Raw genomic sequence first — 72,089 nt, forward strand, 5'->3', positions numbered from 1 at the left:
GCAAAGGTGAACTTGCATTTAATATTCTGCAACACTGTATTATTGGAGTAATACCACAAGCCCACTGTAGAAAATGGATTTTTTAGTGACAAGGTCAAAGAACATATTTCTGGAGACTCAAAGAGATATACTGGTGTTCCACCAATGTTTTTCCACTAGTAAAGTTCTCCATAAACAAAGTTTTTTTGCTATGGTCATTAAAACTGCCAAAGTCCTAAAACATATGAGGTTACTCAGTAATATTTCAGTTTCTGGGAACCATTCCTAGTTATTTTGAAATGAAGTGCAGTCTGTGATTTTTTTTCTTTGATGAAATTCTCTCCTAAGTGATATAAGTCACTTATGCTTAAGGCACAACTTTTTCAAGTTCCTCCTAAAGATCATAGGAGTACATGATAAGATGGAATCTATTTAGACCTGGGTTATCAAGTAAATATAGTGAGCAGTAGTCCCTAAGAAACTGTGGTGGACATGAAGGGTGAGCAAGAAATAGACTTTGGTATGTTAAGACATGAGTGTCTGTTATTGCAGCATAACCTAGCTTAGGCTGGCTAATATAAGATACTTCTACTGTTAAAAAAAAGAGAAAAGAGGTCCAAAATGGAGTCACTTGTGCTAAGCTCATGTCACCAGACCAAGACTTGATACCCAACCTAATTAGAGTTTCAGCCTTTCCCAGAAGTAGACTCTTAAACCAATTTGGAATTACCTGGTCAGTACTAATGAGTTAACATGGCTGATCGACTCCTGCTGTCCCCTAAAGGAAGGTGACTTTGACACAAACAATCGATTCTTTGCTAGTAGTTTCCTTGTCCCACTCACTTCTGCCTATAAAAGTCTTTCATTTTGTACAGCTCTTCAGAGATCCTTTCTATCTGCTAGAAGGAATACTATCCAATTAATCAATCATTAGATAAAGCTAATAAGGCCTTTAAAGTTTACTCAGTTGAATTTAGTTTTTTAACACTATCTTACATCTGCCTTCTGGTACATACTGAACTTCTGGGATATTCTGCCTATATAAATTCTAGGATACATGATTTGTTCAATGGTTCCCCCATAAAAGCTCCTCTTCCAAAATTTTTAACATTTTCTTTTTTAATCATGGAATAGTTTTTGCAAATTAGTTTTCTATTGCATTTTATATTTTGTAACTAGAAAAGATTCTTTCCTAAAATGTGTGTGCTGCATTATAAGGTTAAAGTGGAATATATATTCCTTCCAAGAGCCATTCACTTCTTGATTTTTCTGCAGTGACGTGGTAACTATGTTCTCAATCAACGCCCTACTTCAGTGGTTACCGGTTACACCCATTTTTGCATGATTACAAGAGGAACACAAGCGACGATAATTTTGAAATTCATTACAATGCCAGGGTTTATATGCTCTCATTAAGCATTAATTGGTAGTTGATGGCTATTGCTATTTTTAACACCATTAGTTCATAGCAATATAATTAGTAACGCTAAGTACAGGAGCCACATTAATAGCATTACTAATTGTAAATCTGGAGATAGAAACACAACATGACTGGTTAATTTCCAGGCAATATCTCATGATAATTAGCTGTAGGACATTTGTGCTGAACTAGAAAGGTAAATAATTTAAAATTTTTCTACATTTTTTTGTTTGCAATACTAGTACCACTCTTTAATGCATGGATTTCTTTCCAGCTTCCCACATTATCATTTTTTCCTTTTGAGCTCCTGTCTGTGTATGCTAAATGATGATTAATTTGTCTCTCACAAGAAAAAATATATAGTCATTTGTTGAACAAATTTTAATGTCACAAAATATATTAAATGGCTCAATACTTTTATTAGATTGTATTTGGTTTCTAATGTTTAGTGCAAAACCTCTTAACTGTTTTTAATATGTCCCCTCTCTTTCCTCATTTCTCTAGCAACAAAACTAGCCAGCTTCATAAGTTTACTGTTAAGTTTTACAGTAGTGGAATTAAGGGGGAAGTGTTCTCAGGCTATAATAAGTAATTAAATAAACAACTAGATATTCTACCTTATATTCATGTTACTTAACTTGTACAGATTCCCTCTGCAGTCACATCACATGGGATTTAACAGTCTATAGTACCTACGATGCTGGGGAACATATTCTTTAATTGGCCTTTTATGTGCTTGCTAAAGGACAGGGTTTAGAAAGAGGTTCTCTATTTTTCCCTTTTCCTTTTGTCTTCAGAAAGATTATAGCGGCACATGCGTGATGAAACTGGGAACAGTAAGACACTCTGCTTTAGTTGAAAATATTTCAGTTGTTGTGTAAGAAATCATAAAATAGACAATTAAATTTTGCATTAATCCTTCCAAACTATTTTTCAGTTAAGCTATGAAATGCTTCAGAGATAATATTGGCAAAGTACTGGTTCTAGCATATCTTTGTGTTTTCTTTTTGGCTTTTGGAAAGAAATAGATCCCATTGGAAACACTGGTTTCTTCTCTTGCCTTGGTCTTCCTTCCTCTTGTCACATCTGAGAGTCGCCGTGTGGATCACGCTGCCTCTCTGGTCAGGGGGGAAACGGCCAAAACGATGCCTTCAGCACGTTGAAGCTGTGTCTGTAGAATCTGTGATTTACGATTGAATAAAATCAGTAAAAATGAATTAATGCTTAGTGAATTAGTTTAAGATGTTAATACAAATTCAAGTGCTTCTTACACAATTAGAGCAAGAGGGGAAAGGACAGACCACAGACTCATGGACGGTGAAAACCCTCCGAGTTTGCGTCCCACGTTGGCCTTGGAGGAGTTTGTGGGCGTAGTAGCTTTATCAGCTCTTTCTTCAACTTTCAACTCTGAGAATCTGCGTTCACCTGTCAAACTTGCCCTGCTGTTATTTAGTTGTAGTTAGTCAATACTTATGCCATTTCTTTCGGCAGGGACTGCTTTAACCGAAACAATCTTCTACTAGCTTCAAAAATACACATATATAAATATAGAGAAAAAATAGGGAAAAGGCACAGGGAAGGCACTGACTGCTCTTTATTTTCCATCCCATCAGCACATTAACGTTACCTTGCTGCACGTTTAAAGGAGTGGAGTGAACAAGCTGCTGCTCTACTGCTGGTAATATTGACTTTTATGGGCAATTTAATTTTAAGTCTACAATATATGATTTAACACGGTTCTGCTTCTCCAAAGATGGAGCATGAGGGTGGGCCTTGCTCAGTGAAACACGGAAAGAAAATAAATTCTTTAATCCTTCTGGTGATGGCTCACGTTAGTAGAAATAGCAGTACTGGTTCCTTTACTTTCACCAGGTAATCATTTTTAAAGTGAAAGGTGGTAATTAATTAGCTGCAGCCAATTATTGCTGGAAAGCCTTGTGTAGCTGAGTGGAAGAGGAGCATTTCAACTTAATGATAAAATTATTAAGATACTTTTCCCCATCTCATGAGAAAATTAGAGGCTTGAGGTTTAAGATGCTGGTATCATTTTCAGATTTATTTTACTTTTGTTTCCGCAATTTGTGAGCGGAAAGCAAGAGGCTTCGCCCCTGCCTCGCCTGTGTCAGGCGTCCCGAGGCAGGTAGCAGGACAGGTGACAGCTTGCTGTGGAGACTGCGGTCCAGCTCTGCGATTTCCATGCCATCTGCCCGAGAGTGCATAGCTTCCAGAAAGCCTGAGCTTTTCAGGATAATATATGGTCCGTCTGGGGGCAAAATTAAATACCACGTGTGAATCTGCTGTGGGAACAAGGCACATGTGTAATGAAGGCGATTTTATGTGACCTGGGGAGGACAGGCCGTGAAATGATGGAATATTCCGCACGTTAACAGCCATGGCCTCTCGGAAGCAGATGCGCGAGGGAGGCGGCCTCAGCCATGCCCTGGCAGACAGGAGGAGACAGTGTTTTATTGTCCCCGACCTTTATTTGTCTACCAGCAGATGTCCCTGTAAGGCAATAATATCTTGCAGCTAGAACAGACGATTATGAAAATCAGAAACTGAACCACTCATCATATTTCCAAAGAGTAATGGGATTAGATTCACTCTGCACTCCACAGTGTTTCCGGAGACATAACACGCAGGGCAGCCCAGAAAGAAATTTAGTTCTGAAAAAACACATGGAACGAAAGTCCCTTTTTTATAAAAAAAATTTGAGGAGTTCCTGACCTTTATCAGCACTGAAACTGCTTTCTTAAATAAAATAGAGTTCTTGGTTGTGTCTGTGTTATCAGGTATACTTTACATGCCCAGTAAATGAGGAAAACTCTCAAGGTTCAAAACTACACTGAATTCAGTAAAATGTTGAATTGAATTTGTATTTAAAAATGGGTATAGTCTCTTCATACATTTAAAAATAATATAATATATATTATTATATGTTTCCCTGAGACACATTACTTAGCTTGCGAACAATGCTAGATGCACATATAACTTTAAGGAGTCTGGCAATAACTCCGGCTGCCCAGAGGATCTGTAACTACAAATTGTGGAGCAACGTTTTCTTCCATGGACTTTTTCATTTATTAACAACGTGCTGCTTCGTGGTGGATGCAAAACAGTGCAGAGGAAAATTGTTGCAAAGAAGTAAAACCAGCTTAAAAAGTGATTTCTTCATTTATAAAACACACTAACACCCAGAATCAATGCCAACACTGATTAGCATTTCTATTTTTAGTAGTAATAGGCCCATTTATTTTTCTTGCCTTATGAGAGGCAAATGCTATAGAGACAGAAAAGCTGATCTAGATAACAAAAATTATGGATTTTGAAACTAAACAAACTCAGACTTCTATCTTTGCCACTTTCTCACTGTATGAGTCAGGGCAAGTTATTTACATCTAGCTTTATGTTTCCTTATTTAAGAAGAACCTAGAAATCTCATGGAATTAATGCAAGCATAATAATGCCATTTATATGGACATGCTGGTATATTACAGAAATTCAGTACACACTGGCTCCTTTACTTTATAGTCCTCAGTCAGTTCTTTTACATGCTACGATCTCAGTGAATATTAGCCCACTCGTTTTTTAGGAGAAAATACAGTTCTTTGTGTTATGGAAATTAAAGAATGAATCATAGTCGTGGAAGAGGCAACACTGGTGCTGGACTTAGAAGGACTGAGTCCTGCAGGAAGGACATTTTCAAAAATTATTTTCAAATAGTAGTAGTATTTAGAGACTTACAAACAAAAGTTAGGCCAGACAGTGAATCCTCTGCTGCTGAGCTCCTGGACCTTCATGGAATTTCTAAGGCCTGGGGGTTCTCACTGGTGAGGTGCTGGGTCAGGGCTACAAGTCCTGCCCTCCCTGATGCAGGCTCATGGACAGTCCGTCTCTGTCGATGGGAAGCAACTTAAAGGCCTCTCTTTATATAAAATGTAACAGAAAGCCAAGTCCTGCTGGCATACACTCACCCTCTCTTTCTGCCATTACGGGCACTTTGCTGGAGACAATTTTAGAAACACACCTCACTGGGACCCACAAGAAGGGAGGGAAGCCTTTGGATGATCATTCTCACTAGAATACTAGGAAAGCAGAAATTTTGTTCAGTTAAGTTTAGAAATAAAAATTTCTCTGTGCAGGAGTTATCACTGAATTTATAGTGCAGCTGTTACTACAGATTTACATACATTTCTCCATGTCTGGGAAAACTTCCTAGAATGACAAACATTCACAAACTTAGCCTTCATAAGCTACATATGTGCAAAATAACACAGACTCGGGGATGTCTATCTATGCATATATGTATACAGACCACCCCGATCCCTTACCGACAGGTTAGGACTTTTGATTTATATATAAGATAACAGGGTAAAAAATGTAGCAGGAGAAATAAAAAATAATGGGAGAAATATTTTTAAATATGAAAAGAGAAAAAAGTAAAGAAAGAAAAAACTATCGCATTAAGTCCATGCTTCCTTTAAAACAGACTTGAAGGGGTTTCTGAAATTATGCATAACACAAAAAATACAAACTATGCTACTGTGAAATGAAAAAAAAGGGCAAAAGGGTGAAAAGATAAGGTGAAGCAGGAGTAATGAATGTCGCAGGCTTCTGTACATGTTATGTCAGTGAACTGAGTGTTTTATTCTGAGCTTTCTGGCAGGCCGTGCAAAGATATATTCATCTCTTCGTCCAGTTACTAATGCAGCAAATGCGTGAGCATCTCAGATGTGCCAGGCAGCATTCCAGGGGCTGGGGTAGATCAGCGAACAAAACAGAACACCCCCGTTCAGTGAAAGCAGACAGACAAACAGAACAATAGGCCAGCAGCGTCCTGGACTGGGAAACGGCAACAAGGGCAAGTAAGCAAGGACGAGAACCGGGAGTTGTGCTGGGGGTGGAAGTCCTTGCAGTTAAAAACTGGGGTGACCTCACTGAGAAAGCCGTGACTGGGGAAAAGATCACAAGGGGTCGGGTGTCAACCCTGCCGTCTCTGAAGGACGCAGACAGGCGGCAGAGGTCGTCCTGGGACTGCGCCTGGTGCAGGCTTCCAGGTGGAAAACAAAGGGGTTTCCAAGGCTCCAGGGGGTGGCAATCAGTGGACACATTTCTCAGCACTGTCTCTTCTCTTACCACGAGCATAGGTTTCTCGGGCGTTGTTCCGAAGACGTTCCCACTGTGACTCAGGGGGGCTGACCATTGGGGAGCAGCTCGGCTCCTAAGAGCAGCTCTGGAATCACACAGATGGTGCCAGAGGGCCAACGGCCTCCAGCTGACTCGGCCCCAGAGGCGTCCGGCTCACCCGGGAAGGAGACCTGACCTCGTGCCAGGCGCCGGGCACCGGGCCTGCACTGACGCAGCTGTGTGCACCTTCTGAAGAATGTTCCCGGTTCTCAGCAGACCCTCAGAGAGCCCCCTGCCAAAGGATGGACAGTCGTAAGCCTGGGCTGAAAGAACTGTACCTTCCAGGCCATCCCCTTTTCCATTGTTTCATTCCTTTTTAATCACTGTTGAATGTCTTTAGGAGAAGTGGGCCGCAGGTTACACTCGGCAGCTCGGCGGGGACAGGGTCGGCGAGAGGGAGCCTTAGGCAGTAGCGAGGGAAAGTGAGCGTGAGGGACAAGAGAGGGACACGGAGCGAAGCTGCGCGTGTGAGTGGTGAGCTGGGCGAGGTCGCCAGGCGATGCGAGGTGGCCGGCGGTGGCTGGGCCCGCAGCCCTGCTGAGCAGAATGACAGGAGGGAAGGACGGGGAGTGGGGACAGTGGTGGGTTGGCAAGAGAAACAGAATGCGGTGGCTGTGGCTGCAGGATGATTGTAATGTAAGTGTGACAAAGTCAGTTTTCAAGAAGGCTTTCTCACTTGTTTTTAGTCTAGGCAATTTTCATAAGTTTTGTAATGGCAAGTAGCGTCCTAATGTTAGTATTTCTAGGAAAAACCTAACCGGACACCTACTTTAACTTCTAAATGCTCCGAAAAACATATTGCTAAAGGCTTGGAAACTTATATTATCTTGCCATTAATACAAACAGAAAGTAACACTGTAAATGAGAAATAAAATGATAAATGAGGGCAAGGAAGAAAGACGCAACAACGGTTTGGGTAGAACAAAAAAATGGTAAAAAAGGAAATAAGAAAACACTTCTCAAAGTCTATGTACTTGATTTTTCCATCTTATGTTTTGCACTATATCTTGTAAAAATTAAATTGGCCTTTACAAGTGGTTTGTCATTAACAGCACAAGAGGAACGGATTATAAACCCTGAGCGACAGGCGACAGGAGACGTGAATTCCCGAGATCCGACAGTAGGCACTGAACAGCTGCCAGGAAGGGAGGCTGGGAAGCGGGTCTCCTGTAAGGTGACCATTTACAAAAGGACAGAGCCCCATCTCTCTGGGACCATCTGCATAGCCTCCCATGTCTCCCTTGCCCTCACCTCTCTCCTGTCCTTGCCAAGGTCGAGGGATGGAAAATAGTAAATCACCTTTGCAGCCTCCTTCCACCCTGATACTTTAAGGCTCCTCATTTCTTCCATGCACCCTCAAAAGGCACAGATATTAGTCAGCACTCCTCCCCCCCTTCATCTTTGTCCATCTCTTCTTCTTCTTTCTCAGGAAGTCTTCTGCCTTCCAGGCGTCACCAAACAGGTAAGGAAAGCTTTAAAGTCTGAGCAGGCTCCGCTTTTAACACACGCCCCTTCCGTTTGAAATGCAAAATGGAAATACAAATGAAGGCTCCTCATCTGTTACCATTCCCAAGCTCAGAAATGCTAGATTTCAAATATTTTAGGACTATCTCTGTGCACAGGCAACGGAAAACACTGGATGTTCTACCCTTAAGACAAGTGTACACATTAATTACAGGCCCCACATTTTCACAGTGAAGGTGGATTCACTATTTTTACTGTGAGGTGGTGATTCCTGAGCAAATGCCAAGCTTCATTTATAGGATAGATGGAATGATCCACATCTGTTCTTTGAGGGCTTTTCCTCTGACCTCTGCCACTACCCCTAACTTGAACTTTGCCTCTAGGAGTAAACAGATTTCTTGGAAGTATGATTGAAAACCAAGGAAGAGCAGCCTTGAGTCAGGGACTGGGCCCCAGCAGGTAGGAAAGTTCCCGAGGATGTAAGATGATTTGTGATTCCATTTCTAATGGCTTGTTCAACATATTCATCTCAATGTCCACAGGAACCTGGAAGTTCCTATGTCCCAACCCAAAGCATTCACAGTCTCTGTTTTTCGTAATATCACCTTCTCCCAGTTACTCAAGATCAAAACCTCAGTATATCTTGAGGTTTCCTTCTTGCTTTTCCCTATTTCCAATCAGTAGATTTCTTTTCCTTTCATAATACTTTTTAGACATATGCTTCAACAATGTCTCTGGTTTGATCAGGTCGTCATCTCTCAGGCTTTGAATTTTATAACTGATATTTTAGCCAACAATCTCTTCCCTTTTAGTGTATCTTATCAATTCAATTTTCTTGAGGCAATGCTTTGGTCTTTAAAAACTTTTACTGATAGTCCTCCATCTAGGAGATAGAGCTTAATCCACAGCCCTGCCCCCTAGAATTCCCCCCTAACACACACACACACACACACACACACACACACACACACACACACACAAAACACCCAATTCTTGCCTGGATTTAATGACTCATTTCTATAAAACAATATGGAAATGGAAAAATACTAACTTTACTGTGGCAAACTGCCATAGCCCAGAAAAGTAACTTCATTGATTCTTGATTCGCAAATATAGTTGCATATAAGAGCTACCATGAGAACCTTTTCAGAGATACTGATTCTGTAGGTCTGGGTAGGGTTCAAGAAACTGTTTCTTAAGAAGCTCTTGAAAAGATTCTGATGTGCTGAAGGTTTGGTAATGATTAGCCTACAGATTTAAACAGTTGGTTGCATGAAGATCTATCTATCTATCTATCTATCTATCTATCTATCTATCTATCTATCTATCTATCTATCTATCTATCTATCTATCATCATCTATCTATCTATCTATCATCTATCTATCTATCTATCTATCTATCTATCTATCTATCTATCTATCTATCTATCATCTATCTATCTATCTATCTATCTATCTATCTATCTATCTATCTATCTATCTATCTAATCTATCTATCATCTATCTATCTATCTATCTATCTATCTATCTATCTATCTATCTATCTATCATCATCATCTATCTATCTATCATCTATCTATCATCTATCTATCTATCTATCTATCTATCTATCTATCTATCTATCTATCATCTATCTATCTATCTATCATCTATCTATAATCATCTATCATCTATCTATCATCATCTATCTATGGTATAGTACCAGCCTACTCTGAACTTATTTCTTCCCTAGTGAGAAATGAGTTCCACATCTAATGACAAATCACCTAGGACACACAGACCAATTCTTTGAAAACAAAGGTTTTATTCTGTTCCAGTTTATGGACTAATCCATACAATAACACTGATAAGTATTGTCCATCTGACCAGCTTTAATGAATACATAAGAACCAGAGTAATCTGCTTTTTAATTGATTTTAGGCAAATAGAGGTCCTTGCGATTTAAGACAATTAGTAGCCCCTGGAGAAGTTAAATGGTGTTCTAGTTGTTTTTAAAAAAATAAAATTGCGAAAGCTCTCCACATATATTTTTAAAATTTAATCTTCAGAATAACTTTGTGAAGTAGATAGTTATCAACTTTATTTCATAGATGAGATAATTTAGGCCCAGAGAGGTGGTGAAATTTGCCAAAGGTCATCCAGTGAGTAAGTGGCCAAGAGCCAGGTTTACAACCCTGGACATCTGCCACCCAGTGTGATACAGTGTGTGCTGTAGAAACATGCTTGACAAAACCTTAAAGCAGTGAAAGAGAATTTGTTAATCAGTGGGTCCAGACTGTAAACAATGCTCAAATGGTAAAGTTAGTGTGCCTGGGTGTACACTATCTGCACATTTAGCTTAGATGCACAATATATTCTTCCATAGCTTATAATTTTTCAGAGGGTGACGATGTTGCGTGTGTGTCTTGTGTGTGACTTCCTGTCAAGCCTCTCTAGTATGCTATGTTTCCATTCTTATTCATTAGGTTACTTTCCTGGGATCTGAGAAATTCCCCAAGGACAGAGAAATCTGGGATTCAACACAGTGTGCTTTGAATGTCAGGGTAGGTATGTGATGGTAGGAGAATAACATGAGAAAAAGGCAGAAACTTCCTTTTAAAGCATTAAGAAGGTTGGGTGCAAAACATCCCAATCTGACATTAACTAATCCCAGGTCTCTACAAAATGATGGTTATTTTTGCTTGTAATGTGTTCTCAGCGAAATTTCACCAAACAAATCAATGAAACAAGCCTGTGTTGTCATTTCTGAAAACCTCTAGTCTATTACAATGAGGAGAGCACCTGTTTAAAAATAGTGTGGGTGATAAATCACAGAAGGTTCATTAATCAAGGCAGCCTAAAGCTGATAGGTACAATTATAGGTTTGTCACCCTGGGGAAATATCTTGATCAAGGCTCTTCAAACCCAGTACAAAACCTCAAATTCTTGCCCCAAAGCTGCTGCACCTAATCTGGGAATTTAGCACATCTCATCCTAAGGGTATTGGAGGCCTTCTGGCAGGGCCTCATTCAATATCCATAGCAATGAAACATTGTAGTGCCTTGATCTATTAATGGGGTGATGATGGAATACCCCTACTACTAATAGGTAGCAGTCTCCACACACCACAAGTGAAAAGAAACATAAACAAAAACCAAACCTGAGTCCTGCCCTCCCCCAGTGCCCATGTGTTACAGAATTCTGCATAAATGAATGTGCGGAAACTAGCCGCATTGCGCCATTCAGAAGGACGTCTATACTTGCTTGCGTTGGTTAGTAAAAATGTCATAAAATAGAATTTTTAAGTCAATATCATAATTTTAAAAAGTATGAACAAATGTATTTAAAACCAAAATGTAAATAATTAAGCCATCATTCTTGAATATTATTTTTAAAGTATGCAGTCCTCATAGATAATTCCAATGTCAGTTATTAGCTACGATGTTATCATTGTAAAAATAGTATCTTATTTTTCCAATACCAACAAAATGAGGGAATCTATTTAAATGCCAAGAAAAATTCAAAGTTCCTAAATTCTAGTATCAATTATTTAATTTCATTTCAAGAACCATATCAGTTCCTCTGCCTCCAAAATTTTTTCTGCACATTAGATTCTACACTGTGCTCACTCCTGACATGAAACCATGTACCACTAACTGCTTCTCCCATGTTTCTGTCTTCCCATCATAGACCACCCCTGGTATTGTGGCTGAACACTTTGTGTGTGCATGTGATATTACCCATGACCCCCTCATAGCTGATAGATTCGTGTGGGATGGTAGTTACCAAGCTCTTTTGTATTTTCATGGTTCTTATTCCATGTTACACTCAATTTGTGATTGATAAGTGACAAAGTCTACAAGAAAATTGGTGCCCCTTTCGTGCTCTTGGGAAGGCATGGGGTCGGTCCTACACTACACAATTCAGGGAAGAGATGCTGGTATGTTTGTAAATTTAGCGTACAACAAAAGTCAAAATTTCAATTCAGTAGAAAATATTTATTTAATTAACATGCCAAAAACTCACTCTTCATCTTGAAAAAAATAAGATTTGTTCCCTATTCTATACTATTTTTTAAAATTCCAGATTAAATTAAAAATCTAAATGTAAAATCTTATGACATCTTAGAAGCAGAGAAAGGTTTTAGCCAAGGCAGAGAACACAGACATTTTAAAGAGGAAGGGTAGATTAATTTGACTAAATTAAATTTAAAGTTTCTGCCAGCCTCCTGGAAAAGAGTTAGTAGATAAATGATAGGCTTTTGTAAAACAGGAAATGAGCAAAAACACATACCTTACTGAACAAAGAGTAAATATCTAGAATATACAAAAAATGCTCTTATAAGACAGAAAAATAATGCTATAGAGAATAAGCGAAGACTTCAGTGCCCAAAGAACTTATGAAAACATATCTAAATACACTGGTAGCAAGGAGCATGCAAATCAGGGTAATGGTAATGTATGACTTGATTCCCATCAACCTGGCAAAACTTGAAAACAGCTCTTGCTTTCAGAATGCAGAGGAAGGATACTTTCATACACTGCAGCTGCTAATGGGAACGTTTATAGCCTTCTTGGAAAATAATCTGACAATATGTGCTAAAATTCAGATTACACATACTGTATCTTAGGAATTCAATTCTTGGGATCTCCTTCATGGAAATAATAATACCAGAAAATAAAAATACACATGCATAGATGTTTACTACTGCATTGCTAAATATCATGAAACCAACAAAAATAATGAACCAGAGAGTATACTAGATGACTTGGAGGGGTTTCCCCTGCGTATTGTTGAGTGAGACAAGCAGAGTGGAGAAAGAGTGGGCAAGATATGATTCAATATTTGTAAGAGCATATTTGTGTGCCTTCTTACATTTTTAGATTTAGTATGTAGTGATAAGTATAAATATTCCTGAACATGGAAAAAACATAGAAGGATATTTCTTAGGTTGTTAATATGGGACATTGCTTCCTGAGGAGAAGATTGGAAGGAAGGAGATAGAGAGGAGCATCACAAGGAATAGAGCACCTCAGAAAGCCAACTGTACACTCCCAAATACTGGGGAGCGGACCTGGAGGAGTTTGCTGGTGAAGGTAGGTGTCTGATGGTGCCTGAATAAGGAGAATTCCATTTATGTAACTACATAAAATCATGCACACATGCATATTTGTAGAATTTTAAAAAATGCAATGAAATACAGTGCATTTGGGCATTCTTTAAAATACCTCAGCATTGTCTTCACGGAATCACTAGCGGTTTTGCTAGCTGGTCATACTAGGTTCATTTGCCCACCCATCTTCTGCATAAGAAATAAGGGAAGATAAGTGTTCAGCCTAATCATTTTTATTTTTATTAATGTCTAAAAGAAGAGTTATCTTCAACAGAACTCCTGGAGACAGCATGATACAGTGGAAATACACTGGACTTTGAAGTCAAACTCACTGAGGCTCCACACTCAGCCAGTCGTTAATTAGTTGTGTGCCCTTGAACAGGTTGCTTAATATTTCTTGCCCTCAGTTTATTCAACTATAAAATGGGGAGAAGGAAACCCACGTGGGAGGTCTGTGCTAGAAACTGAATTATATAATGTGTGTGAATGTGCTTGGCACACTGCAGAACTCCATAGGTTACCAAAAAAAAATAAATCAAAGAAAACTAGAAACTTGGATAGATTGGGAGCCAGATAAATCATGTAGTGCTGAATTTAATAGATATTTTTGATGTGGAAGCCATTTGAAAATGATTATGCACAATTAGTTGCCTTTATTCCCTGTAACTCCAAGGTGCAGTAAATAATCTTGAAATTGTCTGTACGGGATTCAGGCTGGCACAGTGGGGTCTCTCCTCGCCCTGGCTGGCTGGCCTGGCCTGTTTTGAGTTGTTTTTATATATTGTACAGATGGATCATGCTTTCAGATACACCGAGTTGTCCTCTACAAAGGAGGAATTTATGAAGTCCTGTGGTTTTCATTTCATGAAAAGTGGATGTAATTTTTTTAGATCATTCAGCTAAGATTATAGTTGCTTTTCCCTAGTAGAATTTTCTTCTTATGTATTGGCCTCATTTTTAAGAAAATAGGTTTACTTGTACACTAAATCCATCCAAACTGGAGGTCCAGCTAGGTAAGAGCCAGATAAATAAAATAGCACTGAATTTAGTAGATATGCTTGATATAGAAAGCTCTATGGAACATGATTAAGCACAATTCATTTTTGAAAGAAAACTTTCATATTGAAATAAGTTGGGAGCTATAAAAACTGACATTTGGGGACATTCTGGATATGAAGTTTAACTTTTCTGAACAGTGAAATACATTTACTGTAATCTTTATGTATGTGGCTCGCTTGATTTTAATTTATTTTAACATATTTAAATATTTTGCTTTTATTCATAATCCAGACATCTGATGTTCACTTTTTTCACTTACAAAATAGAATCCAGTCGTAAACCCTTTAATGGAATTTAACAGTGATCCTCTAGAGACTTTTAAATTAGTACATTATAAATCATCGGTTAATCCAGTACCTTTCATTATTCCGTGGGCAATTATAATTTTTCTCTTCTGTTAGAACCCCCCCATTTGGAAAAGCTCCTTATTCATATTTATCTAATAACATACATTTTTTAAAAAATCTTTAAGTATCTCCTATAGAGCAGCACTAAATGAAATAGAGTATTTTATGAGACAAAATTCTAAACCAAAATCCTTCTATCAAAATTAACTCTGGAAATTCGTGAAATTATTCTTTAGTGATTTTCCCCTGGCCATTGTAAAAATATGGTCTGCTCTGAATGCCCTGTTTGGACAGGACTGCTCACATTGCTACTTAGGCCAAGATTGCATTGCTTGCTGTAGGCAAAAGAGCCTGAATTTATTCCTGTACCATCCACGCTCTTTTGCACATTAAGCTCCTGAGAGGTGCTTTGATTCTTCTAAATGGCTCCCAGGTTTGCATTTAAAAAGTAGCTCTAAAATTTTGACTTTAAGAACAAGATCCATGTGTTGTTATATCCTATGTTCAGTTGCATAAATTTTATTATATGATTTTCAACTTATAACATGAGTGCTTCCTTATTGGAACTGGTGAAATACTATAGAACAAAGATATGATTAAAATGCCAATTACCACACATTCTTTTCACTCCTATTCTCATAAGGTTACTAATTTTGTTTTTCAACTAGCTCACACAAATAATACAAGTACATAAATGCAAAAAAAACATGTAGCTTTGGTTGGTTGGTTATTTTATGATAAAAATCGTCGCATCAAATACACATTTCCTTTTGACATGCTTTTGCTTTTATTCATTTAATCCTCATGAACAACCATATACATCAGTATAGGTCATCTACTTTTTTCTATTTTCATTACACACACGTAAAAATGTTTATAAGAATGGGAATAAATAGTACAAGCTGGTTTGATATTTTTTAGAATAACATTTTTTTCTGTTTCTGTTCAGATGTCCGTCCCTTACCTTGGCAAGTAACCTAACACATCCTTCCTTCTCCCTGATCTTTAAATATATCCTGCCTCTAATTTTTTGGTCCCCACCTTTTGGGAATGATGGACACACATAATATATGAGCAGATTTGACAAAGATTTCTCATCTTTTTTAGCAATGCTTGGCTGCCTGAATTCCCAATTGATATTAAATCTTAGGTACTAATTAAACCACCCAAGCCCAGCCAGGCTTGACTCAGCTGTTGAGCATCGACCTAAGATCCAGGAGATCGGGGTTTGATTCCCAGTCAGAGCACATGCCCGGGTTGCGGGCTGCAGGCGATCAATGACTTTCTCATCATTGATGTTTCTATCTCTCTCTCTCCCTCTCCCTCCCTCTCTCTGAATCAATAAAGATATATTAAAAAACAAAAAAACAAAACAAAAAAAACACTCAAGAAATGGAACCATCTTACTCATTTTAATATGATTGGCCTGATTATTTTTCAGATCATAGGTCATAGGTGCTTGATGAAAATCTCATAGGTTAAATTCGAGTGGTCTATTAAGATAACAAGGCGATTTTTTGTTTTCAAATATGTTTTATTGATTTGGAAGAGAGAGAGAGAAGAAGGGAGAGGAAACATCCATTGGTTGCCTCCTGCATGCCCCCTACTGGGGATCAAGCCCACAACCCAGGCATGTGTCACTAACTGGAAATCAAACCGGTGACCTCTTTTATTTTTTAATTTATCATTTTGTTGAAAGTATTACAAATGTCCCCTTTATTCTCCCATTGATTCCTTCCACCCTGCACCCCTCCCCCAAGGCCTTCTCCACTCTATTATCTGTGTCCATAGGTTATGCACATATGCATATAAGTTCTTAGGTTAAACTCTCCCCACCCACCCACCTCCCCCTTCCCTCTGAAAATCGTTATTCTATTCCATGCTTCTATGTCTCTGGATCTATTTTGTTCATCGTTTTTTTTGTTCATTAGATTCATTTTATGAGTAAGGTGATGTGACACTTGTCTTTCTCTGACTGGCTTATTTCATTTAACATAATACTCTCCAGGTCCCAACATGCTGTCTCATAGAGTAAGGGGTCCTTTTTTTTTTTCCCACAGCTGCAGAGTATTCCATGGCGTAAATGTCCAAGAAGATGCTTGACATTATTTCAATTTTCTTGAACTTGTAGAGACTTGTTTTGAGTCCTAACATGTGGTCTATCTTTGAGGATGTCCCATGTGTGCTTCAGGAGAATGCACATTCTGCAGCTTTGGGGTGAAATGTTCTGTAAATGTCAATTAAATCCATGTGATCTACTGTGTCATTTAGAGACACTGTTTCCTCCTTGATTTTTTTGTCTGGAAGATGTATCTAGTAAAGTCAGTGGGTTGTTAAAGTCCCCTACTATGACTGTATTGCTGTTGATCTCTCCTTTAAAGTCCTCCAGAATTTTTTTGTTTTGTTTATTTTTTTCTAGCCTATCTGAGTCTTTTGTTCTGAGGTGGGTCCCTTGTAGACAGCATATATTTGGGTCATGTTTTCTTATCCATTCAGCTACCCTGTGTCTTTTGATTGGAGCATTGAGTCCATTTATATTTAAGGTTATTATTGATAGGTAATTGTCTATTGCCATTTTAATTCTTATGCCTAAGTTTCTCTCTCTCTTTAGTTCTACTTCTTATTATAGCAGTCCCTTTAACATTTCCTGCAATGCTGGTTTGGTGGTGATAAACTCCTTTAGCCTTTTTCATCTGGTAAGCTCTTTATTTCACCATCTATTTTGAATGATAGCCTTGCTGGATAGAGAGGTCTTGGTTTCAGATCCTTGTTTATCATTACCTTGAATACTTCATGCCATTCCCTTCCGGCCTGTAAAGTTTCTGATGAGAAGTCAGCTGACAGCCTTATGAGAACTTCTTTGTAGGTAACAGCTTGCTTTTCTCTTGCTGCCTTTAAGATTCTTTATCTTTAATATTTGGCATTTTAATTATGATGTCTGGGTGTGGGACTCTTTGGGCTCTTTTTGCTTGGGACTCTCTGTGCCTCCAGAACCTGTGTGACTTTTTCCTTGACCAGGTTAGGGAAATTTTCTGCCATTATTTCTTCAAACAGGTTCTCTAACCCTTGCTTAATTTCTCGATCTTCTGGCACTCCTATGACAGGAATATTGTTACATTTCATGTTGTCCCACAGCTCCCTTAAACTGTCCTCCTGTTTTTCTACTGTTTTTTCTTTTTGGTTCTTGGAATGAGTGATTTTTTTCTAATTCACTGATCCTATCCTCAGCTTCCCTTAATCTGCTGTTTATTCTTTCCAATGTTTTTTTATTTCTACTACGTCATTCTTAATTTCCTTCATAGTTTCCATTTCTTTTCTCATGCTGTTGAGCATCCTTATAATCGGTATTCTGAACTCTATATTTGATAGATTGCTTATCTCCATTTCATTTAGCTCTTCTTCTGGAGAATTCGTTTGTTCTTTCATTTGGGGTTTGTTTTTTGGTCTCCCCATTTTGGCTGCCTGTTTGGATTTGTTTCTATGTATTATGTAGATCTGCTAGGACTCCAAGTCTTTTGGATGGTCTCTGGTGCAGGCCAATGTCAGACACTGTTTGTGAATGGCCTTGAGAACCCTGTTTGAAGTTTTCCACACTTCACCACTTGTGGTTCCCTCTGCTGGGGCTGCTTGTGTTTGGAAAGGACCAAGTTGTGCACCAAGGTCTGCTTTTCTAAACCATAGGTCCAGAAGCAGATCAGGCAGACAAAGCACCCAGAAGCTGATTGTTATACAGACTCTTAATAAGCTTCAGGCTGTAGAAACCCCACAGGATGGGGCAGGAGAGAGGTTTTCCAATGGGTGGGTTAATTGCTTCCCCTCTAGGCAAAAGCTGCTTGGATCATAAATGTCTGCCTGAGAAAGATGTCCTCTGCAGTATGGGGAAATCACTCAAGACACACTGATCTGAGCTCTATCCCCAGAGCCCTCAACCCTAGATTCTCCCCACACAGCACTAATCCACTCTGACCTCCTTCCACTGGAGCCCAAGGTGAGTGGTTGCACCCAAAACATTGTGCATTGGCCCTTTAAGAGCATGCCTACCTTTCCAGCCATCTCTTCTTGGCAGACAGAAATACCACTGCTCTTTACAGTCAGATGTTATGTGGGCTTTTTTCTCAGCTCTAGTCCTCTGCGTTGGGAAGCCCAACTTGGCATTTAGACTCCAGAATCCTCAGTGGGATCCCCCACAGCTCCGGACTTTCAGCTGCTGCCTGTGGGAGCCCAGCCAGCCCCCTCATGCCTCCGCACTTCCTACCAGTCTCTATGTGGTCTCCACTTTTCCTCCTTGGTTATGAGGGTGCTCTCCAGCTCGTCTTCAGTTGCAGTTGATTATTCAGGGTGGTTTTTCTATATTTTAGTTGTAATTACAGTTCAGTTATGGGAGAGTGTTAGTGTAACTTCCACTTAATCCACCACCATCTTGGAATTCGAATCAGTGACCTCTTGGTGCATAGGAGGGCACTCAACCAACTGAGACACATCAGCCAGGGCAAGGATAAAAAGGTTTCACATCTCAAATCCCCATATATTTCTTAAGCTACTTGACATGGAGGCCATGGTCTGTGATTTTTCCTTGAGGAATGTCATGCTTGTGAATTATGCATAGGGCCAGCTTAGATCAGAAAAAGGTTGACCTATAGGAATACCAATCCTTGGAAAATGTTTTACCTCACAAAATTTTTATATTTTCTTTAGTATTTTGACATCTTTTCTCAAGTCTTGTCTCCCATCTTTAGATATGCTAAATCTGGGCGTCTGTAATTTTGTGGATGCTGCGATGTGCTTCTCAGATGCCTCTTCAGGAAAAAGGACTTGTCACCCTAGCTGCTGAGAATAGAGCCAGCAGTCAGCCCTCTCCAGGGACTGTCTCGGCCAAGAGAGCCACCTGACCCACGGTCACACCTCTTATAGATTTAAAGGCCCAGCCCTCTAACCCTCATTCAAGACAGCTCTGAAGAAAACCCATTGTTCAGACTTCCCACAGGTCAGTGGAAACTTCCAGGGAGACTACCTTGCACCTCAAATTTTTCTGCTGCCCCATCTAGCTTCCTTCCTGTTCTTCCACCTGAAAGTGCTCATATATAAAACTAAAGTCATCTTTTCCCAAATTGTTACTTCTTGATATTTTCTTTTCAAGAGAAACATCGTAAATAATCTCTTAATCATCTTCAAGATTTTCCTGTCTTTCACACCTTAGGCCTGTCAGTTAGGTTTTTCTCACTTACCCCTTCACAAGCTCTCACAGTAGTGCCTCCTTTCCCCCCAGTTCAGAGCTTCATTGCTACATCTAGACCATTGTAATAATCCACTTCCCTATCTCCAGCTCTGTCCTTACCACCTATTTTGCCCTCCAAAATCAAGTATTCTTCCTAAGCAAATTTCTAATTGTATAATATAATATAGCTGGTCAGAGCTTTATAGACAGTGATATTGATGTTATTTCCTATGTGTAGGCAAAATTCTAGGAAATCTTATAATATTTGAAGTTAAAAACTCACATTTCAATCTACTTTAATTGAAAAGGAGGAGTGTCATGGACATGTCCCACTGATAAAATTTGTAAAAATAATTTTAAAATCAGTATATAAGTAATTCCTTTATATACTTATATATTAATAATACCTTTTGAATTCTTTTAGTTTTCATGTATATCTGTGTGTGGGGAGAGAGAAAGTGAGAGAGAGAGCAAGCAAGCAATAACTTCTCCAAATATTTTCTTTGATTGATACACTTGGAATAAATTCTTATGGTCATTAATTTTAATTGAAAATAATGAAACTAGAGTTTTTATTCTCATATATTGACACCATTTTTATTTTAACATTTTTTACATTGTTAAAAAGTGATTTGTTTTAGACCATTTTAATATTCATTCAACAAACATTTATTGAGCATCAATTAAGTGCCGGTCTCTGTGCAAGTCATCAGGGATGTAACAATGAATAAAATACAGTCTTTGGCTTTAAACTACTCACAAGCTAATGAGGATCATTAGTGACTGTAGCAATTGTGCCCTTTGTTCCAATCATCATGATTTTAGGAGTACTTTCCAAGCTTAGAAAATTTCCTGTAAACTCTGTCTATGAAGAAGCAGAATTCTACCTTTGCCCACTGTAGACAACTAGTGGCATAACACAAATAGTACAAAACTTAAAATAAAGAGATTGAAATTTGCATTCTGGTTTAGTTACTCCTTAACTTGTCACCTTTTGCAAAGCACTTAAACATTCTGAGTATTTTCCACTCCTATATTACTGTGATATTGGTTTCATAGACTGTATAGAGGATTAGAGTTAAGAGGCATGAAAATAACAATAAAATTTCTGATAATATCTACAGTAAAGTGGCTTTTTTCTCTCTTGAGTTTTGTGGAGAAATAATCACACTTGTTGAATTTTACTGCCTGAATTTTGTAGCTGAAATCCATAACCTTTATCCTCATCATCCTCATCATCTTCATCCTATTACAATATTGACAAGCCTTCTATATACCATGATATGGGCTAGATTGTATGTTTAGATCAGTGTTTCTCAATCTTAGCTGCCCATCAGAACCACATGAATAGCTTTTTAAAAAAACAAATGTCCAGGTTCCATTCCAGATCAATTGCCTCAGAATCTCTGGAGGAGGGTCCCAGGCACCAGTACTTTCTAAAGATCCCCAGGTGATTCCAATTAGGTTGAGAACAACTATTCTGATTAATTATCTCATTAAATCTTTATAAAAACCCTGAAAGTAGAGATGTTCATTTTCATTTTCTACCGAAGAAACCTAGGCTCAGCAAAATCTAAGGCTTTATTCAATGTTGCATGCCTAGTCAGTGGCAGAGTTTGGATTCAAACCCAGACCTGTCTGCTTTCAGAGTCCATGTTCTTTCTCCTAAGCTCTATTAATATAATATCAGTTCTCTTTTGCCTGAACTCCAAAGTGGAAGGTATAAGAAAAGAGGATTTTGAGCTCAATTTAGTTCCAGTTTTTTAGGGTATTGTAGTGTTTTTGTAAGAAGGATTTAACAATTAAACTTGAGGTGCTAGGGAAGTTTAGCAATGAAAATGTTCCTATTCCAGCTAACAAAGCAAGGATCCTCATTATTTGATATAAATTATAAGTATGATAATTTGATGCAGTGTACAAAAATGTGAGCAGAGGTGAGAAGAAATGGAATACAGGTTTAGTAATTTCTTTTAGAAAGCATGTAAAAATGTTAAGCTTTTAATTATAATTTTCCAGGTATATATATATTATTTCATTTTTTTTATCTCCAAATTTTCAATATTATTTTGTGTTTGGTCAGAATCTTGTAAGTAAAAATATCATAGAGTAAAATTGAAAAATAATCTTATCTGTGAGTCTTAGACTTTTTTTCCTTGAGTCTTAGAATTTAATAGCTAGGGTTAGCTCAGTCACATTCATTATTTTGTGTTTTCTGATTATTGTTTCCTGTCTTTTTTTCTGTTATCCTAACTTCTTTTAGATTTTTAAGGTTTCATTTCTTCTATTTGTTTTCTTGTAAAGTTTTGAAAATTTCCCTAGGTAGGGTCTTATTTGCAAACAGCAGAAATAGACTCTAGCTGATCTCAGTAGAAAAGGCATTGATGAAAATAATATTGAGTAGCAACTGAAATTAGCTGACAAGATTGTGTACAGTGGGGTGAAATGTTGAGGTAGTTGAAAACTTAAAGTGATTGACAAGGGCCAGAATACTATTTTAATGAAACACATTATAATGAATTAAAAGAGTCACCAGGTGTTCCTGTTTATGACTGTCATTCCAGATTAATTACTAATAGTGTTTCAATTTATTATATCAATTTTATTATATAAAGATAATGATGTTTAGAATGATTGTTACTTAGTTTGAGGTAATAAGTTGGTTATAAAGGCTGGTTTAAAATTAGATGTAGATCATCTAGGTCATAACTTTTGTTTTGGGGTGGTGGATTTCCAGGTGGTTATATGTTACAAAAAAATAAATAAATGAGTGAAAGAAAGAGAGCAGGATATGTATAAATTAATTATAAGTAAGCATGAATCAAGGATTATAGAAAACCCAATTTTATGTACTTACAGCTTAGAAAAAAATTAAAATTAAACTAACAAGAAACTAGTATCTCTAGACTATACAAGGAGCAGGAGGTTATGTGAAATTTGTTTACTACAATTTAATTTACTTTTTTTTAAAGATTATCTTTATTTTTGAAAGTATTACAAATCTTTCCTTTTTCCCCCACTCACCCCTTCTACCCCACACCAGAGAAAGACAAATATCACATGATCTCACTTAAATGTGGAATCTAAAGAAGAAAATAAACTGATGAACGAAATAGATCCAGAGCCATAGAAGCATGGAACAGACTGAGTCTCAGAGGGAAGGCAGGGGTGGGTGGGTGGGGAGAGATTAACCAAGAAGGGGTGGGGGGTGGATGGTGATTAGGTAATTCATATTTTTTGAGGAAACAAGACCTCAACAGTTCATATAGTAAACCTTCGATTTTGCAGACGTTGACTTAAAGGATTTTAGATTTAACAGAAAAAATTTTCGGTCCATATGCCATATGTGAAAATTAACACCCTGCTAATTTTAAAATGCTTTAACCAAGATTTGCTTATAATTAGATTAACTGGTTATGTTTTTGTTTTTAATTTACTGTTATTTTAAACAAATTTTAGAGACGAGGCCATATGCTGGAAAAAAATTGTAGTAATTTTGCTGACATAAATAAATATTACATGTCTACAACTATAGTCCACATATTTAAATCCAAGAGTCACTGCTGGTAAACAATGTTTGGGAATGATTAGCACGTGATCATAGTGCATTGCTGGAGGCAATTAGTTCTGTTGTTGGGTGACTTTCTGCAGCAATTAGAATGTGTGCCAGTGGATGCTCCCACATGCAGGATAGCTCAGTAGGTTAGATTGCTGTCCTGATATGCTAAGGTTGTGGGTTCCATCCCCAGTCAGGGCACATACAAGAATCAACCAATGAATGCATAAATGAGTGGAACAACAAGTAAATGTTTCTCTCTCTCTCTCAAATCAATAAATAAATAGAAACAAAAAGAAAATATTTCTTTAAACAAAAATAACTAAGTACTGAGTTTCAACATTTATGCCATTATAGAGTTTTTTAGAGGTAAACACTGCCTGGCTCTTGACATGACCATTGCCAAAGCAGACATCTCTGATCATCATGTGATTCCTGTGGCTTCCTGGTTTTCCCCCCAAAGTCTGTGACTGACACACTATGTCCCTCCTCCTACACTTGCCTGATTAAATCCTTTGTATCCTGACATGTTCAGCTTAGATGTCACCTGGGAAAGCTTCCATGACCTCCGTACCACACCTCCTCCTGGACTAAATTTATCTCTCTGAGCTCTAGTGTCTCCATATTGTAGAATCTAGAAGATTAACTGAGAGAGGTTTTTTCCCCATTAGACTTAGAGTTCCAAAAGAGAAAAAAAACTATGCTTCACTCATTTTTTTGTTTCTCCTTAATTTGACTCCATATTAGATTTTTGGTTTTTATTCTTTGTAAATGCATTTCTTTGTGTGCAACTTATGAGTCATGTGGAAAAAACACATACTTTTTGCGAAACTATATTTTTCAACTTAGAAAATGTTCACAGTTACGTTTATTGGATGAATGTGAAGTGTTGGGAATCATTTATGTTTCAGCAGCTGACTGCCAAAGCCACCTTAGTCAGAGACATACTTGTTTAGCTAGGACTGCTATTTCATATGACAGCAAAGCTACCCATCTTCCTGGAAAGGAGCTCATTTCCAATCCAACAGAATGAACACTTAAGGAAGTGTGGTACTTGGAGAAAAACCTTGCTTTGTGGAGTTTATGTCAAACCACTGACCATACATAAGTATTCCCACAGACACTTTCTGCTTCTGTTGTCAATAAGTGGTGTTTGCTTGATATTTCTGGAATTATTCTTTAGAACTGCTAAAAGATATGTTAGCAAAAAAAAAAAAAAAAAAAAAAAAGCATCCTATTGACATTTTACCTTATAATAAATCAGTTAAAAATAACCAAAATTCCCAGAGATCAGTTATACCATAAGGAGTGATAGTTGTTAGAATTCATCTCTCTTCTGTATTGGCACAGAATGTGAGAGATGGCAATGTAAGAAACATAGCAAATCAAGAGCACGCTAGAAAAATCCTTGAGCCTATTTCCCCTATTCTCTCAAGACCTACTTTATTCTTTCTTAATAGATATATCTTGGAGAGAGAGTGTGGTTAGTGGAAAGGAAATAGGATTTAAATTAAGACAACAAATCCTGGCTTTAACCTCTCACTTGAGCAAGTTACTCCAACTTTTTGAGCCTCAGTTTTCCTATCTGTAAAATGGAAATAATTGTGCCTTGAAGATTATTGTGAGGGCTGCAGAATAACTCACTTGATGCACTGGGTGTAGAGCTCATTCTCAACACTTAGGTGCCGTCATCATCAGACACGGTGGGAAGAGAAGAGCAATTACCTACATCTTTGCATTTTTTTCTTTTTCTTTATTTATTGGATGGGCTTTGGATTGGAGATGCATGTGCATCTCATTTTACAGTGTGCATGTTTGAGGATTAATGTAGACCATCACCCTCAAATGGGGGAAACAGCCTTTTTGTGATACGGGTGCTTTTCCCTCTGAGTAACTGCTCTGATTGCAAGCAGTGTGCTCATTTTGTGTAGAAGGTTACAGAACCAGTAAAAAAAAAAAAAAAAAGTGATTCGGGAGTTTCTTAATATCTTGAATGTACCTAGTTCAAGTGAAAGAAAACCTGTTCATTTTATTCAGAATTGGGCCTATTAAACACTGTACACAATATACAATTCTAGAGTCAATCTATATATTGTTTTGCACTGATATATGTATATATTTATTTCTGAGGCTAATGGTGGAACTTTAGATATGTGTCCTTATGCATGTGATAGAGGCAGTGCTGGAACACAGACTTGATGCAGGCGTGTGCCCTACCCTGGCCCAAGATGTGCATTTGTTTCTTTAGGCAGATCTGTAACTCTTTCCTCAAGGCCTGAATTTCCAACCAAAAATAAGCCTTTAGGTTCTGTTTAGCTCCCACATATTCACTTCAAATATGTAGGTGTTTATTTTTAACCTTTCCTTCTGATTCTGAGTGAGGATTTAGTTAAATGCCTGTTTAAGAATTGATGAGTAATTTAAAGGATTTAGGAGAACATTCTGTGCTATTATATGCAAATACATGCCATGCATGGTTCCCTATGTCATTAACCTGGCAGTCATTTCATGCATGACTCCCCATCTTATTAAGCTAGCAGTATGGAATATTTGATTTACTAAACTGATATGAACTACTTAGTGTGCTAATATAGGAATATAACTTTTAAATTTCTTTGGAATAACTATCTTCAAAACAGATTCTTGAAGACGATAACATTATTTTGACAGCTGTGCTCAGTTTCTAAAAGTCTATTTTAAGAAGCTTCTTATAACAGTTGGAACTGTACCTGTGTGATTTGAATGAACCATACAATAATTGAAAATGAAAACTATCATAGCAATAAGAGTCCTTAGAATTCTGTAGCAAATGATATGACAGCACAGGTAAATAAATTCAGTAGAAGTGTTTGCTCCTAGACAGGATGTCTCACAGTGTATGGTTGCCTGTGTGTCTGCCACTATGCTCCCAGTTACCATGATGCTGTAAAAACTCTTTTTATAGCCAAGACCCCTGGCTTCCCTTGGCTTTCGTTGCCATAGCAGCATTCATTGGCAATGGGAATTACAAAAAAAAGGGGGGGGGGGGAAGAGGGGCTGCATATTTGTAAAGTTGATGCAGTGCCAAATGTAGCAGGAATTATCAATGCAGGATGCTGGATTCTTCCTTTAGTGTCCATTTCAGCTGGCGCCTAATGTCACCCACATAATCACAAACCACTCTGTCATCATTCAGACCAGCTGCATGAAATGAGACAAAGGGAAATTTAGCAGCAATGGAAGAAATGGTAATTTAAAAGGCTTTTAAATGATGTTTTCTATGTTTCTCAATCAACAATATTTTAAAGCCTTTAATTTTTTTCTTACAATAGGATTTCCTAGTTGTTTCTGGCTTGACTGATGGTATATTTGCACTAAGTTGGCCAAAAAAATGTCAGAGATTATAAAAGAGGCCAAATAGGTAAATCCAAAAAGGAGTGAAAAAGAAATACTTATAGTAATTTTCATGTCTGTTAGATTTCATTTTGCATTTAAATGAGATAGGTAAATCTGCCTTCACTCTTTGCCTTAGATATAATTTTGAAGCATAAATGCTTATTGTTTATCAGATATGCCCTTCAGTATACACGTCCAGATTTTTGATATTATGCTCATCGTTTCTTCAGTCCTGACACGTACTCCAGAGTTCACAGGCAACAGGAAAAAATGTTTGTGAGGGAAGAAAACCAAATGAATAATCCAGGGAAGTTGGTGAACTGTGACACGTGTAGGGCTCATGGACCCATGAATATGTAAGGTGTACTGGCTCCGCCTGGAGCAGGGGGAGGGGAGACAATGCTACTTGGGGAAGGTGTCCAAGACAGAGGGAATATACAATATATTTTCTTTCAGCAATTCCAGGGTTTTGGCAAATACACTAGGATATACAAATGGATGAAGTAATCTCCTAAAACTGGAATAGTTTATTGGCAGATGGTTGAAAATAGAGAAATCTGCTATGTGATGACCATTAATACTTGGCTGAGTCTTTTCTTGGTTAAAAAATTCTCTCTTTATCAACTCTTCATCCTAAATCATAAATACTGCCAGCATATAATGATGGATAATTACATGAGTGGACTAGAATATAGATCCAATACATCAACTCAGAATTATCTGGGACATTGGCAAACCACAGAACTGACACTATGAATCAGTGGGAGAAAGGAAAGTTTGTCCAATGGTTAGTTTGGGGACATTTTGTTTATCTATAAGAAAAAATAAATAAACGAAGATTCTTATGTCCTACCATAGGAAAAAATAGAATTGACTAAAGATTGAAATTTGAATAAGAAGATCTAAAATCTTGAAGAAAAATGTAGAAGACTATTTATATGCATTTAAGAGAAGTAAGGGTTTTTCAAACAAGCTATGAAAATGCAAATTTTAAGTTAGAAAGAACATGGTTTGACAAAAAGCAAAATAAATGACTGAGAAGACAAATTAAAGCCTAGAAGAAGCCATTTTCAATGCAGTAGCTGGCTAAGATTATTTTGCAGAACAAATAGAACATACCTATAAATTAATAAAAATGATTTTTTTTAAAACAAATAAAAAATGACTGAACAATATGAACAGGACACTCACAGAAGAAACATGAACTGCCAGCAAACATATCAAGGTGCTCAATCAAATTAGTTGGAAAATGTGAAGCAAAACAAAAATGATAAAACAATTTATAAATATTAGATTGGCAAAATTTTAAAATCTGACAATGCGAAGTACTGCCAGAGATTTGGGAGAACAATGTTGGTGGGAATTAAAATTTGTATCAGTACTTTGGAATGCAATTTGTCAAGATATGATAAAATTTAAAATGTGCCTTTTGTAGAACTGAGCAATTCTCTACCTAGGTGTACAGGTGCACACACAGATACTACAGCATTAATTAAATTGGAAACAGATGTATTTGGGTGTATTAATGAGATATTATACACCTATCAAAATTAATTGAATAGGTAAAAGTTTTAATAGATGAGAAATAAGTAGAGGGGAAAATAAAGTTCATTATCAGACATAAAATACAATACCACTTATGATACATAAGTATGCTAGTATATCAATATAAAATAAGCTATGGATACATGACTATATAGTAAAAGCCTTAAAATATAAGTATAAAAGAATATAATACTAATAAAGGAAAAATGGGCAGAAAATTATGAAAGGGCAAAAAGAAAACATGAAAATTCCAAGATGGCATTGGATTAAGTGGAAGCCACACTTACACTCTCCCAGGACCAAACTGGAATTACAACTAAAATATAGAAAAATCATCCTGAGTAATCAACTGAAGACTAGCTGAAGAGCACCCTCATCACCAAGGACCTAAAGAGGAGACCACATAGAGACTGGTAGGAAGTTCAGAGGCACAAGAGGGCTGGCTGGGTTCCCACAGGTAGTATCTGGAGGTCCAGAGGGATATCTCAGCCATGGGAGATTCCCACTGAGAACGATGGGTCCTAAAGCCCAAGTTGGGCTTCCCAGCCCAGAGCAACAGAACTGAGAAAGGTGCCCACATGACATCTGGCTGTAAAAAGCAGCAGGGTTTCCCTATACCAGAGAGAGACAGTTGGAAATGCAAGCACCCTCTTAAAGGGCCAATGCACAAAGTTTAGTGTGCAACCACTCACCTTGGGCTCCAACAGAGGGAGGGAAGAGTGGACTAGAACTGTATGAGGAGAATCCAGGGTTGCAGGAGCTAGAGATAGAGCTCAGAGGGCAGCCATCTGGATTCCTGTGCTGGGTCATTCCCACCACACTGCAGAGGACATCTTTCTCAGGGAGACCTTTGTCAGCCAGGCAGCTTTTGCCTGGGGTGTAAGGGGAAGCATTTGCCTCACCCACTGGAAAACCTCTTGCCCCACACTGTAGAGTTTATGCCTTGCTGTGGTTTACAACTTGAGGCTCATTAAGAGACTTAGATCAATCAGTCTTCAGGTATAGGTGGACCTCTGGGTGCCTTGAGTCTTTGTTTATTCTGCTTTTCTGGGCCTTGGAAAAGCAGGCTTTGATGTGCATCTTGGCCCTATCCAAACACACCCAGCCCCAGCAGAGGGAAGAACAGGCCACAATGTGTTGGAAGATTCAAACAGGGTCCTCAAGGCCAGTTATAAACAGCATCTTACATTGGCCTGCACCAGAGACCATCCAAAAAACTGAGAGTCCTAGCAGATGCACCTAATACTTAGAAACAAACCCAAACAGGCAACCAAAATGGGGAGACCAAAAAAAAAAACCCCAAAAAACCAGCCCCAAGTAAAAGAACAAAAAATGTACTCCAGAAGAAGAACTAAATGAAGTGGAGATAAGCAATCTATTAGACATAGAGTTCAGGATACTGATTGTAAGAATGCTCAACAGCATAAGAAAAGATATGGTAACTATGAAGGAAATTAAGAATGAAATAGCAGAAATAAAGAATACATTGTAGAGGAAGGTGAGAATCATATCAGCAAGTTAGAAAGCAGGGTAGAGAAAAATGAGATCCCAAAAGAAAAACCAATGGAAAAACAGGAGGACAACTTAAGGGAGCTATGGAAAAACATGAAACATAACAATGTTCACATCACTGGAGTGCCAGAAGGGAAAGAGAATAAGCAAGGCATAGAGAATCTGTTAGAAGAAATGATGGCAGAAGAGTTCCCTAACCTGGTCAAGGAAAAATTCACACAGGTTCAGGAGGCACAGAGAATCCCAAGCAAGAACCCAAAGAGTCTCAAATCCAGACACATCATAATTAAAATGCCAAAAATTCAAGACAAGAGAGAATCTTAAAGGAAGCAAGAGAAAAGCAATCTGTCACCTACAAAAGAGTTTCCATAAGGCTATCAGCTGATTTCTCATCAGAAACTCTAAAATCTGACAGGGAATGGCATGAAGTATTCAAGGTAATGCAAAACAAGGATCTGAAACCAAGACCTCTCTATCCAGCAAGGCTATCATTCAAAATAGATGGTGAAATAAAGAGCTTCCAGACAAAAAGAGGCTAAAGGAGTTTATCACCACCAAACAAACATTGAAGGAAATGTTAAAGGGACTGCTGTAATTAGAAGTAGAACTAAAGAGAGAGAGAAACTTAGGCTTAAGAATTAAAATGACAATAGATAAATACCTATCAATAATAACTTTAAATGTAAATGGATTAAATGCTCCAATAAAAAAAAAAAAAAAACATAGGGTAGCTGAGTGGATAAAAAACCATGACCCAAATATATGCTGTCTATAATGGACCCACCTCAGAACAAAAGACTCACACAGGATGAGAATGAAGGGATGGAAAAAAAATTTCCCTACAAATGAAAATGAAAAAAAAGCTGGAGTAGCAATTCTCATATCTGACAAAATAGACTTCAAAATGAAAGCCATCAAGAAAGACAATAAAAGTAACTACATGATACTAAAGTGATTGATCCAACAAGAGGATATAACCCTGGTAAACATATATGCACCCAATATAGAAGCACCTAAATACAAAAAAAACAAACAAACAACCAAACTTATAGAGGACTTTAAGGGAGAGATTGACAGCAATACAATCATAGTAGGGAACTTTAACACCCCACTGACATCACTGGTTAGATCTTCTAGACAAAAAATCGACAAGGATACAGCGACCTTAAATGACACACTAGATCAGATGGAATTAATTGACATTTACAGAACATTTCATTCCAGAGGTACAGAATATGCATTCTCCTCAAGTACACAATGGACATTCCCAAAGATAGACCACATGTTAAGACACAAAACAAGTCTTTACAATTTCTAGAAGATTGAAACCACATCAAGCATCTTCTCAGATCACAATGGTATGAAATTAGAAATCAACCACAATAAAAACACTAAAAAACATCAAACACAAGGATGCTAAATAACATGTTATTAAACAATGAATGGATTACCAAAGAGATGAAGGAATAAATAAAAAACTTCCTGGAAGAAAAAGAAAATGAACACACAACAATCCAAAATCTATGGGACACAGATAAAGTAGTCCTGAGAGGGAAATTCATAGCACTACAGGCCTATGTCAAAAACAAGAAAAACCTCTAATAAATTATCTAACCCTACAACTTAAAGACTTAGAAAACAGCAAGGAAAGCTCAAAGTAAGTAGAAGAAAGGTAAGAGTAAAGATCAGAGGGGAAAGAAATGAAACAGATTAAAAAATCAATACAAATGATCAATGAAACCAAGAGCTGGTTCTTTGAAAAGATAAACAAGATTGATGAACCTTTTGCCAGACTCATCAAGAAACAGAGAAAGGACCTAAATAAACAAAATCCAAAATGAAAATGGTGTAGTAACAACTGAACAAACAGAAACACAAAGTATTGTAAGAAAATACTATGAACAATACTATATGCCACCAAGCTAGACAACCTGGATGAAGTGGACAAAAATAAAATACAACCTAGACAAATACAACCTTCCAAAACTCAATCAAGAAGAGTCAGAAAACCTGAATAGGAAGATAACAACTGACGAAGTTCAAGCAGTAATCAAAAAACTCCAGGCACACAAAAGCCCTAGGCCAGATGGCTTCACAGGGGAGTTTTACCAAACAATCAAAGAATACCTACCCTCCCCAAACTATTACAAAATATCCAAGAGGAAGAAACATTTCCAAGCTCTTTTTACAAGGCCAGGATTACCCTAATTCCAAAACCAGATAAAGACACTACAAAGAAAGAGAATTACAGACCAATATCCCTGATTAACATAGATGCTAAAATCCTCAACAAAATATTAGCAAATTGGATCCATCAATACATTAAAAAGATCATACACCATGACCAAGTGGGATTTATTCCAGGGATGCAAGACCAGTACAATATTCACAAAGCAATAAATGTGATACATCACATAAAATGAATGACAAAAATCACATGATCATATCAATAGATGCAGAAAAAGCATTTGACAAAATCAACACTCATTTTTGATAAAAAGTCTCAGCAAAGTGGGAATAATAAATAATAAATAATAAAGGCCATATCTGACAAACCCACAGCCAAGATCATACTCAATAGGCAAAAATTAAAACCATTTCCCCTAAGAATAGAAACAAGACAGGGATTTCCACTTTCACTGCTCTTTTTCAACATAGTACTGAAAGTCTTTGCCACAGCTATCAGACAAGAAGAATATAAAAGACATCCAAATTGGAAAGGAGGAAACAAAACTGTCATTACTTGCAGATGACATGATATTGTACATAGAAAATCCTAAAGACTCCACCAAAAATCTTTTAGATATAATAAAATAATTTGGCAATGTAGCAGGATACAAAATTAACACCCAGAAAGCCCTTGCAGTTTTATACACCAATAGTGAGCTCACAGAAGGGGAAACTGAAAAAGCAATCCTATTTACCAGGCAACAAAAAATTAAAATACCTTGGAATAAAGTTAACCAAGGAGGTAAACGAACTGTACTTGGAAAACTACAGGACATCAAAAAAAGAAATAGAAGAAGATATAAACAAGTGGGAAAATATGCCATGTTCATGGATTGGAAGAATTAACAGCAGATGTCCATACTACCCAAAACACTCTAGAGATTCAACACAATCCCTATTAAAATACCAACAGCATATTTCACAGATCCAGAATAAAAACTCCAAAAATTTATATGGAACCAAAAAAGACCCCAGAATTTGAGAAAGAACAAAGTTGGAGAGATCACAATACTGGTTATTAAATATTACTACAAGCCACTGTAATCAAACCAACCTGGTACTGGCACAAGAACAGGTACATAGATCAATGAAACAGAACAGAGAGCCCAGAAATCAGCCCAAGCCATTACACTGAATTAATAGTTGACAAAAGAGGCAAGGCAAGAGCAGACAATGGAGTAAAGACATTCTCTTCAATAAATGGTGTTGCGAAAATTGGACAGGTATATGCAAAAAAATGAAACTAGACCACCAAATTATACCATACACAAAAATAAATTCAAAATGGATAAAAGACTTACATGCAAGTCCTAAAACCATAAAAATCCTAAAAGAAACCATAGGCAGCAAAAACTCAGACATCTCTCATAACAATATGTTTCCTGATACATCTCATAGGGCAAGAGGAACAAAGGAGAAAATAAATGAATGGGACTATATCAAAATAAAAAGCTTCTGCAGAGCAAAATAGTGAGGCATTCATTATGGAAAACAGTGTAGAGTTTCCTCAAAAAATTGAAAATAGAACTTCCATTTGACCCAGTGACCCCACTTCTGGGAATATATCCTAAGAATCCTGAAACACCAATCAGAAAGAATACATGCACCCCTATGTTCACAGCAGCGCAATTCACAATAGCTAAGATCTGGAAACAGCCCAAGTGCCCATCAGTAGATGAGTGGATTAAAAAAGTGGAGGTACATTTACACAGTGGAATACTACGCAGCTGTAAAAAGCATCTCTTACCCTTTGTGACAGCATGGAAGGACCTGGAGAGTATTATGCTAAGCAAAATAAGCCAGTCAGACAAAGACAAGTGTCACAGGATCTCACTAGTATGTGGAAATACTGATGAACAAAATAGATCCAGAGACATAGAAGTATGGAACAGACCGATAGATATCTGAGGGAATGGACAGGGAGATTAACAAAAGAACTTATATGCACATATGCATAACCCATGGACACAGACAATAGTGTGGTGAAGGCCTGGGGAAGGGAGGTGGGTGAAGGAAGGGGTGGAGGTGGTGTCACTTGGGCAAAAAGGGGACATTTATACTTTCAACAGTAAAGATAAAAATATATATATATCCTCAGGTGAGGATTAACAACAAGAAATACATTGTTAAAGATGCATATAGACAGACAGACACATGTTGTACAACGTCAGCCACAGGTCAAAAATAAACACAAATATAAAAACACACAGTTCTTCCTAATGAATACAGACTTTTAAAATTAACTTAAACTCAAACTAGAAAATTAATCAACAAGTGTACTAGACTTTTTTTTCTCTTATCTGTCTCTCATCATTCAACACTTATCACCAAATGGTTAGACAAGAGGTTTGGCAAACCATAGTCTATGGATCAATTCAGCCCACTTCCTATTTTTGAATGACTCACAAAAAATAGATTTTATATTTTTAAATTGTTGACAGAAAATCAAACTAATATTTGCTGACACATGAATATTTTAAAAAATTATAATTTTAGTGCCTATACATAAAGTTTTCCTGGACCCAGTCATGCTCATTCATTTATGTTAACTACATAGTTGCTTTTAGACCACAATAACTGAGTTGAATAGTTGCACCAGAGACTATTTGACTCTCCAACCTAAAATATTTACCATCTAGTCTTTTACAAGAGTAGGTTTGTCGACTCTTGCGTAAGACCGTAGAATAAATTCCCAATCATTGTTGCCATCAATGGAGAGTAACTTGTCGATTATATGCAAATCAGTATCAAAGTAAAGACAAATACAAAGCAGGAGGAAAAAATCAGTTAGCAGTTAAAATTGCCACTTAGGATTCACTCTGAGAGCCAAGGAGCATGTTATATGGGCTAAGCAGCCCATAAATTTCACTTCTCTGGTGATGCAATTTGTCTCTCTTAGGTGAATTTGTTTGGCATCTCTGTGGGTGACCTCCAAACTGTTAGAGAATAATTTTTAAAGAGTAAGTTAGATATGAATATGTTTAAGAACCTTAATGAACTCAATCAGTAAGGCATACAAAACCCACACCCTACAGGATCATTTTACATTAATATTTCAGAAGATGGATTTATAGCTATTTTTATTTGCATGTATGTGAAACCTATCACATTTAGGTACCAATGTTGTATTTGGTTCATAAAAAGTCAGAAGTTTTTCTTTGTTCTATAAAAAATTTCAAGATTAGTTTTTACATTAGTATTAACATCACCCATTTGTGCAGTCTAGGACCAGACCCAATTTTTCCAAAAAGAGATAGTGTATGTAATTGTTTCTCTTGTTCATTTTTTCTAATACTTAATAGAGACAGACTAGGTGTAACGGCTTTTACATTTTTCTGTTTTTAACTTCTATTCTCTATAAGACAAAATAAATAGTAAGTTGTTCAATTTTTAATTCAACAGTCATCTGTCAGACAAACATGACTGGTCGGACATGACTAATTTTTCACTGTTATGGAACCCTTTCTTTGACTTACATGATAACGGTCCTTTTGCCATTAATAAGTTGCAAAAGTGATATCTGCCTTTATTTTATGATCCCATGTCTGGCTACTCACCTCAGTGTCCAGAATATGAAATTTGGGAGTGATTGCTATGCCTTTATGGAGTTTTCCATTTATTCTTTGTGTAGCTGTCTTTCTCTCTGCCACATGACTTCAGGAGAAAAAACTGTTTTCAAATGTCCATCATTTAAAAATCTTGGCTGATGTTTTGTGGTGGGCTGCTATAGCTCTCAAAAGCTTGAAGTAGTTGGGCTCAGTCCATGAATTAATTTGAGCATCTATCTCCACATTATTTATAGCAAACATTAGAATGCACCCCCAAAGACTTTCTGAATGTAAGGCCTTTGGGATAACTCTCAAATTCTCCAGGCATTCACCCAAATATAATGATAAAATTAAATCTGATTCTGTGGACAGAGTGGAACCATTGTTGTACCCAAATTTTTATTTTGATGTCTGATCTTCTATATTTGTTACTCTTTTTGTAAAAAAATATATTGTTTACACTATTGCAGATGTCCCCTATTTTTACCTTTTTGGTTCCATCCACCCAAGCACCTGCCTCCACCTACCTAGGTCCTCACCACACTATTATTGACTGTGCCCATGGGCTGTGAATATAGCTAATCCCTTCACTTTCCTTTCTCCAGTCCCCCCACATCTGTTGCCACTGACATGTATCCATACCTCTGGTTCTGTTTTGTCCCTCAGTTTATTTGGTTCATTGGATTCCACATATTAGTGAGAACATATGATATTTGTCTTTTTCTCACTTGCTTATTTCATTTAACTCAACAATCTCCAGGTCCATCCATATCGTCCCAAAGGGTAGAAGATCCTTCTTTTTTACAGCTGCGTAGTATTCCATTATACAAATGTCCCACAGCTTTTTTATCCACTCATCTACTGATGGGCACTGGAACTGTTTCCAGATCTTGGCTATTGTAAATAACACTGCTATGAACATAGGGGTTCAGATATTCTTTCTGATTGGTGTCTCAGGATTCTTAGGATATATTTTCAGAAGTGGGATCACTGGGTCAAAATGCAGTTCCATATTTAATTTTTTGAGAAAACTATACTGTTTTTCACAGTGGCTGCACCAGCCTGCATTCCTACCAATCCACAAACATGGTATATTCTTCCAGTTGTTTATATTTTCCTCTATCTCTTTGTTCAAAATTCTGTAGTTTTCCAGGTACATGTCTTTTACCTCCTTGGTTAAGTTAATTCCTAGGTAGCTTATTTTTTTGTTAATCCTCACCTGAGGGTATTTTTCCCCATTGGTTTTTAGAGAGAGTGGAAGGGGGGGAGAGACAGAGAGAGAAACATCAATGTGAGAGAGATACATTGACTGGTTACCTCCTGCATATGCCCCATCAGGGCTGGGAATTGAACCTGCAACCCAGGTATGTGCCCTTTACTGGGAATCGAACCCAAGACCCTTTGGTTCATGGGTCCACACTGTAACCGTGCCAAACCAACTCAGGCTATGTTTTTTTTTTATCCATTCAGCTACCTTGTGTCTTTTGATTGGAGCATTTAATCCATTTACATTTAAGGTTATTATTGACCTAAATAAGTATAGATACTTTCTTATTGCCATTTTCTTCTTTATGCCTATGTTCCTCTCTCTATATATTCTTTTTCTTCTTCTTGTAAAAGCAGTCCCTTTAACATTACTTGCAACATTGATTTGGTGGTAGTGAACTCCTTTAGCCATTTTTTTTTGGTCTGGGAAGCTCTTTATTTCACCTTCAATTTTAAATGATATCCTTGGTGGATAGAGTAGTCTTGTTTTCAGATTCTTGCTTTTCACTATGAATACATCATGCAAATCAGCTTCTGCCCTGAAATCTTTCTGTTGAGAAATCAGTGGACAGCTTTAGTTTAGTCCCTTGCAGGTAACTATTTCTCTCTTGCTGCCTTTAAGATTCTCTCTCTCTCTCTTTTTTTTAACTTTGCCACTTTAATTATGATGTGTCTTGGTGTGTGCCTCTTTGGGTTCATCTCAGTTGGGTCTCTCTGTACTTCTTGAACTTGTGTGACTTTTTCCTTCATCAGGTGAAGGAAGTTTTCTGCCATTATTACTTCAAACAAGTTCTCTATCCCTTGCACACTTTCTTCTCTTTCTGGTACCCCTATGATATGGACATTGTTACATTTCATACTGTCCCAAAGTTCCCTTAAACTCCCATCATTTTTTAAAATTCTTTTTTCTTTTTTTGCTGTTATTGGGTGTTTTTCTACCTGGTCTTCCAAATTGCTTATTCGATCCTCTGCTTCGTCCAACCTATCTTTAATTTCTTCCAGTGTGTTCTTGTTGTCAGATATGGTATTCTTAATTTCTGACTGGTTCTGATTCATGGTTTCTAGGTCCTATTTCACTCTGATTTAGTTCCCTCTAAGTTTCTGTATTTCCCACTTAGTTCCTTGCAGTTCTCACTAAGTTTCTTTAGCATCTTTATAACTATTACTCTGACCTCTATGTTTGATAAATTGTTTGTCTCCATTTCATTTAGCTCTTTTTTTGTGGAATTTCCTCCTTTTCTTTCAGTTGGTGGTTGTTTCTTTGTTTTTCCAATTTAGCTCTCTCTTTGCATTTGTTTCTATATATTAGATAGAATTACTATGACTCCCAGTCTTTGTAGGGTGGTTTTATGTAGTAAGTGTCCTGTGGGACCCAGTGGTACAGTCTCTTTCATCTCCTGAGATGGATGCTCTAGGAATGTCCCTTGTGTGGGTTATTTGGGGTCTCCTGTTGTAATTGGGGTGTTGATTGTTGTTCAATTTGTGGGTGGGAGCTTCTCTCAGACTGGCTGACTGTGAGGCTCAACCACAACCACAGAGTGTGAACTGTTGTGCAGGTGCTGAAAGAACAAAACAGGACACAACAAAACAAAACAAGATACAAAAAAATGCAAAAACCCCAACAACAACAAAAGCAACCACAAAAGAAAAGAGAATTAGGAAAGAGAAATGAGAACAAGAATAAGAGAAAAGAAATGAAAAAAAAAAATATGAGAAGAAAAAAGGGATATAAAAAGAATATGAGCCTGGCTGGGCATGGCTCAGCGGTTGAGCAGCAACCTGGGTTCCAGGAGGTCATGGTTAGATTCCCAGTCAGGGCACATGTCTGGCTTGTGGGCTCGATCCCCAGTGGGGGATGTGCAGGAAGCAGCCGATCAATGACTCTTTCATCATTGATTTTTCTCTCACTCTCTCCCTCTCCCTTCCTCTCTCTAAAATCAATGAAGATATATTATATATAAAAAAGAATATGACAAGAAAGATGGGAGAGAGAAAAATAAGAATAAAGTATAGAAAAAGGAAAAAGGTATAAAAGAAAAGAAGGAAAAATATTATGAAAAGAAAGAAGAAAGAAAAAAATGGAGTAAGAAAAGGAAAGATAAAAGTAAGATATGCAAGAAAAAATAGAGAAAAAGAAGAAAAGACAATAACAAAGCAATAAAAAAGAAAAAAGGAAAATAATTTTTTTAAAAAAGCAAAATTGTGTTAGTCTGGCAGAATTTAGTGCCTGCTGGGATCTTCCTTTGGATCACGCCTTTATGTTTACTGAGGCTGTTTTGTGTGCCATCTCCAGGTCTCCAAGCAGGTACTTTGGTGCTAGCCATTGTCAGTTGTTCACAGTTGGCTCTCAGCAACATGTTTGAAGCTTCAGCTGATCCACAGTTTGTGGCTGCCTCCACAGTGGTTGGCTATACGTCAGAAGGACTAAGCTTCACTCTGAGGCTGGCTTGTTAGCAGCACAGCTCCCAGGGACAGGTCAGCAAATAGCCCAAGGCACCTCGGGATCTGCGTCTGCCTGCCTTCTCCTGCCGGTCAGCTGCCAGACTTCATCACTGAGAAGACTGTTTCTGAAAGGGCTTTTGGTGGATCAGGAGGATCAGACCTCTGGGTCTTCTGTGAGGGGGAGGTGCTGTTCAGATTTCAGAGAAGGTGATGGGTGTGTTCCCCCAAATCAGAACCATACATGTGAGTCTATCCTGAAATATTTCCCTGACCTTGGCAAGGCAGAGCCCCTCATGTGCAGTCTGGTGGGTCTGCTTAAAGCTGGGAGTTTCTATCAGCTCTCCTGTGAGGGGGAAGCACAGTCACGTTCCTGGGAAAGTTGAGGGAATGGCTCCACACCAAAGCCTGTTACTGATGTCCCTTGAGATTGCCCAGACCCGTAGTCTCTGCCTCTGCTGCCGCCTCCTTAGCAGGAGTGGAGATGCAGAGTGTGGCAAGCTGTATTCCCAAGGGTGGGGCAAGCAGGATACCTGAGGGTGGAGCAAGCTGTATGCCTGAGGGGGGTAATTTCCTTTCCCAAGGCTGTTGTTGCTGGGAGGGGTTTGTACCTCTCAGGAAAACTGGCTTCTGCAGTATGGGAAGGAGATGACTGAGCACAGATATTCCAGCCACTGCTCTTCTACGTCTCTCCCAATGCCTTCCACTCCAGACTCTCATCAGGCAACTTCTGTCTGCACCGCCCTCCATCCACCAAAGCCCCAGGTGAGTGGCTGCAAATAAAAATCCTGTTTTGTTTTTTTAAAAATATAAAAAGTTTAAAAAGTGGTTTTGTCTCTGGCAGGCTCCATCTTACCTTGGTGGATAGAAGCCTGGCCACCTTTCATGGCTGGATGTTAAGTAGGCCACTGTTCCCAGCTCTGGTGTTCTAGGCTGGGGAGCCCAACCTGAGGTTCAGGCCTCAATCCTCTCAAGGAGAACCCTGTGTAGCAGCCGTTTCTTGGCCTGCCTCCCATGGGATCTGGGCCAGCCCCTCTCATGACCCTGCCCTTTCTACCAGTTTTGAGGTGGATTCTGCCCTTCCTTGTTAAAAGTCTCCTCTTCAGCTAGTGTTTAGTTGGAAAATAGGGGTGAATGTTTCCCAAATTAGTTTTATTTCCATTTTGGTTCTGGGTGGTGGTACTCCACCACCATCTTTAATCCACCCCCCATATTTGTTATTCTTAGAAAATCTCATTTTTGACTGGACACAAACTTAGAGGTAGAAGTTCTCAGATAATACAGCCTACCTCTCTTGGCAATCTGTTCCTGGGTTTTTTTTTGTTTGTCTTTGTTTTGGCTTCCTTCATTCTTTTGGCCAAAGGTTCATCACATTCAGCAGCCTCTTCCTTATGTTTTTTGGGAAACTTTCTTCAGAGCAAGAGTCAACATTTGTGTTATAAGACTCAGGAGTAATAAGACACTGAATCTTAGGTACTTTGGTCCTAGGTTTCTTACTTTCTTTGTTGAGGGACTTTTTCACAAAATATTGGTAGAAATGATCTTCTTCAGAGAGATTGAGAAGTTTGAGGATTCTGCTAACTCTTTTGGACCCAAGGCATAGTTGTGTCAGTGAGACTAGGAATATATTTCTCCCCTTTTTTTCACAATGACCAGGTTGAAAACATCCATATTGGCATCCACAATGCTACCTCAAACAGATGTGCACTTTCTTTCTCCAGTCCTCCTTGGTCTGCAACAGGAATGCCACTTACACAGTAGCATGTAGACACCGCCATGGGTGAAGATGCCCTGCTTCATGGGAAACCTTATTTGATGTTCCCACCACTGATTCTAACCACATAACCCTCCCATTCTTCACCCAGAGCATCAGCAGCAACTTCTGTGGCCATACTCTTGTTATAAATGTACAAAGTTTGCATTTATTTCCCACTTCAATAAGTTTTTGGTAGCCAGTGGCTGAAAAAGAGATGTTCAGCTTCATCCTCAAGCTACAGACCACCTCCAAGGTGTCATGAAAGAGACTTTTATGCCAGAATTCTTGATAGTATCCTGGGCCAGAGATTTCTGTGACTCTGTATCTCTTGAAGACTGACAAAAACTGAAATGACATCTTGTCTTTGGAAGCATTCAATTTACATTATTTGATGTTAATAAAGAAACTTAGAATATATATTTTAAAAATATAATGGTTAATACCATTATTGTTTAACAATGTGTTGGAAATTTTGCCAGCATAGAAAGAAAGAAAGCAGAAATAAAGACATAATTATTGGGGTGGTGAAAAAATGATTTACATTTTGTGTGTAGAAAATCCAAGAGAAACAACTGAAAACTAAAATAAATAAGTTTAATTTTAAAACTTTTATTTCCTTGTTAAACTTTTAAAATTTATGTTACCTATAGCCAATAGGTAGACACAGCCAATCCCTACCACCTCCACCATTTATAACAGTACTTTAAAAAATATTCAGCAAAGACCTTGAAATTATTTTATTTGTGCAGGACCCATGTGACTATAACTGTAAAGTTTTATTGAGAAAGAATTATTAGAGATTTTTAAATAATATGGAAAAATACATATATAATGTTAGCTGGGAAATTGACATATATAGCGTGATCCTAATTATGTTTGGATTATGTCCATGCATAGGAATATTACCAAAAGAAAACATATAAGAATTTAACATTGGCTTTTTTTGAGTTTTAAAATTATTGCTTTTTTTCTCTCAAAGATTTTTACATGTTTGATCTTTTGTATCATGAGCACATATTTTATAATTTGAATATAATTTTTAATCTTTAAAAAATAATCTCAAGATTTTACTGAAATGTATATATTTAACAATTTGGAAAAACTGATTACTCTAAAATGAATAAAGTTGTAACTATCTTCTAAATACTTCAGGTGATGATTCATAGACTCATATAAGCTTTTAAAATTAGAAATGACTCTTCTCCTTATTCCAGTCATGCATTATTTTGAAGGAAATCCCAGATATCATATTATTTTAAACTCATTTATTTCAGGATATACTTCTAAAGTATAAAGGATCTTTTTTGAAACAAAACCACAATACCATTTACATAGATGAAAATTTATCAACAATTTCTTGATATCAAATATCAGTTAGTATTCAAATTCATACATACATAAAATAAATGAGGGAGAAAAAAACCTTAGGAGAAAATCTTGAAAGCAAGGATTGAAGGTTAATAGATTGTTTTAAAGGGGAATAGTTAGATTGACATCTGACTGCTCAGTGGTCACAATGGAAGAAATACATAAATGGATGGTGATTTTCATTTGCTGAAAAGAAATAACTGCCATCCTAGAATTCTATACTCAGTGAAAATGCATTTTCAAGAATAAATATAAAATAATGACCAAATTAAAAAAATAATCACAATAAAAAATTAAAAGTGTTTATAGCAGCTATAAAGCTATGAGATAACTATGTTATTTTGGTTTACTTTGTAGTCAAATAAGGAAATAATTGTTCACAGCTTCTCTTCCCACCTCTAGGTGAAAACAGGTAACTGAATTATGGCCAACAGTAAGAGAACACAAGTTATGCACTTATTCTGGGCCATAACATGTTCTGTGAGATTTTTCATATTCCTTTTTACTCTTATGTGACTAGGAATAAAGGACTAAATCCTTAGTCCTAAATTTGACCTAGTCAAACTTCTAAGAAACTTTTCAGGATTTTTGCCAAACCCACACAAGGCTGTAACATGAGCAAAAAGTATATTTTTAAGTGTTAACAGTTCTGAAATTTTTGGAGTTGTTTGTTAAAGAATCAAATTAACTTCCCAGATTAATACAGACATTGACAGCTGGTGAGACCATCATCAATGGCAGGAAAGATAGAAATTCATTTTTGTTTTGTGACAGCCCATTTGGTAAACTGCTACCTGGAGTGACTTAAGAGGCAAAGGTCATTTATCTAATAAGAAAGCAGCTCTTGGAAATATTGGGTAAAACAACAACCACAAAAATCAACACCTTAGTATGTGTTGTTTGTTATTGGGTTATTGGTAGTTTTGATAAGGTATTGCAATAAAAAAATAAGTTTAAGAGAGAATTGGCAGGTTTTGCTAGCATAAATAAGAAGTACCTAAAAGGTCCAGAATTCAAAATTAACAGGATTAGAAAACTTATTTCTAAATATCAACAGTAAGATGTTTAAAGGCCATAAGAAGAAGAAAAAAACTTAAAGTTTTTAGTTTGATAAGGTAATTCAGGGCACAGACGAGATTAAGATATGGTCTTTCTACCTTTATTTCCAGATGACCTCATGGTCACCATAATTACATTGAAATTTGAAGTCATGGGGCTTAGGAAACAAAACAAATCAGGATCAAAACAACTTTGGGTGGTTCCTGGGATATGAAAATGGCTGAAAGCAAAGAGAATAAGTTTCTGGAGAAATTAAATTACTGAAGAAATCATGAGTTTTAACCCAAAAAGCTTTTGACATTTTGGAACTCAAAACTACATTTGTACCCTTGCATAATTAGAAATGGACAGCTCCAGAGAGGGCATATTTTCTAACATCCATTTCAATTATTTCAAGCAAGATAACTGAAAATGATGAACCTTGCAGAGGGAAAGGAGAGTAATAAAGGATAGCAGACAAAGGTTTCCCACACAGGGAATCGATTCAGGTCTAATATGGAAATTCCCAACTCCAGAGTTAGAGACCTTCATAATACCTGATTCTGTATGATTCCTGCATTGCTATGGACTGCCAATTGATGTTTCATTATTGAATATGTGGAGGGAAGGGTAGATGGTTCTATTCTTTCAGACCACAGGTCCCAGGAACAAGATAATGTACATCAGAGCCTGACAGAGAGGACTCTACATAACCCAGATCACAAAAAATCTCATGCTCAATTTCTACTTTGAGTGTGGGAACTGAGAGTGACACTTTCTGTGCATTTCTGATTTAGACATATTTCCTCATTTTGCAGATGAGGAAACTGATTAAGTAAGTACATTTTTGTTAATTTTTTAAAAACAACTTTCTTCCATGTAATCACATATAATCACAGATTATTATTGTTGAATTGTATTTGAATAATGGAAAAACTTAAGGACAGATATGTTGATTCAGTTTGATATCAATATATATTAAATTAGTTAGTTTAAAAAATATTTGGTGAGAAATTGAGCTTAATTATCGCTAAGAGGGTTGAAAGTTTGTTTTCACTTTTCCGCCTTTTGTTCTACCACTAGACTATTGTCAATGAGTCATCATAGGCAAAGCAAAGTAGACTGCAGCTGTTGATAATGATCACTTATAAATTTTCACACTGTTCCAAATCTGCTCTTTGTTACTTAATCCAGACTTAGCTATTTTTATTTTAATTGGTACTTTTCGAGATTTGGTATCTAGCCAGCTGGCATGGTCCAGCAGGTGAGGCAAAGAAATAGCACTTTTGTCATGGTAAAAATGAAAGGAAATTGATGAACACCTACTACTGATGCTTGAAATAGGCCACTGCTTCTCTGTTGACACATATATTCCTAAGATAATGGCTTGAGGGTCCTGTCCTCTGAGAGAACTTCGCTTTACCACACAAAGAGATATTGAAAAGACCCACAAATAACATTAGGAGCAAATAACAAGCCTTAATAGAGTATAATACTTATTGATTTTGGTGTTTTATCCATCACTAATGAAATTAACACTTATTGTCAAATCAATAAAAACAATGCTTGAGGCATAGTGACAACATAGACACAATGAATGTACTAATTTGCTGATCATTGAGGAAATTTGCACATATACTTTGTATCTCCCCCCCTCTACCTACCCATACACACACTCTTAATACAGGCTACTTAAAATGAGTATTATGTTTTACATAAGAACTTGACACATGGATCATACAGATAATAGGTGTTCCATACATATTTACTGATGATGCAGAATCTTTATTTATAAATAGCTAATTTGTTATATTTTGCAAATTTGTAATACACATATGTATGCTATACTCCATGTTGCATTTTTAGGTCATTTCAAGAGTTTTTCTTCCCAGTTATTTAATTTTTCTGTTGGAGATAATGATTTGTTCATTTGCTACAAAGTTCTGACATGTTATTGCAGGTGACTTTTATGACTTATTCCTTACTAATCAGTATCAAGCACCTAATATTTTTTAAAACTAATTTCCACAAATGATAAGGAGATCTTCTTGGTAGTCAAAAAGAGCTCCATACTCTTTTTATTGAGAAATTATGTTATAAGATTATTCATGTTAAGGCACTTTGTTGCTATTAGGATAGGAAGCTGGGGATCTTTGTGCTATTTGTTATGAACTAAATATTACTGTCCCCTCAAAATTCATGTTGAAATATAATCCCCACTGTAGAGGATTCATATTGAGCAGTTTCATATGTTGGAAGTTGAATCTTTGGGAGATAATTAGGTCAAGAAGGTAGATCCCTCAGAAATGAGATTGGTTAAAGACCCTAGAAGGCTCTATAGCCCTCTTTCTGCCATGTGAGAAGTTGGCAGTCTGCAACTGGGAAGAGGGCTCTCACCAGAATCCAACCGTGCTGGCACTATAATCTTGGACTTCTAGCCTCCAGAACTGTGGGAAAGAAATTTCTGTTGCTTATAAGACACCCAGTCTATGGTACCCTGAGCTATTACACTGAATTTTACTAGCTTATATAATCAAGATATAGCACCAATTCAAAGGAAGAAATTGCTATGTAGAATTTAAAGAAAGAAAGCCAAACGGAGATCAGAATTTGAGGTGGTGCAAGGCAAAAATTAGAGAAATATGTGTAAACATGAGTCTATATATCATCTATCTACATCTATCTATTATCTATCTATCATCTGTCTATCTATCATCTATCTGTCTATCATCTATCTATCTCTATCTATATATATTTGGATATACAAAGACACATATAATTTGAAATATATATATATGTATATATCATTTATACAGCATTAAATATTAAATTCAATATATAAGTGATGGTTGCATATGCTTAATGTTGTGGGTTAAATTGTCTCCCAAGAAGATATGATGAATTGTAACCTCCAGTACTTGTGAATGTGACTTTATTTGGAAAAAGGGTAATTTGCAGATGTAATCAAATAAAAATGAAATCATTTGGGTAGGCCCATAATCCATTATGACTAGTGTCCTTATAAGAGGAAGAGAGAGACACTAAGAGGACAATATTCTGTGACAATGGAGGCAGAGAGCTGCAAGCCAAGGAATGGCAGGATTTGCCAGCAAACTACCGGGACTGGAAAGAGGCCAGACAATTCTTTATCAGCTTGGAAAAGTTAAATTAGATATTTTAAAGCTTTTTAAGAAAAAAATAGAATAATATCTTTATGACTTTCAGACAAGAAATGATTTATTTACTCAATATACACAAATCATAAAAGAAAATTCTGTTATATTAGCTACATTACAACTAAAACTTTTGCACAAAATGAAACTGTAAGCAAAGTAGAAAAATTAGTCACAGGCAGAAAAGATATTTGCAGTGCACAGATGACCAACAGAAGTACAACTTCCCCATGAAAATGTGCAAAGCATATTAATCGGTAATTCACAGGAAAGAAAAAATTAAATGGCCGATACATGAATGAAAAGATGCTCAATTTCAAGTAATCAAGGAAATGTAAATTAAAACCTTAAGGGAATCTCACCAAAAAAAATAAATATAGATGGAAAATAAGCATATGAAAAGACACACAACATCATGTCATCAGAAAAATGCAAATTAAAATAACAATGAGATAAGACTACACACCTATTAGAATGGCCAAAATCCAGAATGCTAACACAAAATGCTTGTGAGGATGCAGAGTAACAGGGACTCTCATTCATGGTTCAGCCACTTTGGAGGACAGCTTGGTGGTCTCTTACAAAACTGCATATACTCTTACCATACAGCACAGCAACCACACTTTTTGGTATTTACCCAAAGGAGTTGAAAATGTATGTCCACACAAAAACCTGCCCATGGATGTTTGCAGCAGATTTATTCAGGATTGCCAAAACTTGGAAGTAATTTGTGATATTGTGATTTAGAATAAGAAGTGTATAGTTGATCTTCCTGGCATTCTTGCCCATTCCTGAAACAGTGCTCCTAAAGCCCTTGTAAATTCCCAAGCAATAAGATCATCTGGAGCATCCTTTATCCTGGATGGTTTCTGGAAGGGAACCAGTGACCAGAAGGACCAAACCATGGTGAAAAGCTTGGAATGTTCAGCCCTACACCCCATTCTCCAGAGAGGGTAGAGGGGCTAGAAATGGAGTTCATTATCAATTATGTCGCTATGATGAAGCCTCTATAAAAATCTCAAAAGAACAGGGTTCAGAGAGCCAGGTGGGTGAACACATCCATGTACCAAGAGGGTGACACACCCTTACTCCCAGGACAGACATTTCTTCACTCAGGACCCCTCCAGACCTTGACCTATGTATCTCTTCATGGGGCTGTTCATCTGTGTCCTTTAATGAACTGGTGCATATAGTAAGTGTTTCCCTGAGCTCCATCAGCTATTCTCACAAATAATTTAATTCAAGGGGGAGAAGGTTATGCAAACCTCTAATTTATAGCGAAGGCAGACTGAAGTGTGGGTAACCTAGGGATGAGTACTTGAGATTGGTATCTGAAGTGGGGGGGAGTCTTGTGGGACTGAGCCCTTAACCTGTGGTATCAGATGCTATATTTAGAAAAAGTGTCAGAATTCAGTTACATTGTAGGACACCCTGCTGGTGTCTAAAATGATTGCTTGGTGTGGGGAAAATGCACACACATTTGGTGATCAGAAGGTCATAAATGTTGCATGTGGTAGTAGTAGGAAAGTAAAGGAGAGACACACAGGAGGAAGACTGAAGTGTTTCTACACAAAACCAAGATGTCCTTCAGTAGGTAAATGGTTAAATAAAAGGTGGTAGATCTAGACAATGGAATATGATATAACACTAAAAGTAAATGAGCTAACAGCCATGCAAGTTCAAGGAGGAACCTTAAGTGAATATTAGTAAGGAAAGAAGCCAGTCTGAAAAGGCTACATACTATGTGATCCCAACTCTATGACATTCCAGAACAGGAAGACCTGTAGAGACGGTGAAAAGATCAGTGATTACCAGGCATTGCTGTTTGTGTGGGGGGCTGGAGGGACAGGTGAGGGGGGCAGGGGTGCATAAGAAGAGCACAGAGGATTTTTAGGGCAGTGGAAGTATACTCTGTATTTCCATAATGATGAATGCATGTCATTATACATTTGTTCAAACCTGTAGAAAGTACAGCATCAAGAGTGAACCCTGTGTGGGGAGAGATTAATCAAAGAACTTACATGCATATATGCGTAACCCATGGACACAGACAATAGTGTGGAGAAGGCCTGGGCGGGGCAGATGCTTGGTGGGGAGGATCAATGGGGGAAGAAAAGGAGGCATATGTAATACTTTCAACAATAAATAAATTTTAAAATAAATAAATAAATAGAAAAAATATGGTAGCACAAACCATTTTATGTTAGCATAAAACGTAGAAATTCAGTATTCTTGATTGCTTATATCTGTGTGTTTTTTTTAGTTCTCCTTTGAATTGTTTGTAATATCTTACTAGCTGCAGCATTAACTAATAAGTTTAAGAAAATACTTGACATGTTTATTTAAAAATAAAAAAGATTGAACCCTAAGGTAAACTATGGACTGTGGGTGATTATAATGTGTTGATGAAAGTTCAATTGTAACTAATGTACCTCTATTGGTACATTTGACTTTCATAAGTACAGATTCACATAATAAAATTAAATCAAATGTGAAAAACTGCTCTAGGGTTGTCCTTTTGGATCAATTTGGCTTCTTTGAGGAGGCAGCTATTTCTGCCACTGTCACTGTCAGGACTTGCGTCAGGAACGTTGCTGTTATTCGGTTATCTTTCAGTTTGTCAATACATCAAATATATATTGAATCCGTTTCTATAATTTCAATTAGGGCACTTGTTTTTGGACACTATAATTATTGTTTGCCACACACTATAGGATTTGTATGTGTGTTTGGCATCTTAGAATCTTAGAAGTCCATTTATTAAGAAATGGACTCGAACTAAGAAAAAAGCACAAACAAACACCAAAATAAGTTATGGCATCTTCTTTGCTATTTTCTCTAATTATTCCCTTTAGAAACTTTGGAATGAGCCATTTTGCCATTACACAATATATGCAGGTTTTCTGTAGAAAGTAATAAAGAATTTCGCTAAAAACAATTACCTAGTATTACCGCCAAACTTCAAAGCTACCTTTTTGCATATAAGTGATCATTTCTCAGGAGAGACTGAGTTTATATTGAGGTGGTTTGGGGGCAGATCACATATGGTTATAGATGTATGCCTGATAATTATAGAACACTCCACAGTTTTAAAAATGCTTTCACATTTATCATGTCATTCAGTTCATAAAATAATTCTGTAAGGTTACAAATGCAGTGTTTCTCATTTTACAAATGAAAAAATTAAGGTCTCAAAAGGCTATGTGATTCGACAAGATAATCTAGCTAGTAGGTAGCAGAATCCATTCAAATTTAGTCTTTTGATTCTAAATGCAGGGCTTCTTTATATGCCTGGGCGCCCTGTTTCATTGTAGGAGGCATAGACAGAAATCTTGGCATTACATATTAATTTTTTAAAAAATGTGTCTTTGTTAGATTTTACTACTTCATTCTTTTTTAAATATTTTTATTGATTTCAGAGAGAGGAAGGGAGAGGGAGAGAGATAAAAACATCAATGATGAGAGTCATTGATCGACTGTTTCCTGCATACCTCCTACTGGGGATCCAGCCTGAAACTAGGCATGTGCCCTGACCGGGGGATCGAACAGTGACCTCCAGGTCCATTGGTTGATGCTCAACCACTGAGCCACGCCGGCCAGGCTACTACTTCATTCTTGAAAGCAGAATTGGAGTAAGTATCATCACAGTCCAGAGTTGGAGGAAGTTAATGAGAGAGTGCGTGTGGAAAGATCTCGGTGACAGTCACCTATGCGTTAAGACTGCCTTGGTTTCTGCCTTTCCCTCCGGAGACGGGGTTCCCTGGCACTTTCTCATTCCCATACTTCCTGCATGATTCCTCAGTCTACTCTTCTTCTCCTCACTATGGCATCTTTCGACCTAGTCTTTAGGAGTGGGTAAAAACAGCAAACAACCTTGACCTGTTTAGATCCTGGGGCTAGTGAATTTTGAGAATGGTAACAACTAGTAATGAGTAATATTCAATGCTCACTGTGTGGCAGGTGCTATTATAAGCAATTTATGCATATAATCTCACTTGTTCGACAACCCCATTTTGTATGTGAGGAAACTGAGGCACATAGATGTTAAATAGCTTGACTGGAATTATTCTGTGTTCAACTTACAAAGCTGGTGTATGAACTCAGATAATATGAAACCATGGTGAGGCCTTCAGCTCTAGCTGTTGTGGCTGCTGGCAGAAGGTGGTATAAAGGTTTAAAAGGTGTTTTCAGGTAAAAATGAAGGAATCTATGAATGTAGAATGGGAGCAAATGCACCAGTTAATGTTTTAACATAGGATCTCCCTACAAATGGATATCGACATTAAACACAGTAAACTGTATGCATAGTGATCTCTCACGTTGGATGTGATGTCTCTAGTTTATTAAGTAGGTGAATACATATTTTTTCATATTATCATTTTTAAGAGCCTCTTATTCAAACCACATAAGTGTGAATTTTCCATCTTGCAGTATTTAAATAACAAGTTCTCAGATTCAATGTCAAAATCAATCCACAAATTTCAGAAAAACAGTCCCACCTTAATTTATTTAATTTAAATGACAGCTTAGCTCTTATGAGTGCTCACATTCAGAGCGTAGTTTTTCCCCTCTCTTTTCTGTGATATCCCAATGGCCACATAAAAATATTAATTTTTATTTTTTGGAGGATGATTATTCAATTAACTCTGTTTTGTTCTGTTAAATATTTTCTTATTTTTCAAATGTTAACTTGCAATTATGTGTGTAGCAGAGATATTTTTTCTGAGCTAAACTTTGAATTCTCAGTTGAATTTTATATTATACTCATGCGATAGGCTATGAGTTTAAAAGTATCATGGAGCTAACACATAAATCAATATGGTAGTAGTGTACTGCTTTGGGGACAATTGCATTAGTATCTTGGTGTCACGAATTGTCCTGATGAACAAGAGCCATCTCGTTAGGCATCTATATATTTTAAGCACTCGTAAATGAATGACACAGTGGAGTGTAAATTAGAAATGGATGAATTAGTTGCACCAAATTAGTATTCCACTTTTCCTACTCTGGCATATGAAATAGTATTTCACAATTCAGATGCACTCTTCAGAACACTCCCCTTGCCACTTTCACTTACCACTTTTATTCCTTTAAATGATTATCAAATACTGATTGTTAAAAGAGAAGACTATAGCATGCTCCTTAAAGTCATTTATGTGTAATTATACTATTGCTTATTTTTCTCCCATTTAATCAAACTAAATTATGATAATCATAAGTTATCCAGTGTAAATTTATCCAGTGCAAGTGGTCCTTTAAATATGCTCTCATTGGCCTGTAAGTATGATTTGATTAATAAAAGGAAATAATGCTCCAATTTTGGGTCAATCTCTACAGAGTAAAGAAATATACTTGTGTTTATCATAGAAGATGAATCCGATACTAACACTTCCTGATAATTTGAGTTTACTGGGAAAACTGTGAAGTCTGTTGTTGGAACCAAAATGTCATGATAATACAGTGAATGACTACCAAGATGTTGATTACAAACAATATTGATATCATATTAATACAAATCCAAACCTTCGGTCATTCCTTTCAACATATACTCTGTCCTTGGAGACTAATTAATATTTAATGTCTTAAAACCTTGTTCAGTGTTCACTTTGAGCTCTCAGTTCATAAACAAGTACACAGTAGAAAAAGAACGAGATGAACTCTGATGTCTACTTATTATTTTAGGAACATAACATAAATGAGAACCACTCAATCCTGAAGGTTTCTGTATATTAAATGAAACAAATTCCCTCCATCCTGGGAGAGTTACATCACACTGGGACTTTTAATTGAGGCAGGACTGGAGGCAACTCCATAAAGAAACAACCGTGGCAAAAACCCCAAAGGATGGACCGATGCCTTTCTGGGTCTCTTTTATATCTCCAATTACAGCAATTCTGAGAAGGAAAACTTGAAGTACTTATGTTTCTAAAAACATCACTTAATAAATTATAAGAAGACTAAAAGGAAGTCAAGCGACTGAGTGGAGCAGCGTGGGTTTATGCCCCAGATAGCCTTAAAAGGTAGGGAGGAGAGGAAGCTGAGTGTGGACTGTGGATAAAATATTTACAAAACAAACCCCACAGGCAATCATAATTGAATATTTTATGTTTTTACTTATTCAACTTTTATGATTTAATTTTTTTATTCATTGAGTTTAATTAAGCTTCCCCCAGGGTCACAAGCCTTGAAAACTTTGGAAAAATAAAGCTATTCTGTTTACCAGGCAGGTTTTCACAGCTCTCTTTGAAGTGAAGTATGTATTTTGTTAAAATCTTTATCCAAAGATGCTGTTGTTCAGCATTTTTAAGGTGTTTGCTGTGCCATGAAAAAAAATCTTTAACAGTTTGGCAAAGAGAGTACCTTCTGGGCCGAAATTTTTCTCTAAAGTTTTCTGCATTCTGCTGATATATTTTTTATCACATGTGAATAATGTCTACAGTGCCTGTATATGCGAAACATGTAATATTCTCATAAACATTTTCTACTGCAAGGCAACTAAACATATGTGCTTAATATAGGAAATGTAATAGGAAACTATAATTTAAATATGTAATCCAAATAGACATATTCAAATAATTTATTCTTTCCTTCATTTATTTCAGTTAGTGATTAATGAATTCATCTGTATATTCACTCATTCATTCATTCATTCATTCATTCATTCATTCATTCATTCATTCATTCAAATACAACCTGCCATGTGCCACTTATAATGCTAGGAGTTACTAAAAGGAGAAGTAGCAAAAAAAAAAAAAATAGGAAAAGAAAAGAAAAGAAAAAGAAAAAAGATTTTAAATGTTTTCTACATTTCTCTCCTTAGAGTGAACTCCTCCCGCTTTTACATAACATGATGGGATGGCCTGTGTGTACGGGTGATTGATTTATACCTGAATCTAGGTGGGGTCTGGAATAGACAAAGTGAATTAGAAAGAAAGGACAATACTTTCCAGCTCCTTCTTTACCCCAGAATCTAAATATCTAGGCCCAGATGTTGGACTGGACAAGTCTACCTTGGCTACCACTGCAGAGTAATGCAACTATGGTGGGATATAAAAGATGAGGTAAAAGGAGAAACGTATTATTTAAAAATAACATAGGTCACGCTTAGACCATCTGCATAAGATACTATGCTACTTTACTTGGAACAAAGGGGATTATTAGAGGATCAGCAGTTACGGGTCTAATTTATTTATTTTTGTTAGAAAAGATCATTTCTATCAAGAGCAATATCTTTCCTTTCACCTTGGTGCTGCCCAAAATTGTTTTTCTAAAAATAAGGTGATACCCACATTTATCTTAATGCTATTGATGAGATTTATTATCAGTAACCAGGGAGATAAAAACTGGCCTATGAAAAATAAGCTATAGAGCGTGATGATTATACCCGTTACATATACTCTGGGTGTTTCTATATGCACCAGAACATCAAAGAATAAGAAATTCAGTTGATTTGCTGGCTTTGTTTTTTTTAACTGGATTGACTATCGTTTCTTTTTCTTTTTTATAACCGTTGTGAGAAACTCAAGGCCTTCTCACATGGCGCCAAAAGCACTGAATGCAGAGGACTGTAATGCAGCCTCCTGGGTAGCCTTAGATACTGTGTGTCACTGTCCCGCGTCAGGTCCCCAGCGCTCGCTGTGCTCAGGCAGCTGGCTGACCGGAGCCCTGCGCCAGGGAGCTCGCCACCTACCTACGGGACCGTGGCAGGGCCAGGGAGGGAGGGCTCGGCCTTGCTCCCCGGCTGTCTGCGCATGGTCACGAATTTCACTACATAATTCCATTTTCGTCTATTTTGGTTATTGTTGTGGAGCAGCCAAAGTGTATTTAGTGTATTTGTTTTTGGCGAATGCTGGTTTCTTTTTCTGATGTAATGATTTAGAAGCAGCAGGAGTGGCCTCGGCAGGAGTGGGGGGTAAACTTTATCAGTTTAACCATCAAAAAGCTATCTTACATATGTGTGCATGTGCGTATGTGTGTGAATTTACACAAACACATATGTATGTATATGTCTATATGCAAAACATTTGTAAACCGTCATCGTTACTTTTTACCACCAATCACCATGGCAGGAAATGTTACATTTTCACAGCAAATAACTGCCTTTATCCTGTATTCGGGTTAAGTGTCCGCAGGCAGACCTCTACCCTGCCCTTTCCCCCATCCATGGACGTCTTTTTATTACACACACCAAAAATAACTGTGTTTAAACAAGTTAATTTCTAGGCAAAGGTGGCTGCCTGGTAAAAGGTGGATTTTAACACATTGACAAGGTCATATGAATTATCACAGAGGTTAATCTTTTACACACACAATCATGAACGCATATACCAGAAATGTTTGTATCTGCAACATACGTGTATCTCACACAAGCATTCCCTATTGCTCTCCTGGCACTCCTAACACATCCAGCAACTTCCTCATTGGACTCTGAAAATAAAGGACTATAAATCACACAACAGAGGCTTGAGACTTGATTTTTTTTTCCTTGTGAGACAGCCAGCTTCCCTCTACGGAGGCTGTTCTAAGGTCTTGTGCTATAGCTCTGTTGAAAAATTGCGCTGGCTCGCCAAATATCTTAATGACTTCTCTCTCAGCAGTTGGTAATGGTGAAATGTTATTCTAGTAACCATAATGTCTCTCATAAAACAATTGCATACAATATGTACTGTGCTTCTATTTTAGTGAGTTCTTCCGTCAGAATAGCAGTGCCAGTGACCATTTAGCATTTCATCGCAAACTGCTTACCAGTCCTTCAAGTGTAATATTGCAGAAGGGTGAAGAAATGCGTGATTAAAAACGTTCACTGAGAGTGGACCATTTAGCGCAACCCGACGCTGCAAAATAAACCAGCCTTCACATATGTAGGCGCTCATCATATAAATGACAGTTCTATGTGGTCATTTAATTTTATGATCTCAATTCTCGCATATATTGCTCGCATAAATATAGTTCTCCTGCAGGGAGGTCTGTTGGGTGTTATAAAATCAGTGAGACCTCAATGGGTTCAAATGGACATCTTTTATAATTATTGCTATAAAATTTCTTGACAATGCATTTTGTTGTCCAATGGCTAAAGAAAACGATTTTCCAAGAGAATGGGTTTCAACAAAGAGAGCAAGAGAGCCTGGGAATTTGTTCCCGTGTTCATCCGTATTTAAGTTACCTTAGGTACTCTCGTCCACTGGGGGCCTTCCTGCTCTTTGGCATAGGGCCTTACAATGTGGCTTCCTGTTAGAGGCAGGACAGGTCTGAATTGTTTTTGGTTTCATGAGGCAACATGAATATCTAGATAGAAGGAACAATTTGCTGTTAAGTGCAGTTAAAATATATTTACAGGGAATTCTTTCATGCACTTGAAAAATAAGAAAAAGGTAGAGAAAAGAGTTCCATAATCTCAAAATTAGAAATAATTTGGAAAAAAGACACATCAGCTTTGAAACTTTAGTTCCAAAAGTACTATGTATTGCTTGAAGGATTCTATTACTTTTTTTACTTCTTCAGGGTTATATATTTGACATTACAAAGAAATGAATGCGGCTGATTTTCTCTGCAGTATATTGGAATATTTTGAATGCCTCTTGGTTTCTGTATTTCCTCTAGGATACTAAGTTGTAATCATTATTGTTGTCTTGTGTGACAAGTGTTTAATGGCACACTAATTGGATTTGGGCATTTGTTTTCTATGATTGTCCTGTAACTACTATAGCAAACACATTGCTTAAATGTCTGTTTAAAAATGCAATGAAACACTTTCTATTTATTGTGGGAAAGGAAATGAATTGCTTAATATGTATTTAATGTTAAAATATTAATGAGTAGTCATATTTATTGAATTAGAAGGAAAGGAAATGAGCTATGAGCCATGGTCTGGATAAAGGAACATCAAGCCTGAGGCCTCAGTGATAAGCAGGATAACTCGAGGAAGGTTGAGGGCAGGAGGAGGGGGAATGCTGGAAAGTCTAAATTTCAGAGAAAGCAAAAACTTGCAAGACTGCTTGAACTTAGAGACAGGGGCATAGCGAGGGAGGAGGTTTAGGAGAGGAAGAAGATGATATTAAAGAGGTTTAGGTGTGGGATACACTAGCCCAAGAAGGGACTTACAAGCAAGGGGAATTGGGGCTTTATCTTAAAAGCAGTGAAAAGCCAATAAGGCTTTAAATAGGGAAGTAGAATGATCAGACTGGTTTGTCTAATAAAAACAAACCCAGACTTAGATAAGGGGAGACTTATTATTCAAAAGGATAATTACAGTAAAGGAGGCAGAGGATTGCAACAGGGAAAGGGGAATGATTGCAACAGGAAGAATGCTCCAACCATGGCATCTACAAGTATCTCAGAGGGTCAGGCAGAAAACAAAAGACTTCTCTTATAGAGAGGATAGAACAAGACTAGAAAAAGTCAGGCGTGGCAAGTGGCATGGTTAGATGGATAGTAGGTCAGAGAAACTTTTACCCCGAGGTCAGCCTATGCCTGGAGGAGGACTTTAGAAGGGTCACATGTTGGCTTATGTTGAGGATGGTTCAAAATTCAGGGATGGAGAAACAGAGAAGCTTAACAAATGAAAATTTGGTCGAGTGAAATTAGCAGGTATTTCATCCAGATTGATCAGTGGGTACAAAAAGTTCAGCAAACCGTTTATGAAGCAAAGCATGGGAATTTGGAATATCTGTGTCTGACTTTGTCATAGGTAAGCAAGGGGGCATCTGTGAGCTCTATCTAGGCCATGCACTGAAGAGTGATTCTTCTCAGTGAGCCGTATCCTGGGACACAGAAGGGCGGGAAACTTCTCAGTCATTGCTGCTTTCCAGGATCATAGGGCTTGTGAAGTTTAACCTAGTCAGGTTTTAGAAAGATCACTTTGGCTATACCATGGAAAAGACCTTGAGGGGGCATGAGACCAAAATAAAAAGTACACAGTAATTCAAACTCTATTGCCCTGGACCAGGACAGAGATGTTAGGCACACGGAGGAGCAAGTGGATTGCCAAGATTTTCAAAATGTGGAAAATATAGGTCTTAGAATTGTATCAAATCTGGGAAGTGTGAAAAATACCAAATTTTTTAAAATCATCACCCCAGGATATACTTACTGATTTTAGAGAAGGAGGAATGGGAGAGAGAGAACATCGTTGAGTTGTGGGCCCCCCGCCCATGTGTGCCTTAACCAGAGATCAAACCCACAACCTCGGTATGTGCCCTGACTGGGAATCAAATCCATAACTTTTCAGTGTGTGGGGAGATGCTCAAATCAACTGAGCCACGCCAGCCAGGGCAACACCTACCTCTTCAGTCACAAGCGTGTCAGGAAGTTCATCCCTATAGCTGAAATTTCCCTCTTGAATTCTCCATTGGTCTCTTTTGTCTGATTTTTCAGTCTGTAAGACATCCTCTGAATCACTGTTTTCTAAAGAGGTTTTCATCTATAGATTCAGTTATTGTTATTTTTGGAAACTTTGTCCTAAATGTTATCTTCAAATATTTTTCTCTATTTCATCTATTTTTTTCCTTCAGTGCAGAAATTATATATACACTGGATCTCCTTTGTCTGTCTTCCATACTGTAGTTGTTTTATCTCTAATACTGTTCAATTTGGTCCTTGCCCCCTTTTACAGATCTTTCTTTGTTTTATTGCACGTTTGTGCTTCAGCATGTCCATTCCTTCTGACTTAGCATCAGGGTGATGGTAAGGCCTGCATTTGGGATTATCAGGTGAGGAACCTCTTGAACTAGGACAAATGCTACAAGTACTGCAAGCCAGTTTTATCATGTAGAAAGCATACTCCTTTAAAAAGAAAATCCTCAAGAAACACATGAGTGAAGGGTGATTAATAGTGAGTCTTCTAACCAGACATTATCTAATAGAGTCCACTTCTCACCACTATTTTGACAACATGCAGATTGTGGATAACACAGAAAAGTGCTTTATAACAAACCTTAGAAACATATTATGTCAATGATTAATGTCAAAGTCTTCAGCCTCATCAACAATTATCCAAGTCATTAATATTCCTGATTGACAAAAGAATGAGGTGTAAATCAGATATTTAAATAAGCATGCCTCTCTTATTCCCATAAGAGACCTCTATGACTAAGAACACATCTAATGTTTTCCTTTGGTTAGACCACTCCAATAAAGATTACATTAATCTCACCCAGCTGGGTGTGGCTCAGCGGTTGAGTATCAACCTAGGATGCAGGAGATCGGGGTTCAATTCTCAGTCAGGACACATGCCCAGGTTGCGGGCTCGATCTCCCATTAGGGGCATGCAGGATACAGCTGATCAGTGACGACTCTCTCATCTTTGATGTTTTTATCTCTCTCTCCCTCTCCCTTCCTTTCTCTGAAATCAATAAAGATATATTTTTTAAAAATTACATTAATCTTTTACTATTCTAATATCTCTTAATAGGTCTACATATTGGAAATTGATCTTGTATGATTAATGATAGAATTTTATATTCCTTTATTTAAGAATAAAATTAATAAAACTTTTTTTTTTTTCATTTCTCTAAGGAAAACAGCCTTTTCAAGTACATATCCTTCAATTGATTTTTGTGTGAGTTGCCAGTCCTCCTGTGCTTCTGCAAGATTGGCTTAGGTTGGTTTCCCCAGAAACATACCCTGAGATAAGGGTTTGAGTTAAAGTAATTGGTTTGGCAAATGATCCAAAGAAATCAGTAGGAAAGTAGGGAAGTGAGTCAGTGAGGGGAAGAAAGACAAGAAAGGTGCATTTATGAGCAGATTGCTAAGATTGTGAACTACAGCTCAGTCCCACTGGGGACCTCCAAAGGACTGTGTCATTCATACCTGAGAGTTGTCTTATCAGAAGTATTAGGAAGCTGGGACATTTCCTTCCACATTCATCCATCATTGGCTGTATACTGTTCCTGGGGAGATTAATTCTCTATCACTTCTAGCTTTCCCCATGTTGTGGCTTCTTGGCACTGACACGGGGCTTTGGGCTCTTGTATTTTGGCTCTTCTTAATAGAAGCTGTATGAGAACAGTAAGAGCTGAGGGGAAATGGAGAGTACAGTGACAGGGCCTGTCATGCTCCACTTTATTTTTACTATGTTTGGTCATTAATTCTTTAAGGTGACAGCCAGTTGTTTCAAAAATAAAATATTATTTAAAATGATAGGAAACAGAGAGATCCAAGATGTCAGTGGACTGAGTGGAAGCTACACTGACACTATCCCAGGACCAATCTGGATTTACAACTAAAACAGAAAAACCATCCTGAAAAACAGCTGAAGACTAGCTGGAGAGCACCCTCATAACCAGCGAAGAAAACTGGAGGCCACATAGGGACTGGTAGGAAGTGTGGAGGCGCAAGTGGACTGGCTGGGCTCCCACAGGCAGCAGCTGAAGGTCCTGAGGGATATCTCAGCCATGAGGGGTTCCCACTGAGGACTCTGGTGTCTAAACCCTAGGCTAGGCTCCCAAGCCAAGAGTACCAGAGCTGAGAAAGGTGCCCATATAATATCTGGCTGTGAAAAGCAGATGGGTTTCTGTCTGCCAGGGAGAGGTGGCTGGAACTGCAGGCACCCTCTTAAAGAGCCAAAGCAAAAGGTTTCATGTGCGGCCACTCACCTTGGGCTCCAGCAGAAGGAAGGCAGAGTGGATTGGAGCTGTGTGGGGAGAGTCTGGGTTTGTGAGCTCTGGAGAGTGAGATCAGAGGGCACCCACCTGGATTCCTATGCTGAGTCATTCCCCCAGGCTGTGTAGGAGATCTTTCTCGGGCAGACAATTTTCAGCTTTTGCATGAAGGGGGGAAGCAATTACCCCACCATGCTGGAAAACCTCTCCCCCTTACCCAAAGGAGTTTCTACAGCCTGAGGCTTGTTAAGAGACTGATAACAATCAGCTGCCCCACCCTGTGGAGCTTCTACAGCCTGAGGCTCATTAAGAGAATCAGATTAATAAGCCTTCAGGCAGAAGCAGACCTCAGAGTACTTTGAGTCTTTGCCTGATCTGCTTTGGGACACAGGCCTTGGAAAAGCAGACTTTGGTGTGCATTTTGATCCTGTCCAAATGCACCCAGGCCCAGCAGAGGAGACCTCAAGCCAAGGGTTGTTGATAGCTCCAAACAGGACACTCAGGGCCAGTCACAAACTGTGTCTAACATTGGCCTGTACCAGAGATCCTCCAAAAAGACTGAGAATCCTAGCAGATCTATCAAATACTTAGAAACAAACACACAAAGGCAGCCAAAATGGGGAGACCAAAAAACAAGCCCCAAACAAAAGAACAAGAAAAATCTACAGAAAAAGAGCTAAATAAAATAAAGATAAGCAATCTATCAGACATAGAGTTTAGAATACTGATTATAAGGATGCTCAACAGCATGAAAAAATATATGGAAACTATGGAGGAAATTAAGAATGACATAGCAGAAATAAAGAATACATGGGAAGGAATAAATAGCAGATTAGAGGAAGCTGAGGATCAGATCAGTGAATTAGAAGACAGGGTAGAAATAATCACTCAATCAGAGACCCCAAAAGAAAAAACAATTAAAAAACAGGAGGACAGACTAAGGGAGCTGTGGGACAACATGAAGTGTAACAGTGTTCACATTATAGGAGTACCAGAGGAGGTTGAAAGTAAGCAAGGTTTAGAGAATCTGTTTGAAGAAATAATGGCAGAAAACTTCCCTAACCTGGTGAAGGAAAAAGTCACACAGGTTCAGGAGTTCACAGAGGGTCCCAAGCAAGAAGAATGCAGAGTCCCACACCCAGACACGTAATGATTAAAATGCCAAGAATTCAAGACAAAGAGACAATCTTAAAGGCAGCTAGAGAAAAGCAAGCTGTTACCTACAAAGGAGCTCCCATAAGGCTGTCAGCTGACTTTTCATCAGAAACTCTACAGGCCAGAAGGGAATGGCATGAAGTATTCAAGGTAATGCAAAACAAGGACCTGAAAACAAGACCTCTCTATCCAGCAAGATTATCATTCAAGATAGAAGGTGAAATAAAGAGTTTTCTAGGCAAAAAAAAAGGGGGGAGGGAGGGCTAAAGGGGTTTATCACCACCAAAGCAGACTTATGGTAAATGTTAAAGGAACTACTGTAATTAGAAGTAGAAATAGAATGAGAAATATAAGCATAAAGAAATAAAATGGCAGTACATAAGTGTCTTTCAATAATAACCTTAAATGTCAATGGATTAAATGCCGCAATGAAAAGATGTAGGGTGGCAAATGGATGAGAAAACATGACCCAAATATATGCTGTCAACAAAAGACCCACCTCAGAACAAATGCTCACACAGGATGAGAATGAAGGGATGGAAAAAAAATTTCCATGCAAACGAAAATGAAAAATAAAGCTGAGGTAGCAATACTCATATCAGACAAAATAGACTTCAAAATGAAGACCATAAGGAGAGACAAGAAAGGTCACTACATAATACTAAAGGAATCAATCCAACAGGAGAATATAACCCTGATACACATATATGCACCCAACGTAGGAGCACCTAAATTTATTTTTTAAAAAAACTTCTAGAGGACTTTAAGGGAGAGATCAATAGCAATACAGTTATACTAGTGGACTTTAACACCCCACTGACTTCACTAGATAGATCTTCCAGACAAAAAATCAACAAGGAAGCAGTGAACTTAAATGACACACTAGATCAGAGGGATTTATTTGACATTTACAGGACATTTTCCCCCAAAGCTGCAGAATACACATTCTTCTCAAGTGCACATGGAACATACTCAAAGATAGACCACATGTTAGGACACAAAACAAGTCTTTACAAGTTCAAGAGGATTGAAATCATATCAAGCATCATCTCATATCACAATGGCATGAAATTAGAAATCAACTACAATAAAAACATTAAAAAACATTCAAACACATGGAGGCTAAATAGTATGCTTTAAAACAATGAATGGGTTAACAATGAGATCAAGAAAAAAATAAAAAACTTCCTGGAAACGAATGAAAATGAACACACAACAACTTCAAATCTATGGGACACAATAAAAACAGGCCTGAGAGGGAAGTTCAGAGCACTACAAGCCTACCTCAAAAAACAAGAAAAACTTCTAATAGGCTCTCTAACCCTACAACTTAAAAACTTAGAAAGAGAACAGCAAGAAAAGCCCAGAGTAAATAGAAGGAAGGATATAATAAAGGTCAGAACAGGAATAAATTACATAGAGACTAAAAAAATAATACAAAAGATCAATGAAATCAAGAACTGGTTCTTTGAAAAGATAAACAAGATTGATGAACCTTTAGCCAGACTCATTGAGAAACAAAGAGAGAAGACCCAAATAAACAAAATCAGAAACGAAAGAGGTGAAATAAAAACTGACCCAACAGAAATACAAAGAATTGTAAGAAAATTCTATGAATAGCTGTATGCCACCAAACTGGACAACCTGGATGAAATGGACAAATTCCTAGAAAAATACAACCTCCCAAAACTCAATCAGGAAGAGTCAGAAAGCCTGAATAGGCCTATAACTGCTGATGAAGTTTAAGCAGTTATCAAAGGACTTCCAGCACACAAAGGCCTGGCCCGCATGGTTTCACAAGGGAATTTTACCAAACGTTCAAAGAAGAATTAACATCTACCCTCCACAAACTATTTCAAAAAATCCAAGAGGAAAGAACATTTCTAAACTCTTTTTTGAGGCCAGCATTCGCCTAATTCCAAAACCAGATAAAGACACTTCAAAGAAAGAGAATTACAGACCAAGATCTCTGATAAACATAGATGCTAAAATCCTCAAAATATTAGCAAATCAGATATCCAGCAATGTATTAAAAAAATCATACACCATGACCAAACGGGATTTATGCCAGGATGCAAGGCTGTTACAATATTCACAAATCAATAAACATGATACATCACATAAACAAACTGAAAGTTTGAACGGAAACCAGTTCTTGGTTTCAAAAATCACATGATCATGTCAGTAGATGCAGAAAAACATTAGACAAAATCCAATACCCATTTTTGATAAAAAGGTCTCAGCAAAGTGGGAATAGAGGGATGATACTTCAACTTAATAAAAGCCATATATGACAAACCTACAGCCAATATCATACTCAATGGGCAAAAAATAAAGCCAGTTCCCCTAAGAACAGAAGCAAGATAAAGGTGTGCACTTTCACGACTCTTATTCAACATAGTACTGGAAGTTCTACCCACAGAGATCAGACAAGAAGAAAACATAAAAGGCATCCAAGTTGGAAAGGAGAAAACAAAATTGTCATTACTTGCAGATGACATGATATTGTACATAGAAAATCCTAAAGACTCCACCAAAAAACTACTAGATTTAATAAATGAATTCAGCAAGGTAGCAGAATATAAAATTAACACCTAGAAATCGATGGCATTTTCATACACCAATAATGAACTCTCAGAAAGAGAAACTAAGAAAACAATACCATTTACCACTGCAACTAAAAAAATAAGATACCTAGGAATAAACTTAACCAAAGATGTAAAAGACCTGTACTTGGAAAACTACAGGACACTGAAAAAAGAAATAGAGGAAGATATAAATAAATGGAAAAATATAACATGTTCATGGATTGGAAGAATTAACATCATGAAAATATCCATACTACCTAAAGGAATCTATAAATTCAATGCAATCCTTATTAAAATACCAACAGCATATTTCACAGATCTAGAACATACATTTCAAAAATTTATATGGAACAAAAAACACCCTGAATAGCCACAGCAATCTTGAGAAAGAAAAACAAAGTTGGAGGGATCACAATACCAGATATCAAGTTATACTACAAAGCCATTGTAATAAAAACAGCCTGGTGCAGGCACAAGAACAGACATATTGATCAGTGGGACAGAACAGAGAACCCAGAAATTGACCCATGCCATTATGGTCAATTAATATTTCACAAAGGAGGAAAGAGTATACAATGGAGTAAATACAATCTTTTCAATAAATAGTGTTGGGAAAGTTGGACAGGTACATGCAAAAAAATGAAACTAGACCACCAACTTACACCATACACAAAAGTAAACTCAAAATGGATAAAAGAGTTAAATGTAAGGCATGAAACAATAAAAATCCTAGAGGAAAACATAGGCAGCAAAATCTGAGACATCTCTCATAGCAATATGCTTGTTGATACATCTCCCAGGGTAAGAGAAACAGGGAGAAAATAAACAAATGGGACTGCATCAAAATAAAGAGCTTCTGCAGGGCAAAAAAAAGCATCAACAAAATGAAAAGGGAGCCCACTGTATGGGAGAACATATTTGTCAATGACACATCTGATAAAGGGTTAATATCCAAAATATATAAGGAACTCATACAGCTCAACAAGAGAAAGACAAACAATCCAATTAAAAAATGGTCAAAAGACCTAAATAGACACTTCTCCAAAGAGGACATACAGATGGCCAAGAGACATATGAAAAAATGCTCAATGTTGCTAATCATTAGAGAGATGCAAATTAAAACCACAATGAGGTATCACCTCACACCTGTCAGAATGGCTCCATCAACAAATCAACAAACAGTAAGTGCTGGCGCGGGTGTGGAAAAAAGGGAACCTCAGTACACTGCTGGTGGGAATGCAGACTGGTGCAGCCACTGTGGAAAGCAGTATAGAGTTTCCTCAAAAAATTAAAAATTGACTTGCCACTTGACCCAGTGATCCCACTACTAGAAATATATCCTAAGAATCCTGAAACACCAATCACAAAGAACTTCTGCACCCTTATGTTCATAGCAGCGCAATTTACAGTAGCTAAGATCTGGAAACAGCCCAAGTGCCCATTAGTAGATGAGTGGATAAAAAAGCTGTGGGACATTTACACCATGGAATACTATGCAACTGTAAAAAAGAAGGATCTTTTATCTTTTGGGACAGCATGGAGGGAACTAGAAAGTATTATAGTAAGTGAAATTAGCCAGTCAGAGAAAGACAAGTGCAGTGGTACCTCAGTTTCCTAATGTAATCCGTTTCAGATGACCTTTCGAGTTCTGAAAAGTTCAAAAACTGAGGGATCAACAGCGGACAGCTAGGGCTCAGGATCTTGCCCTCAGCAGAAGCCATGTGGCATGTTTGACCACTGAGTTATGTTCGAAACCCAAAGCATTTACTTCCAGGTTTAAGGCGTTTGTAAACAGAAATGTTCATCAACAGAGACGTTCAAAAATCAAAGTACCACTGTACCACATGATCTCACTTATATGTGGAATGTAATATATAAAATAAACTGATGAACAAAGTGGATCCAGAGACATAGAAGCATGGGACAGACTGAGGGATCTCAGGGAGAAGGTTGGGATGGAGGAGTGGGTGGGGAGAGATGAATCAAAGAACTTATATATTTATAAGCATAACCCATGGACACAGACATTGGTTTGGGGAAGGCTTGGGGGTGGGGTGGATGTAGGGTGGAGGGGATCAATGGGGGTAAAAAGGGGACATCTGTAATATTTTCAACAATAAAGAAACTATGAAATAATAAAAATAAAAATAAACCAAAAAAAATGATAGAAAACAAAGACAAAAGTGGAGTTGTAGTTTTGCCACAGTTGGTTTCTAGGCCATAATTTGTAAACTATATCCATTATCTCACTCTTCTACAACCCACCCAATCATTGCTTATCTCGCTCTCAGCCAGCCTTCAGCTGGCCTTGGTTGCTAGCACAGTGGCTAAGCTAGGTGTTCATACCTCTGGGGTTTCCTGCTTACTTTCCCATGTCAGGTCATGATTGCTACAATTGTTGATTTAAAGTTATCAAGAGGCACCAGAACACTAAAAGCTGTATCATTAAATCCTTTAAATTCTAAGCATATACTTTCTTGCCCCCTTTATGTAGCACCAACCTATTTCCTCCTGATAATCAGTGTCAGCTTCCCTCAGAGTACAATAATATTTTATTTGCCTGCTGCTCTACCAGCAAAAGAAGCCTAAAATGACCAGGTGGTAGGCATTGCTTTACCTTACTGCATGCATCTCTTGGAAAAAGCATTCCATTCTAGTAACCTGGACATCTACTCTAACACTACCTAAAATTTTAGGGACAGGAAGCACGCCTTACCCAAGATGGTCACTGGGAGTAATGGCAAGAAAGGCCACTGCTCCTTCTACTCTGGTTCTCTGATCATTGTTAGGTTCTACAACATTCCTCTTTCCCAGAACCCTTTATTTCCTGTATTTGAATTTCAATCTACCCAGTTCACAGACTAGCAAATCAAGCCATCTGCCACTCCCCAGGGATGTCTCTATATGTGCTTATGTCAGGCCACTTCTCCCTCCTAAAAGAGTTCAGGGCCGAGTGTACAATGCTGGAAGAATTTCCCCTCACCACTGTACATTAGGACCATCCATGTGAGTGTTTGTAGTTGCAGATATTCATTTCTAGCTTTTATGAATATTTTGAGTTTACTCATCTGTTAACCAGATCTTGATTTGTTTTTTGTCTTCTGTCAATTGGTCATAGAGAACCCTCCCTACCCTGAGGGGTGAGCTGAAGGAGAGGAATTAGAACCACACAGGTAAGTGGCAAGAGATATAGCTCACCTGTTCCTGGAACTTATACCCCACAGACCTGCTGGGGTCTGACCTCAAATGAACCACTTTCATATAATAGATTGCTGCTATGCCTGCTTGACCTTTGGATTTATTGAGTCTGAAATTACTCAGCCCATAACGGGCAGTTTCATTTGTATAATCACTTGATGTTTCATGATCAGGCTTTCCCTAGCCATTGCCATAGGTCTCTATAGGTCCAGACCCAGTGACTGCCGTTCTAGCTTGACTGTACGTCACAGGGAATAATGCCTACCTGTTTCTGTACTCTCTCTAGACTGTTATTCTGGAATTCTATTACCCTAATTGATGCTAGACAGCCCAGTTACATAACAGCACTTTCTACCATCAATCCTGTCCTGAGAGAAGAATCTCAGACTGAGCTTCACACTGATGCCCCCTCACCAGAGGGTTTCTCATTGCCTTAGCGAAAGAAATAACTTCTAAGAGTTCTCTTGGAGCAAAGCCAGCTAATAGGTTTTCTGGACTTACATAATAAATCTTTTCTAACAAAATCACCCCTTTCCTCAATATTAAGTCTAAGCATAATTGACACCTCCACCTATTTACAGTAGATTGTCATCTTTTCAAATTTCAAGGAGACATTCTAGCAAAGGATTAGGACCAACTTTGGCTGTCTAATTCAAAAAGATATATGCACCCCAATACTCATTGAAGCATTATTTGCAATAGCTAAGCTATAGAAGCAACCTAAGTGTTCATCAATAGAAACATGGTTAGAAAAGAGGTGGTATGTATATACAATGGAATATTACTCAGTCATAAAAAAGAATGAAATATTGCCATTTGCAGCAACATGGATGAACCTAGGGTATTAAGCTCAGTGAAATAAGCCAGACACAGAAATACAAATGGCATATGATTTTATTTAAATGTGGAATCTAAAAAACTAAATAAATGAACTAACAGGAAAAAAACCAAACTGATAGAATGAATAAAATGATGGTCACCAGACTGGAGGGGGTTGGGGGATGGATGAAGAAAGTGAAAGGGGTTAAGAATTACAAAGTCCCAGTTATGAAAATAGTCATGGGGATAAAGTACAGCATAGGGAATGGAGCCAATAATATTGCAAGAACTATGTGTGGTGTCAGGTGGGTACTGGGCTTACTGGGGTGATCACTTCCTAAGGTGTAAAAATGTATAATTACTATGCTTTACACCTGAAAAGAATATAATATTATAGGTCAACTGTAATTTAAAAGTAAATAATTTTCAATAAGTAAATAAATACATTTTGAGTCAAGACAGGGTGCCTTCATGTCAATAATCTCATATCAATAAAAATCAAATCAAAGCCTTATAGTTTTCCTCTCGGGTCAAAGGTGTTCGATATCTGTTCCTAGACTTTTTCTCCTGATCGTTGCCATCACATGTTAACCGATTCTTGCTGCTCTTTCAGTAAATAGCACATCTCCCATGGAAAACAGAGCCCTTCCCACTCAGGCCATGCTGTAACTTAACCTTGGCAGCTTCGCCACAGTTATTCTGAAACCATGCCATTCCCAACAATCTGTCTCTAGCTGAGCCTGGGGAACGTTTCCTGCAGGCGTTGTGGGGGAAACAAGACCCTCTCCATGGTCACACAGAAACTGTTCCTTCCATCTCTGCTCCCAGGGTGCTGCTCAGCTGCCTACAAGAGGAGAGACCTCTGGCTGGGATGCACCAAGGCCGCACTCCTTCTTCCTACGTTCCGACACTCTCCTTATGCTCCTCTGACCCCTTGTAGGGACCCAGATCCAAGGCCCAAGTTTGCAGTCAGGAGACCAGGTAGGCCTAAGCAGGGAGAGGGATCAGGATTGGGTGGTCGGACCCTTATCGCAGAGTGAGCTACAGGGATTCAGCCCTCTCTTCCTCCATTAAGGGAATCAGTCCTGTTGGGTGGCACTGCAGTGACACCGAGATCTGCCATCCTAGGGGGAGGGTGAATAGACACAGACCCTCCTGTACTTGATCTGTGCCAGAGAAGGATGTGTCCCTGCCCTCTTGTGCTGGGCCATTTTCACATGGTCTGTCTTGCAGGAGGCCAGCTTTATACACTCAAGTTATATTTATTATGTTATATTATATATATTAACAGGAGCACTATTCCATTTTGAAATAAAATACTTTTTATAACTTGTAAGTTTATGTTGTTACTCATGTATCACTGTTATCCTCTCAGATAAGTAGGAATATTTTTAAAGGGAAACATTACATTTTAGTACTTTTAATGATACTTTTTTTTTCCTGGCTTTTTGAACAAGGGGGCCTACATTTTAATTTTGCACTCATCCCTGCAAATTATGAATGAGAAGTTCTTGATAAAATTCAAGAAGTCAGAGAAAGAGGGAAGAACTGAGGGAGAAAGGAAAAAAAATGGAAAGAGGGTGGGGGGGAGAGAGAGAGACAGAGAGAGAAAGAGAGAAGAAGTCTTAACATCAAGGCCTAACATATATTCATCATATATGAAGATTTTTTGTGACACGTGTGACACAAGTTAATTGAATATCATAGTTAATTATTAATAACAGTGGCGGTCACTCTGTGGCCTTTGAGATTGATTCTGTTTAATATCAAAGGTGTTCTCTTCCATTTGTATTCAACTGAGGTTTGATTTTAATGCAGTTTTCCTGACACTTTTATAAACTGATTAACTTTCCAGAGGTTGGAGCCAAATATATTTGCCTTGGAAGCAATTGAGAAGGGTGCTCACTAACCACACAGAGCTCCGCATTACCTGAGGGCCACTGAGACAACCTTTACTTAAGGCCAGGATATATTAGGAGAAAAGGGGAAGTCAATTGCCTTGCCTTTTATTTTTTAATTTTTTTAATGCAAACAAGGCAAGAGTAATCAATTTTCCTTGGACGGTTAGTAAAACTGATTCTTTCTGCTGGTATTAATAATGGGTGTACGACAGAAGGGCACAGAAAGCAGGGTGAGCAGCTTCGCTGAAGGAGGGGTGCAGGAGGGACAGGGCCTAAGAGGGCAGCCGGGGGGGGGGGGGGGTCAGGGCAGAAGAGCTGCCTGGGAGGGGAGGGAGGCGTGGAGAGCAGGGCCAGTCTGCAGCCCTTCAAATGCCATTAGGTTAGAAGCTCCTAGCTCCAGCTCCTTGGGAAACTGGAGAGGGTGCACTTGTCCCTGTGGTTCAAGATACATAAGCCAGAACTTGTTCAGCAAAATCCTTTCCCTTTTTTTCTCTTTCTATGAGTCTCTCCCTGATTTCCCTCCCCCCCTTTTTTCTATGAGGGAGGGCTCTCCTGCCAATATGTCCCTTAGTCTTCAACATATATATATTTTTTCAGCCTGACTCTCTTTGATATGTATCTAAACTCTAGTTCTAGTGGAATTTATCTGTATTCACTCCTGTTCAGGACAACTTTCCTTTACCGTGGGCTAGGTTGGGGTCTGTGAGTTAACTAATAACAGACAAATTAACTAGATAAAAAACAAAGTTTGTTCATAGGCCTCTGAGGGCACAGAAGGAGAATTTCCTGACTAACTAGAGATAGGGGTTTACATTCCAACTTAATGGAGAGAGGGAGTGGAGAGAAAAAGCTTCTATGGGAAGAAAATGGGCTGAATGGGGGAAAAGACAAATGAGCTTTTGGGACGCGAACAGAAGGTAGGCGCGGTTGTGACAGTCTGTTCGCGCAGTTTCTCGGCCCTGTGCCCCGCTGCCTCCTTCCCCGGCTGTGGAGCTGCCCAGGGAAGCGATGCCGGACAGTGTTACTCTCAAAGGCCACACAAGGGAAGCTCCAAAAAGGCTTGTTTTGCATCTATTGCATCTCAAATGTATTTAGTGTAAAAAAACCTTTACACAAACTCTGAGTGCCTGAGCGGGTCCCCAGGCTACCATAGAGGAGGGAAGAGCTCAGGGAACTCAGAGATTGGAGCAACCCCCCGTAGAGGGTCCTGCTGACCTGAGTGGGTAACTATAAGGAGTCCTCAGATTGAAGGTAGCAGATATGCACCCCCAACATATGCCACTTTGGCTTATTGGGTATTTTGAATTGTAGGCATTTGGAAAACAGCAAATATAGCGACAAGCTTTACCTGATTAAAGACGGATCTTCCGAACAGAACTCGATTGTCATAAATCTCTTCCATTAAGCAGGGATTGATTCGTCAGGGAGAGGAGACTAGAAGTCCAGGCACAGCCAGGTAAACTTTGTCACAGACTGTCATACCTCCCAACCCTTCCTCTCAGGGCTCATTTGCCTTTCCAAAAAGCATTCACTCTCCCTAGGAGGCCAACATCTCCCACCCCGCCCTTGCCCTACGGACATGGTATCTCAGCCTGAATTCTTAGCCAGTTCAGCAAGTTCCTCACTTTTCCCTGGGTGTCTCCATGTACTCATGAGGCAGACATGTCAACAAACGTGTTTGTTTTCCTCCTGTTAATCTCCTTTTTATTGCAGGGGTCTCAGCTAAGAAGGTAGACTAGACGAGTAGAGGGAAAATTATCATCCTCCGCCTATGATGTGTTTAGAGCAGTAAAGAGGGAACTTCATTTGAATAGTGAGAAGTACTTTAGGAAAACAGAACCAACCAATGAACCACATATGCAAACAAAAACCAAACAGCAGGACTTGCCTCCGATAAATTAGGTGAATGTTGGTTTATCATGTATGAGACAATTTCAGGGGAAGGCTGCCTCATATCACCTTTATTTGGGTAATTATCCATGGGAGAGCATTATCTACATAAAACTAATAAATCTGCCTTCACTGATCAAAACAACTTCAGAACCAAGAGATAACTTGTGTAGTTTTGCCTTTTACTATTCCAGTGTTAAAACTGGTGGCTTTTTGTAGAGGTTAGTTACCGTATGGATAAGTGCTACCAACCAACCTTGTAAACAGGAATTCTCTCAATTGTCCCAGGTTCGTACTAACTTACGCAGGGTGAGGATGAAAGAACCCGGGCTGTACTGATTCTCATAGATCTCGAGGGACAGTAACATTATGGGT

General features: G+C 37.9%; 1 pseudogene across 1 annotated transcript; it reads right to left on the reverse strand.

The window, feature by feature from the left end:
* Positions 1-40,463: 40,463 nt before the first annotated feature.
* On the reverse strand, positions 40,464-41,214 carry LOC308557810 (small ribosomal subunit protein eS6 pseudogene; annotated as a pseudogene). The gene has a single exon. The product of its transcript is annotated as a small ribosomal subunit protein eS6 pseudogene (transcript).
* Positions 41,215-72,089: the final 30,875 nt, after the last annotated feature.

The sequence above is a fragment of the Miniopterus schreibersii genome, assembly GCF_964146895.1.
Source record: "Miniopterus schreibersii genome assembly, chromosome: 5".
Lineage (NCBI taxonomy): Eukaryota > Metazoa > Chordata > Mammalia > Chiroptera > Miniopteridae > Miniopterus > Miniopterus schreibersii.